Genomic DNA, 72,089 nt, shown 5'->3' with positions numbered 1-72,089 from the left:
TAACGATTTTCATTTATCGATAAATAATGGACTCCGCATTATTTATTTACTTTCCTTATTCCGATAATCAAGTTCCGCTTAATTAAAATTCTTGTGTCCAAGTTGTATAAAGTGTAATCTTAACTCCTTAATTTTATTTTACGAATTTTGTCGTAACATTTATTAATTCGAGACTTATCATTTAGTTTATTTATTTTTCTCTAGTCCCGATAAATTCCAATTTTATCAAATAATAATTTTACTGAAATTATTATTTTACAAAAAATTTAATAAACTCACTTTGGTCTATTTTCTTATTTCTCAAACTAAATTTCGAAATCCCCAATTAAATTCTCACACTTGTGCTTCGTGGCACCTTACTTGGCACTTCTAAAAGTACGGGGTATTACATGAAGAGATTCAAACCATTGATCCATCAATTGTCAAGGTTATTTTGGTCTTGTAACTAAGCGCATTGACAATATACAAAGAGCCAGATTTTAGCCAAAGGTTAAACTAACCTTTTTGCCAAACCACTTTAACTTCAAATATTGCAGCTCTTAATTCAGCTACAAAAACACAACTAAAGCCAATATCAAAAGAAAAAGCTCCTTTTGAAAATCGTTTTGTATTCTGAAAGATTCCACATGCACCTGCCATACTCGAATATCCCGCTGCAGAACCATTTATATTAACTTTGATCCAATTAGCCAGAGAAGGATTCCAGCTAACAAGAATGATAGATGGAGGTTTTGGGGAACTTTTTTAATATTAAGAAGCAATAATATGTGAATCTCTCGGATCATTTCTCATAAAACCACATTTAAAGTAATATGTCTCTCGAATATATTTCTAAATGAATCTCAAAGAAACATGAATGTTTGATTGAATGTCGTCAAAAATTCTTGCATTCCTTGTTTTCCAAATTACCCAGACAAACTAAACAATCGAAGTACACCAAAGAGTTGCAATTTGAGAGCTAAACCTATGATTCAAAGCATCAATAACAAGATTCAACATATTACCAAAAACTGGAAATGTTTTTTCAAAAAGCATGGAGATAGAATTCTATATTTTAGCTGAAAAGGGGCAATATAGATAAATGGGTTTAATCTTTCGAATTAGCATTACAAAGTCAGCAAGCAGAAGAAAAAGAAATATTCCTTTTTTGTAACATATTGTCTGTAGGGAGACAACCAATAAATATCCACCAACAGTTTAAAGAACGAGAGAGAGGGAGGAATTTCTTCCTAATGAATGAACACCACAAAAGCGGATCGTTAGCTGAATTAAGATGTGTATACATATTCTTCACTAAAAAAGATCCATCCATAAGATGCTTCTATGTAAAAATATCAATATCATGGTGAATAGCTTAAAAAATTAATATTATCCTTCAATTCATCATTTTGAATATGGTACAACTTTCACACATCATGAGTTAAATACTCTGAAACAGTGTTCAAAATGTATTTTTCCTCTTTAATTGGAAATTCCAATTAAGAAGCAACATTAGAGGCAATCCAACCATCCGTCTAAAAATTTAACGTGGAGTTTTCACCAATTGACCAAACACTATCAAAATCTAAACTAGCATAGTGATGTTTCATAGAGGACCAAATTATAGAGGAACTGAAATAAGTAATTCGGGAAATACCCGAGGGAGTGAAAAATATGTTCTGAATAAGAGTAGAAACATAATCATTAGATATAAGCAATTTCTAAGCCGTTTTCAAAATTATGACTTCATTCAACATAGAAAGAGTTTTAATATCCAAACCTCCTTCTTTTAATTGAACACAACATATTTTCCACTTTAGATGAACGAGTTTGCAATTGTTTGTAGAACCAGACCACAAAATAAGAGTTACCTTACATATATGGTAACTAATCTGTTTGCGATCGTTGGTTTGATAGTATCTGACATACTATCGAATTAAAGTGATCAGAGATGTACAATTATTTCTGGTGGTGAATTTTATTTGGTGGGAATAGCAGATTTGTATTTCACCACATCATATGCGATTATGATAGTGAGTCGAGCTATTATAGGAATTGCATTCGATATTTTTTTTACAATTGTTCTTGTATATATAGCAGAGTTGTCTCCTTATCATATTTGAGTTTGCATGTCATACTTCCCTGGCGTTTGACTTTTTCCTTTTCATTTTATTTTTTTATATTAACTTTTAGTTTGTTTTTTTATATTCATTTAAATGCTGAAATTAATTAATAGTTGAGGCTGAAACTATAATTTTATCATTCTAATATGTTCTATAAGTTTTTATGATTTATTTGTTTTGATATTTAGTCAATATTATGTTGAGATGATATAATGTTGAAGCATGTTTTTGAATTCAAAAAACATTTGTTGATGATGAGATCATGTTGGAGTTCTCAAATTAACCTAATTACCATTTTTTAAAAAAAATATTTTCATTTTTAATATCGTCAAATTTGAGAATTGAAACTTTTTTATCATGTAAAAATAACCTTATTGTGCAAATTATGTTGCATATTTAATTTTTAACTACTCTTATGCTACATAAATGTGTGATTGATGATTATATTCTTTATAATACTTTTAGGTACTTTTCAATATTAGATTCTTATTGTCATGCGTCTATTTCCTATTAATAAAAAATTTGGCAATGGTTTTGACATGAAAGATATATATAGCGACCAATGTTATATCAGTTTTATTGATAATATTGGTTATGTTACTTATTCCAGAGTCACCTTGGTGGCTAATGGCACAAGAAAAAATTAAAGATACATATGTGATACTATACTGATGCGATACTAATATAGCGAGGACTAATTGCAGATTGCATGAAATGAAACTTTTTCTTAGTACCCCACTAGATGACAACGACGACGATATTATTCAAAATTTGATGCATTTGGATGTTAAGAACGTAGATTTTAAGTAGTTAATTCATGAAAAACTAGCGCGAAAGATTTTAATATAAGTAATTGGATTAAACTTTATTCAACAAGCATCATCAATAGAGTCAATCTATATAAGGAACAAAAGTTTACATCGGATTATCTTACACTATAGTTCTCTTATTAATTAAGACAATTGTTTTGCCGTTGTCAATGTGGCTTTTGGATAAGTGCGGTCGTCGTCCTCTTTTATTAATCATCATTAGAATCATGGCTACCCTTTTAGGATTTTATGGACTATCAAATTTGATATATTTGGATAATAATAGTCATCATATTCTACAAAGTATAGTGGCAGCTATGAATGTGCTTCATGTCGCCTTCTACTTCATAGGGCTAGGACCTATTACCTGGATTTATAGCTCAGAGGTGTTCCCGAGTGAACTCCGAGTTGAAGGAATGATTTGCGGAATAATAACAAATAGATTGAGATTGATTATTATTTTTTATATACATTCGGCAATGATGTCTATTTTGCCCTATAGTGGAGTCATACTTGTTTTATATTTTATCATTGTCGATATGAGTTTTGTTTTTTGTTTCAAAATAATTAAAAAAACATGTAGTGAAATCCTTGAAGGATTACATATTTAATAGTTGGGAATGATGATGTACATGATAACAAAAGTTATAAACTCAATATATCTACATGTGAATAGATATACATGTACATCATCGTTCTTATTTATCAAGTGCGTAATCCTTTAAGGATTTCACTACAAGTTTTTTTAATTATTTTGAAAAAAAAAAAAACCATATCGACAATGATAAAATATAAAACAAGTATGACTCCACTATAGGGCAAAATAGACATCATTGCCGAATGTATATAAAAAATAATAATCAATCTCAATCTATTTGTTATTATTCCGCAAATCATTCCTTCAACTCGGAGTTCACTCGGGAACACCTCTGAGCTATAAATCCAGGTAATAGATCCTAGCCCTATGAAGTAGAAGGCGACATGAAGCACATTCATAGCTGCCACTATACTTTGTAGAATATGATGACTATTATTATCCAAATATATCAAATTTGATAGTCCATAAAATCCTAAAAGGGTAGCCATGATTCTAATGATGATTAATTAAAGAGGACGACGACCGCACTTATCCAAAAGCCACATTGACAACGGCAAAACAATTGTCTTAATTAATAAGAGAACTATAGTGTAAGATAATCCGATGTAAACTCTTGTTCCTTATATGGATTGATTGTCAATAAAAAAATTAGACATCATCGACTCTACTGATGATGCTTGTTGAATTAAGTTTAATCCGATTATTAATATTAAAATCTTTCGTGCTAGTTTTTCATGAATTAACTATTTAAAGTCTACTTTCTTAACATCCAAAGGCATCAAATTCTGAATAATATTATCGTAGTTGTCATCTAGTGGGGTACTAAGAAGAAGCTTCATTTCATGCAATCTGCAATTAGCCTTCGCTATATCAGTTTCGCATCGGTATGGTATCACATATGTATGTAAATATTTCCTTGTGCCATTAGCCACCAAGGTGACTCTGGAATAAGTAATATAACTAATATCATCAATAAAGCTGATATAACATTGGTCGCTATATGTATCTTCCATGTCAAATCAATTGGCAAATTTTTTATTTCGGAAAATATATGTATGGCAACAAGAATCCAATATTGAAAAGAACCAAAAGATACTATAAAGAATATAATCAGCAGTCATAAATTTATGTATCATAGCAGTAGTTAAAAGTCGAATATGTTATATAATTTGCAAAAATAAGGTTATTATTACATGATAGAAAAGTTTCAATTCTTAAATTTGGCAATATTAAAAATAAAAATAATTTTGTTAAAAATGGAAATAAGGTTAATTTGAGAACTCTAACATGATCTCATCATCAACAAACGTTTTTTGAATTCAAAAACATGCTTCAACATTGTATCATCTCAACATATTATTTACTAATTATCAAAATAAATAAATCATAAATACTTATAGAACATATTATGAATGATAAAATTATATTTTCAGCCTCAACTATTATTTAATTTCAGCATTTAAATGAATATGAAAAAAAAACTAAAAGTTAATAAAAAAAGCAGAATGAAAAATAAAAAGTTAAACCTCAGGGAAGCATGATAAAAAGACTCAAATACGATAGGGAAATAATTCAGCTATATATACAGGAGCAATTGTAAAAAAAAATGTCGAATGCAATTCCCACAATAGCTCGGCTTACTATCATAATCGCATATGATGTGGTGAAACACAAAACTGCTATTCCCACCAAATAATATACACCACCAGAAACAATTGTACATTTCCAACCCCTTTAATTCGATAGTATGCAAAAGACTATCGAACCAACTATCACAAACAGATTAGCTACCATGTATGTAAGGTAACTCTTATTTTTGTAGTTTGGTTCTACAAACAATTGCAAACTCCTTCATTCAAAGTGGAAAAGATGTTGTGTTCAATTAAAATAAGGAGGTTTGAGTATTAAATATCTTTCTACGTTGAATGAAGTCGTAATTTTGGAAATGGCTTGTAAATTACTTCTGTCTAATGATTATGTTTCTATGTCATTCGGAAAATATTTTTCACTCCCTCGGTTATTTCTCAAATTATTTATTTCAGCTCCTCTATAATTTGGTCCTCTATAAAACATTGATATGCTAGTTTAGGTTCTGATAGTGTTTAGTCAATTGGTGAAAACTCGTTTAATTTTTGGATGGATGGTTGGATTACCCCTGATGTTGCTTCTCAATTGGAAATTCCAATTAAAGAGCAAAAATATATTTTGAACACTGTTTCAGAGTATTTAACTCATGATCTGTGGAAGTTGAGCCATATTTAAAATGATGAAGTGAATGATAATATTGCTTCTATTAAAGTTATTCACCATGATACTGATATTTATATATAGAAGCATTTTATGGATAGGTCTTTCTCATTGAAGAATATGTATTCACATCTTTATTTAGCTAACAATCAGCTTCCGTGGTGTTCATTCATTTGGATGGAGTTCCTCCCTCCATTTCGTCCTTTAGACTGTTGGCGGGCAATTATTGGTTGTATCCCTACAAACACTATGTTACAAAAAAGGTGTTTTTTTCTTCTGCTTACCGACTTTGTAATGCTAATTTGGGAGATTATACTCAATTATTTATTAATTTCGCTTTTCAGCTGTAATATGAAATTTTATCTTCATGCTTTTTGGGAAAAAAAATCAATTTTTACTAATATTTTTAATGTGGTTATTGATGCTATGTCATAGGTTCATCTCTCAGATTGTAAATCTTTGTTGTACTTCGATAATTGGTTGTTTGGGTAATTTGGAAAATAAGGAATGCAACAATTTTTGACGACATTCAAATAAATATTCATGTTGCTTTGAGATTCATATTTGGATAATATTCGAGAGGCATATTAATTTAAATGTTGTTCATTGAGAAATGATTCGAGTAAGATTCGCATATTATCGCTTGTCAATATTAAGAAAATACCTGGAAAACCTTCATCTATCATTCATGTTAGCTAGCATACTCCTCTGGCTAATTGGATCAAAGTTAATACAGATGGTTTCGCAGCGGGATCTCCAGGTATGGCAGGAACATGTGGGATCTTCCGATTTTCAAAATAATCTTTTTCTTTTGGTACCGGCTCTAGTTATGCTTTTATAGCTCAGTTAAGAGCTGCAAAATCTGCAGTTAAAGTGGTGATGTAGGACAGGTTAGGTAAGGCTGATGTAAGGTTAATTACTGAATAACTTGAAATTGAGGTCTGAATTTCATATCAAAATTATCTGAAAATCAGGTATGGAGTAATAAGAATTAGATAGAAAATAAAAGAAAACTTCTAAGAGTCACACTTAGAAGGCCTAGGAGTCACACCTAGAGAATTGAGTCGCACAATTCGTAAAGATTGCTGGAAAACAATATTTTTTTATTATCAAAATTACGTGCCGAAAAATAACAATAGACTAGCTATTTATATACTTAAAACTAATCCTAATACTAATAGGATCTAAAATCCTAATCAATACTTAACAAGACTTCTAAACTAAATAGGACTTCTAAGCTAAATAGAACTTCTAACTAAATAGGACTCCTACTAAAAATAAAAACTATATTTCTACTACAGTATTGCAGAAATCAGAAATTACAAAAGTACCCCTCACATTCTCCATCAAGTGGCTTGGCAAAAAAGTTGGTTTAACCTTTGGCTAGAAACTGACTTTTTGTATGGTGTCAATGCCCTTAGTCACAAGATAAAAATAGTCCCTTAGCAATTGATGGATCAATAATTTGAATGTCTTTCTAGCATTTTTAAGATGTATTTTGTGGTTTCTCACATTTATAGAGAATGTCTCCATATTTATGCTTAAGTAACATGCAAAATGATTTCAATAAAAAATTGGCTTATAGATTTGTTTAAAAAAAATTATGAGAAGAGGAGACATAAGGCTGCTGTCTTTTTACAACTTTTATTTGAAGTTTCATTGTGTTTTAGGAATTGGGTGAAAACAATTTGGTCTTGAATGGTGCACATTTGGACGTCATGGGTTTTCAGTTGGGATTAGTGATTCATCATGGTTTTATTATTTCCACTATCAATTGTTAAAGTCTAACTTTAGTTTATACTTTTTGTAGCAAAAAATTTGCTTTACTTCAGCACTATAATTTTTGTAGCAAAGGTTTCCATTTTAATAAAGATTTAGTGTGCTATTGAAAGTTAAAAATATGAAATAGGGTAAAATTGACCGTTTTACAAGGTTAATGTGCTACTGAAAAAAAAAAGTAAAGGTTTGTAATTTTTTATCAGCCAAAAAGTAAATACTAATCGGAAAAATCTAATATATTGTCGTAGTAGCTTATAATCAGCCAGCCAGCCCAAACAAAAATATACATACAAAACATTTTTTTCAGTTTAATTCCTTTGTTCTATTTTATAATCTCTTTGTTTTCCTATTTTTATAACATAATTTAAAAAGTTAGAAGAAACATATCATAATCTCATCATCTTTAAGAGAAGCAATCAAGCAAACAAGTGATGAAAAGTAAGAGTAAGATCATTATAACTTGATTTAACTATTTCAACTAAAACAAAGGTTATAACCTTAGTCGGTACATAATCTTATGATCGGCCGGCCACCAAAAAAAAACTTGAATTGGCATATCTGTAATTCAAAGTCTTGATATTATCAAAATGTATCGTTTAATTCTTTCCTTTCAGACCTTAAGAGCAGCTTCGTGGACCTTAGTTTGAATGAAGAGAGAGGGACATGTCTGGTTTCTTTGTATATTATGTAGCTAATTTATAAAAAAAATGTAGTGAAAACTATAGCTGATTTTAGAAGAAATGTAGTGAGAATTGTAGGTAACTTATAAAAGAAATCTAGTGAGAATCGTAACTGATTTATAAAAGAAATACAATGAGAATTGTAGCTAATTTACAAAAGAAATATAATGAGAATTGTAGATGATTTATAAAAGAAATGCAGTGAGAATTGTAGCTATTTTATAAAAAAAAAGGGTTTTTTTACACAAATCCCCTAAAAATGCTATGGTGTTTCACTTTTCCTCACCATTTTGATTTTGGCAAAAATCTCTCAAAAAAAATAAAAAGTTTACAAAAATCCCTCATAACCCAAAATAAAAGAAAATGAGACAATATTGTCCTTGGTATTTGTCAACATTTCATTGGTCTATATTTGAGTCAATCAAATGATGACACGTGGCAAATCTAGATTTGGTTAGACAATCTAACCAACTGCCACCGACCACCGGCCAAATTTCGGTCCGACCGGCCGGACCACCGGCCAAATTCCGGACGGACCACCGCGGTCACCGCGGTCAACGCCGGTCAACGGCCGGACCACCGCGGTCAACGCCGGTCAACGGCCGAACCACTGCGGTCAACCCGCGGTCAACAGAACTCAACAGAAGTCAACCCGCGGTCAACGGCAGTCAACTATAGTGGTGAGATTTTAAAAAAATTAAATAAAATACAATATATCAAGGCAAGACATGTTTGTTGTCTTTAATTACTCTTTATTATATATACATATACTCTTTAATAATGTATAAGAAAGCATTTAAACTAAATATAAACATATTAAAATGGTTGATTATAAATAATATATTATTATAAAATACTAATAAAATATTACGCTTGCTAAAATTTAAATTAATTTATTCTAATTAAATTAATACTAGTGTAAATTAAATATTAACTTAAAGTAAATTAAGTTAAAATAAATTTATAAATTAATGTATTAGAAACACAATTAACTTAATGTCAACTCGATATAAACTCAAAATAAATTATATAAGTTAATTTAGTTGATATAAAGTTAGTTTTTAAAATTATTATAAATTACTAAAAAAATTGCTTTAAATTGACATGCAACCTTCATCAAGTTTACATTGAGTTGACATTAGATTTATATCGAGTTGACATTAGGTTTACGTTGAGTTGATATTAAGTTACATTTCAAAATTAAAATATTTACTATTTCGGATTGACATTAAATTTATATTGAGTTGACATTAGGTTTGCATGCATTGACATGAGATTTACACTGAGTTGACATTAGGATTACATTGAATTGGCATTAGGTTTACATTGAGTTGACATTGAGCTGTCATTAAATTGATATTAAGTCGATGTTGAGTTGATATTAAGTTAATTTTTAAAATTATAATAATTTACTAAAACATTTACTTTGAATTGACATGTAGTTTACATCAATTTTACATTGAGTTTATATTAGATTTACATTCACTTGACATTGAGTCGACGTTGAGTTGATATGAAATTTAATTTATATTAAGTTTACATTGAGTTGATATTAGGTTTATATTGAGTCGATATTAGCTTTACATTGAGTTGACATTGAGTTGACATTAGTTTGACATTGAGTCGGCGTTCAGTTATTAAGTTTGCATTCAGTTGATATTAATTTACATTTCAAAATTAAAATAATTTACTAAAAAATTACTTTGGATTGAAATTAGGTTTACATTGAGTTGACATAGAGTCGCCATTAGGCTTACATTGAGTTGACGTTGAGTTATTAAGTTTACATTGAGTTGATATTAATTTACATTTGAAAATTAAAATAATTTACTAAAACATTACTTCGGATTGACATTAGGTTTACATTGAGTTGATATTGAGTTGACATTGAGTCGATATTAGGTTTACATTGAGTTGACATTGAGTCGACGTTGAGTTATTAAGTTTACATTGAGTTGATATTAATTTACATTTTAAAATTAAAATAATTTACTAAAAAATTATTTCGGATTTACATTAGGTTTACATTGAGTTGATATTAGGATTACATTGAGTTGACATTGAGTCGACATTGAGTTGATATTAAATTTACATTGAGCTAATATTAAATTAATTTTTAAAATTATACTTACTAAAATACATTAAATTTACATTGAGTTGACATTAAGTTTACATTGAGTTGATATTGAGTTGTCATTGAGTTGACATTAAGTCCATATTGAGTTGACATTAAATTTACACAATTTTACATAATAATATAAAATAATTTTATTTTAAATTTATAATTATTTATCAAAATATTTACTTTGAATTAACATTCAGTGAACATTAAATTTATATTAAATTTATATTGAGTTCACATTATGTTTACTTTGAGTTTATATTGAGTTGACATTGAGTTAATATTAAGTTTATATTCAGTTTACTTATATTAAAATTATTTTCAGTTTATTTTATTTTAATAAAACCTTAAATAATTTACTTTCAAATTACTATTAGTTTATTTGTTATATTATAAATTACTTTTAATAGTATACATAATGAAGTTGACATTAAGTTATCATTGAATTGACATTAAGTCGTCATTGAGTTTATATTGAGTTCTTATTGAGTTTTTGCACACCACGGGGGTCCCACTACCACATATCCGACCACGACCATTAAACCATTATATTTTTCAATTTTAAAAAGTGAAATATTTTTACTAGTTTTACTTATATATTAATAAATTGTATAAAATATAAATATATATATATATATATTTTATTTTTTTATTGTATAAATATTTAATAAATAAATAAATTTAATTAGACTAATTTAATATTAAACTTATAATAAATTTAATTTAAGTTGATATTTAATTTACATTATAAATTAATTTCATTCTAATAAGTTAATTTAAATTTATAATCAGTTATACATATATATTATAGAGTAAATGTTGACAACAATTAGCCTTTGCCTTAATGGCAAAGCACAACCTCTCTCTTATAAGAGGTCAAGGGTTCAAATCCCCTCAACCACAAATGGTGTTTTATTTAATTTTTAATTATCTAACTAAAATTGGTCCAGCCATTAAAAATGGTTAGACCACAAACCAGTAATGGTGGTGGTCCGGCCGTTGACCGCGGTGGTCCGGCTAGAGGTGGCCATAGGCCGGGTCAGCCCGTGAACCGGCCCGGAACCGGAACCGGTCAAACCCGGAACCGGACTAAAACCGGCCCGGAACCGTATAAAGGGCGGTTTCGGGCCGGTTCCAGATTTGTTGAACCGTGACCCGGCGGTTCCAGGTCGGAACCGGCGGTTCAAGGGTCGAACCCGTTAATAAAAAATATATATTATATATTTAAAATATATATTATATATTTAAAATATATATTATATCTTTATTATATAATATATTTACTTTTTGCAATAAAATATATGTTATATTTATTTTAGTAAAAGTTTTGGTTAATATTTTAACTTTTTAAAAAAAAAAAATTTATTTTCTTGTAATACTATCTCCGTGCCGGTTCCACTTTTTGGTCTCTTAGGCGGTTCCGGGCCGGTTCCACTTTTTCTTGAACCGTGACCCGGCGGTTCCGAACCGGAACCGCCGGGTTATGAACCGTGGCCACCTCTAGGTCCGGCGTTGACCGCGGTGGTCCGGCCGTTGATCGGCCAATAATGATCTAACCGGTGGTGGTTCGGTTAGAATTGGCCCGGTTTATATAAAATGAGGAGAAATTATTAGGTGTAATGAAAACACAATAGGTAAAATACACCATAGGGATAAAATAGTAATCACAACTATTAAAAGATAGAGATGAAAAGAATCTTTTAAAATTCAGCCATTAAAAATGGTTAGACCACAAACCAGTAATGGTGGTGGTCCGGCCGTTGACCGCGGTGGTCCGGCGTTGACCGCGGTGGTCCGGCCGTTGATCGGCCAATAATGATCTAACCGGTGGTGGTTCGGTTAGAATTGGCCCGGTTTATATAAAATGAGGAGAAATTATTAGGTGTAATGAAAACACAATAGATAAAATACACCATAGGGATAAAATAGTAATCACAACTATTAAAAGGTAGAGATCAAAAGAATCTTTTAAAATTGAGAGATTTTTGCAAAAAGAAAAAAAGTTGGATGATTTATACAAACTTTTGAGTTTTTGGGTGATTTGGTGTAATTTTCTCTAAAAAAAGTGTTAGACCCGCATTTGAAGTTTTTAGCCAGGCCCACAAATTTAGGCCCATATATACTCAAGCCTATTTATATTTTCAAAAAAGCTATGGTCCAATCCAAGCCTATAATAGTAATCATGCATGAAAACGGCCCTTTTTAGCTCGAAGTGATAAATTTTTCCTCTAAACCATTCTGCATAAATTTTTTTTAGAATAATTATACAACGCAACGGTTGCGCCACGTCATTCGTGCAACAAACCAATGAGGCGTTAGCCATGTGCAAATGTTTAATGATAAAAAAATAAGCAATAAATAAAGATTCTCTATCGCAAATGATTATTGGCTTGTTGTAAAAATGACGTGGCACATCCGTTGTGTGGGATAAAGACTCTTTTGTTTAAGCCAATATATATTGAGGATAACATGGAGGCAAAGAATTACAAGCGGTCTTTCAGAAACACAAGAGGTTAGGATCTAAAACAAAATCTCACAACTTTTATTGATCAAATATGACACTTTAGATGAGAGAAAATACATTTACAATCAAATAAAACACTTTTAAATAATTTACAAATATGTATATATAGCACGAAACTTTATCGAGTCTTATATTCACTATTTCGTATTTATTTCCAAAATACTTTTGAAACTCTAAAATTTTATATCTACAACCTATTCTTAAGCAAACTATCATCAAATGAAAAACGATAAAATGATATTTTTCTATAAAAGTAGGTTGTAAATATAATATTTTTGAGTTTCATAAACATTTTTAGAAAAAAACGGAATCCAAAACGTACAACTCTATAAGTTTTTGTAGTGTAGATTTGAAGTTGAAGCATATGAAAAGAAAAAAAAATCACAAGCTCCTAGGTTAGCTAAATGATGTTGGTATTACTAATAACATTATGTATGGGTATTACCAGGTTTAGCAAACCTCTTGACAACTGAAGCCATGTATTTACCTTGATGTTCAGCAAGAGCCAACTCTGTGTCGGTTGGTTGCCGGGATCCATCGCCGGAGAAGATTCCGGCGCCATAAGGAGAGCCCCCTCTAATGGAATCCATTGTGAACATTTCTGATCCAAAAGTGTAACCAATTGGAACATATAGCATGCCATGGTGAGCTAGCTGAGTCACTGCTGTGCATCTGCAATTCAAATCAAATAAACTAGTCTCAACCAGTTCTTCACTTGCATACACCAAATCAAAGCTATTCAATACATTTCTGTTCCATTGGATCATTGGTAACAAATCCAAACTGCAAAAGCTTCATGGTGTAAACTTCAAAATTAATGATACCAAGCTTAAACAACCTCAAAAAATGTCTTAAAAGATAGATTTAAGGGCTGAAAGCCGTTTTTTACGGGTAAGTCCAGTTTTCAGTATAGGTCTCCGAAATAGATTCGATTTGATATATTATGAACCCCGTAATTCCAACCCAATCTTAAGTAATGCTCATGCATGATGTAGCATGGAAACAGAAATGCTGACATGGACAATGCTGAAATGGGAATAAAGAAAATGATACTAATTAATATAAATACAGAGTCTCATAAGCGTTTTCAGACAAAAATGCTGAAATTTAGAGCTCGAGAAGTTTCCGAGAAACACACGATGCACCTATCAAGTTCTAACTTTCAATACAATACTTGGAAAAGTTTATACTTCTACTAATCTACCATTGAATGCGCATTGGCAGGGGCGGAACTACCATTAGGCTAGGGTAGGCTAAAGTCCTGGCTGGGATCGCAATTTTTTTAAAAAAACAACTTCAAGGTTAGAGGGAGGCTAAGCCCGGACTGTCGGAAAATCATAGGTAAACACTTAACATAAAAATACAAAACAAAACTTTAAAATTCCCAGACTTACATTGTACTCTCTTGCCCACCTCCCTGCGTTCCAGTACTCACAAAAAACCCGGCAGGCAATCCAGCAAGCTTCTGATCCCTCCACAATTCATCAGTAGAATCAAAAAACGCCTTCATTTGAGCAGCCATACAACCAAATCTTGCAGGAAATCCGAACAAAAACCCGTCACAGTTCACCAACTCACTAACTGAAGACATCACAGGGATCTCATTTCCCTTACGATTCGCCTTCATTTGCACCAAAATCTCGTTCGACAGGGTCTCAGGAACTCTGTACAAAAATCCCTCAACCCCTTCAACAGAATCCACACCTTTTTTCATTCTTCTAGCTAATAACTCCACATGACCATACATTGAATAAAATATTATGAAGATTTTTCGGCTTTTTAGTACCGGGATTGGTGTGTTTATGATGTTGGTTTGGGGATCTTGATCAGAAACTGGAATTTTTTGCTTACTTGATACACACCCACCACCTTTACCCATGTCAAATTTTGTATTTGGTTATTTAAAAAAATTGAATCTTGATCAAGAATTGTTGGTTTTTGTATGGTTCTTGAAATTTTGAACTGTGATCAAGAACAAATGACAAGTATTATCAAGAAGTGGATAGAAATGAAAATCTACCTGAGTTCTGATGCTGTTGACTTATTCTTTGTTAGCTGTTCTTGCTGGCTTTTTTTATTTTTTTTGAAGTTGAACTGTGTTCTTGCTGGCAGTTGGTCCATAACGAATTAACAATCTGTTATTTTCTTTTTGTTCAAACGTTGTCGTTTCGGGGTCAGGGTTATCATTGCAGCCAAATGACTAATTACTTATATAATATGATAATTTTATTATAAGAGTAAAATTGGCTTCTTTTTAATACATTAAATTTTATTAAGTCAAATAGACTTACATTTGTAAGAAATTTGAGATAAAATTTGAACCAATGACCAGACATAGAACATACAATTTAAAATAAAATGTGTTGTCTAATTCGCTAATATACTTACAAAAATAAATAAATTATCAATTGTTTCGCCAATAACGTGCAATTTTGCTTAAGTTGGCAATTTTTGAAAAAAAACATTGACAACTCAATTACTAAATCTTGAAGTTTACTGGAAATCTTGATTTGGAATTATAAAAGTTCAAGAAATTGATTTGTTTGTATATCTTTTGCATTATTATCAAAACAGAGTCTCATAAACATAATGCAACGATGTAATGCATGCAAGATAATATGAATGCAAAATAGAATGTACTTTTTGAGCCAAAAGAAATGGCATTGCTACAAAATGTAATGAAGCACAACAATACTAATAGCAGAATAATCTACATGGGGTTTTTTCCAACTAAGAAAAAAAAAGGAATGCACAATAGAATACAACCTCAAACAGCAGCCAGTCGCCGAAGATGCAGCCTCGCGGAAGAATTTGAGGAAGGCAAAACCTCCCTTTCCCCGGCTCCGATGATAGGAAATTGTTTAATTTCTTTTCAACTGCTAGAAATTGGAAAATGGGGAACTGGTTCTGATTAAGCGAAACGAGACATGGATAACATTGTTTTACCCGTCCTTCGATGAGCCTTTTCTAGATCTTTTTAACTCCCATGGTGGCAGACAGCCTTTGTAGTGAGAGTGTAAAAACAATGAAGACAACGATACTTCTCTCTGAGGCATTGAGATTGATGACCAGCAACTGAAGCCATTTCTTAGTCTCTTCTTTTCATTGTCGCATTCTTGGAAATTCGGGTCATTTGGTACAGCGGTGACCTTAAGAGTCTCCGGAAGTACGCAATTGCATAGATAACCTGAAGGAAAAATGGTATGAGCGAAAAATGAGTTGCATTGTCAATATAGTTGCACTGAATGGAGAAGATCAGAGTCATCAGACTAAAATACATAATTGTGCAATGAGTAAAGCAACTTCGTCTATTGGAAAGTCATGAAGGGCTACAAATAATATATCTTCAGTTTGACAAACTCTTACATCGACTTTGTTCATCACATAATCCGTGCATAGAACAATGAAATTATAACACATCATTAATAATGTTAACAATCAATTGTAATTATTTAGAATTTTTAATCATTTAATGATGAATTACAATTTCATTGGCTTATGTGGTGAACGGGTTTTATATAAAAAAAAATATCATATTCATGTTGAAAAGTAAAATAAGGCCAAAGATAGGCAACATATAAAAAAAGTCAATGACAATTATTTGCATTCGATATCCATGAATCATGATAATTGCGACACAGGAAGTAGTGACTCCCATGTGTTTATAGCATGTTGGGACCAAACAATTTAAGTTCAAGACAACAGTGTAGCGGTAAAAGGAATTGTCAAATACCTATTCTTGCAAGTCGATTTACCCATTTTGGTACTGGATTACCGGTCAGTTTGCGGCATATATCCTCGGAGAAATGGTTGCAGTTCTTAACAATCAAATGATAGGTGTCCCCGTTGTACTTTGCACATTCTCGTTCCATGAACTCTCTAATCTGGAAAGGATCTAAGCACGTTGTCCCCATGAATATTGATTTCCGAAACTTGAAACCAGGACACTGTCGAGGTTCCACTTCAAAGACGCCACTTGATGAATAGTCATGAGCTCCAAAGGCATATTCTACACCATGGACTGCAAGCATCCATAGAAAATTAGGAAAGCCCTTGCATCATCATGGGATTATGATTTAAGAAAATAACAAGAGACAGAATGCATTTACATACACTAGACAGATATCATTTTGGCAATGAACACCATTCAAGTTAAATACTAATGTGGCACGTATAATATAAAGGAGAGAGTAAACCTTCTACAATTTGTGCTTACAAAACTCAGAATGAATTTGATAAACAAAGTCGATAACAAATGAACACTTGGTTTTAGTCAGTGTACTACTTAAGAATGGCTCGCATTTGTCAGCTATCAAATGCATTTTCTTTTCTAAACAATAAAGAAAAATCTGAATGAACAAGGACCTTTTTCAAACTCTGGATTAGATATTACAACAATTTATGCTGTCACTTAGGTTAATGACAAGATGTAATGTACACATCTTGTTAGTTTAACTATCACCAAGAGCTCTAAGAATTAATTTGATTTCAGTTTAAACTCAATGATAATGCAGACCATCAGATGATCCATGATCTTAGAAAATTGCAATTTGTAGCAGTCTACCATGACGAGAAGTTATTATGATTAATTAAGAATGGTATTTAAAAACTAACCTTCCACTCCAGAATGAAATATTCCAAAGCCAGCCCAATAGACGTAACCATTAACGGTTGTCAAATCGTACACATTCAGATATACAGGTGAGTTGCCTGTGGTGTAGTTTGCTGACTTGACTTTCGGGAAAACGCAAAAGCTAGTGGCTGATTTACCCCTAAAAGGAACAGGCATAACAGAGTGCCACCCGTTCTTTAATCCTGCCTTCATGGTCGAAGGGAAAGCAGGATTATGTCTAGTTAGTTCTGACCTGCAAATACGCATACATAATATTAAACTGTATGTATGATGCTCAAATTAGAAATCAGTTGAATTAATTTCTTCGAAAAATCTTGAATTTGAAGTACAAGAATGAATTGCCTGTGTTCGGACATACACTAATTATTTTAAGACAATGATTATATACTCAGATCCCAAGCCAACATATATAGATTTTGTTTTTCAACTATCAATTGAAAAACTTGAACACTTTACACTTGTACAGGCATTACATTGCTAGTGTAGGATCTGCCTGGTCACTATTACTTGAAAAAAATTCCTAATGCAGGCAAAGTAAGAATGTACCAAGTTGGTTATCCTATATGAAAAATATTTACCATTAATTTGTTTCCAGTATAATCAGACCCAACCTATTATGTTTTAAGAAACAAATGTAAATATTTTTTCCGAGAAATCCAGCATGGACAATTAGCAATAGTCTCATACAAAAAAAGAGCAACAGAAACATCTTCTATCAAGAAAACATTTAATGCAAGCCCCGCTTAACTTATATATACTATTTTACCACCTATGACATGCTACTGCTGACATTTAGTTCTCTTCTTAAAACAAAGCACTAGATCATCCTCCGAAGGTACAATGAGGTAAAAAGTAAGAAGTAGTCTAGATTTGAAACGAAGGGACAAAAAAAGAGCATAGCATCGTCCAACATTGAAATTGCACACTATATAAGCAGAAAAACATAATTTTATCTTGTTTGGTGGGATCATAAGTTCCTAAGTCAGGTTAATCTGACTAAACTATGCCCTATTTTTATCATACTGCAGTCAATCTCCACTAGAATGCCATATAGTTGATCTACCAGAGACCATGTCAACCTAGAATGCACACAGTTCAACTTGCCTAGTCTTTACGAAACTTGAGTGACATTTGGTGCTTCTGTAAACAGCAAAGTAAATTAAAGACTATTTCTGTCTGTAAAATGCAAAGATACCAAGCATCTCCAGCCCAACTATTGGAAGAATTTCATAAATCATTATCTTTAGAAGATAATTTCTTAGATAATCTACCTTCATAGTGTAACTATATAGCACGGGAACAAAGACGAAAAACGCTGAAACGGAAATGACGAAATGAAAAACGGCAAAATGTTATTTTTTTACAAGTATAGGTTATAATATAGTATTCCGGATTTTCAAAAGTGTTTCCATCTACATGATAATGTATGTAGTATTTGAGAAGTTTCCGTGCAATATAGTAATGTAATCTAGCTGATGATGCAACTATTCTTACTAACTCATCCACAAACATTCTGCCGTCTCATCCTATATGCACTCTCATCCATTTCAATTTCAGTCAATTTCTCTCTCATTTCATAACCAACCGAATCCACCTTTAAGTTCCTACAAATACATCTCTAAGACAATTATACAAACTCGTAAATATACTAGTTACTCATATATACATTTGGTTTTTTTGCATATATAAGATGAGCAAACTCATGACATACCGATACATTCGAGCAGTCCAAATATGATTAGAGATCAGGAATAAGCAACTAAATATTGCAAACTTAGTGCCCTAATTTGTACTTAAACTTAGTGATTCATTAACTCTAAATTCTGACAATTGCTAATGACCCACAAAAACAAATCTTGAACTGCTCCCATTCTTCAAAGCTACACAATCCAAAGTTCACAAATTTAGAATTTTCAGTTCATATTGAAACCCTTCAACTTATCAAAAATGGAAGATCTCAGGCTCAATTCAACACTCACAAGTAAAAAAGCTGACAAAACAATGACATAAAGTAAGCAAATTTATCTTCCAAAATACAAAACAGATCAACAGATGCACAAATTATAAAAATAAACCAAACCCAACATAAAAACAAAATTGAACCAATTTCAAAAATTGAAGAAACCAAATAAAAATCACAAAAAACAAAGCAAACCCATAAATTAAAGTAAGTACAAACCTGGTTAAAGATGAAATTCAAGAACCATGGCAACTGAAAATGGAATGCCACCATAAAAAAACAAACTTTTTTTAATATTTTTTAGTTCAAAAATGGAGCTTTTCTTGAAAATGAAGAGAGTGGGAGTGTGACTGAAACCCACACAAAATTTGGTTTTTGTTGGTTTCAAAAATTTGAGCTGACAAAAATGAAAGCTGGAGAAGCACAGAGTTTTATTGGAAAACCAATGAGGAAAGAGAAGAATGAATAAAGAAATAATTTTATTTTTATTAAATTTGCTGATAAAGGTAAAATATTAAAGAGGATTGGACTCATTGGTTGTTGACTGAATGACTTATTTTGCTTTTGCTAATTTGACTATCAACATCATACTTCTCTTCATTTTCACTCTTTTTCTTTTCCAATTTTTGGTAGTAATATTGGATTGGATTGGCTATTTTTTGGAAGGTAATCTAAACTAAATCTCAAATTAGATTTTAGAAGTGGATTTTAATTTATTAATGAGAAAAAGTTCATTTATATTCCTAAAATTTGATTATAGAATTAATTAGACTCTCAATATCTGAAAAGATTTGAATATGTCCTAAAATTTTAAAAGTTGAATAAATAAGTCCTTCGATTTTGACAATCAGACCGCCAACGTCTCATTTATAAATCAAAATAGTGATTCACTTTTTAAGATATTAAGGGTATATTTGAACCTTTATGAAAGTTAGAGGCTCATTTGATTTTGTAAACAAATCTTAGTGGCATAAATGATTTTTTCTTATTTATTAAATATACTTTACAAGAAGGATATTTTATGTTTCTAATTCTATTGCTTGATGATGTGATTTAAATATTCTATTTGAAATGGTAAATCAAGTATTTATGACCATATGTTTTAAGAAAATATAGTTAATGGACTATGACTTTACTTTGCATTAACATGTTGCATTTTGATGTTGGAAGTCTTTTTTATGATGATAATAAACATTTTATTAATAAAAATAAAAAAAATTGATCAACATAAAATAATATATTTTAGAAAAAATTAAATAATAAATATGTATATTTATATACTCCAATAATATTCACAGAGCTTTTTGAATGTGAAATTCAGTTATCCATTACTCTATTTGATGATAACAATAAAATCGGCGACTTGATTTTTAAATAAGTTTGATTGATAAAAGAGTAATGCTATATAATCCTCCTTTTTAACCCACCTTCTTTAACCCACCTTATGTGGCATTAAAAGAGTAGATGAATTAAAAGTTGAAATTTAAGATATATATTTTTGGAGGTGGATTTGACGAATTAAATAGCATTTTCCTTGATAAAATACCAAAAATATTGTCAATAATAATTCAGATCTCTGCTCCATGAAAATAGCAAACTTATCATTAATAACATATAATAGTTCATGATTATAGGAGAAATTCTTATGTAGACTCGGTCTATCACGTCATCCGTAGACTAACATATCACATTATGACACGTCATTAAAATGATGGCAATCTTGTAAATTCGATTTTTACTTATTTACACCTTTGAATAGTAATATTACAAGATTGCCATCATTTTAATGATGTGTCATAATGTGATAGGTTTGGTCTACGGATGACGTGGTAGGCCGAGTCTACCTAAGAATTTCTCTGATTATAGAATAAAAATCCGCAAAAAATAACATATTTAAAATTTGTGTTTATTGAACAAAGATAAATTAAATATTGAATTGAGGGAAAAAAATAGATCACTAATGATTAATAAATTGATCTGTTTAGATGTTGGAAGTTGATTATGTAAAATGAATCTATCGAAATAGTTGTTGGTTATTATATTTCATTGAATGCATCACATAACAACAACAATAAAATCATTTTTTTAAAAAGAAAACAACAATAAAATTAAAAGGATATTTATAAATATTTATAAATAGATTAAAAATATTTTTATAGAATAGTAATTTATTTTTTAATTTTACTTTACTTCTATGAACATTGAGGATTTAATTTCTCTTTACCTATAAAAAACTCATCTAACAAAAACTACATAACTTTTATTTTTGTAGTGAACTAAACCAAAGACATTAAAATTTCTGAATTTAGTTATTTTAATTATTTAAAGGAGATATTATTATTTTAAGGCCAAATGTTGTAAAAAAGCCAAACCTTTTACAAAAGTTTCATAAAAGTCCTGACCTTTCAATTTTGTCGATTTTGGCCAAAAATGAATTATTTGGTTTCACAAAAGTCCCGACCTTTCAATTTTATCGATTTTGGCCAAAAACGTTACGACCATTGAACAACCTGAGGAACAAAACAAGATCATTTCGTTCCATTTTTAGTAAAATAGTTAAGGATATTCCATTAGTAATGAAAAAAGGGGTGGAGGGGATCCGTATATGTTGTTCAGGTCGATTAGAAGGCGCAGAAATAGCTAGAACTGAATGCGGAAAGTATGGAAAAACATATCGTAATGTATTTAACCATACTACTACTGTGATGTGAGCGGTTCAAATCGGTTTGATCTTTCCAAAGGCGGGTGGCCCGCCCCGCCTAGAACAGTCATGTTTGACTGGGCTTACACACATTCGCTCACTTACGCGGCGCTTTCCGAAGGTGCTGAAGGAGGATATTGCAAGTGGTGGTCGATCGAAGGTCCTATGCCAGTAAAACTAAAATCCATCTTTGTTCAGCCAGCTCATAACAAAATGTATGGATTATTTGGTTTCACAAAAGTCCTGACCTTTCAATATTTGGCATGCCACATAAGCGTCACATAGGCTCCACATAGGCAAATTGCAATCAAATTGAGAGTTGGCCACAATTGAAACCAAATAATTTGTTTTTGGCCAAAATCGACAAAATTGAAAGGTCGGGACTTTTGTGAAACTTTTATGAAAGATTTGGCCTTTTTAAGACATTTGGCCTTATTTTAAACATTCAATGAACTAAAAATAAAAATTTGAATTTTTTAAAAAAATAAAACAAATAAAATTATCTATTATTATTAATAATTTCGATAATTTTAACCAATAAGCTGTAGCTCGACTGATATAAGCGTTGGACAGCAAACTGCTAGATCGTCGGTTCAATTCTTCCTACAAATGCCCCTCCTCTTCAATTATTAAAAAAATTCTCTGCAAATACTTTTCTGAAAATGTGTAATATCAAACTAAGTAAAGTAGACTAGTACAAATGAAATATTCAAATTTAAATTTTTTTGGATTTTAATGTATCCGAATTTTTTGAATGATATGTAGATGGGATGGGATATTTTGCTCTTGTCTTTTACCATGTAAAAGAGTTTGGCCTTTTGATAGCAACATTTTGTACAAAGAAATACATAATTTGTTGTCAGTATATACAATACAAGCTGCAACAAAACAAGGATCTCCCACATGTTTGTATGCTTTAACAATTCATATTTTATATTCCTCTCCAATCTGGACACTATTGTCAATTATTTTTATAAAAAATTATCAAATGAAATTGTGGAACAGATCTAATATAATAGAAAAAATACTTTTAAAAAAAAAAATTAAAGCATCTACTTTGTATAAGGAAAAAACTACATTTGTATAAGGAAAAAACTACATTCCAAAAATTGGGTAATATATTGGAGCACTAAAGAGTGTAAACCAATTGAGTTGAATCTGACTTATTTCAAATTTGAGATCGAGCTATTGAGTGTGCTATGCGCTGACGGAGCCACAATATTTATATTATTTTTTTTTTTTCAAAAATAGCAATATATAAATATATAAGAAGAAAGGTCATCTCCTAAAAATGATAAACCAATCTTAAACAAAAGAAATAAAAGTGGACTTCGCGGCTACTATTGAGCCATCCAAATACATATTCGTTTACCAAATTAGAATACAAAAGCGTAAATAATTTGCTAAACGAACGGTAACAATATAGAATAATAAAAACTTAAATGAAGGAATTACTTACTGTTAAAAAAGATATTAGTATAAACATTACCTTAATTGTAGAGCGTATTACTGAAATGTCGAAACCATTCAGAACAAAACACACCGCCATAGCTTACCTGAACATTTAAATTAAAAAATAGTATATAAAAAAATTAATTTAAAACTTACCTTATAGTAGAGGCGGTCCATTAGTAGAGAAATTCCACCAATTGTCAACGGAGAGAGTAAGAAGTGCTTGGTAGGCCCCTCATTTAGAAGTATATGTCCAAAAAACAAAAAAAAAACACAAACAAATAAAATATTAGCATTTATATTTATAAATTAATATTTTGTTAAACATTTAGACTAGTTTAATACACTCATAAGGGGGACGTTTCACTTCCACTGCTTTGATATCACCACCATCTTATCTCCTTTCTTCAAATACGGGTTCAAAATTCTCTTTTGCCTCTATTAATAGAATAGCAGAGTTCCACTAGTAGACGACATAGGAATGCGAGCTAGAGGGGCCATATGAAAAGCCCCTCTTGCCTAAGTAAAAATTGTAAAAATACTATTCATATGTGATATAAACACCCATAAAGGGGATATAAACATCCAATTGGGGATAGAATTGAACTTAGTTGGTAAGATATAACATGTGCAATTAGTTGTTTCCAAAGAAAAATTTGAGTTAAAGTCAGACCAGAAACTAAAACAGTAAAAAATATTGATTTAGTGAAATTAGACCCAGAAACTCAAACATAAAAAAGAACACTTTATTTACACTCGGGATTATTGAAAAGTCTAACCTAAACTAAACTAATCTCATCAACATTAAGAAAACCCATAATCTAAACCAAACTTATGTATTTTCCTCTTCTTTTATACAGTTATTATTATCAGTTCATTGAAGAAGAACTCGTCATGGTTAGAAGAATTCAAAAACACAATGCCATAGCCAAAATATATAACCTTCATCCTTTTATAGGAGAAGTGCCAATAAAAGATACATGATCACGCCAATTTAGAAAAAGAAATTATCAAATTCACAATGAAAAATGACTAACCTATTATCTCCAAATTTCTCGCACAACAGTTATTATTTCGAAATGTAATGGACGTGCTCTTCCATATCTAGCACTATATATAGGAGATAATTTTTGAAAGTTAGGGAGGGCCAAATTGTAAAAAAAAAAAATCACATGCTAATTTAGCTATTTTAAAAAACTTGGGGAGGGCCAAGGCCATCCCCAGCCTACCCCTCCCTCCGTCATTGGTGCTATATAAATTTGAGTTTGAATCTGCACTCGGATAAATTTAGATTTTCAAGTTTGATTTTGAACTCGAACAATATTCGAGCTATTCAAGTTCGAGTTTGAAACTGATTCAAGTTCAATACATATAAAAAATTGTTATTTAAAAATTTATTACATTTTAGCATTATGAATAAAATTTAATTATACAACATAAAATGCAACTAATTAAAATAATATCACCTAAATTTAGAGATATAAAATATCAATATTTTAAGAAAAGATAATATTATTATTGTATAGAGAAAATGTCATGAAATCCCTCAAAAATTGAAAAGTTTATGTTAGTGACCCATGATTTCATTTTTTGCAAAAATCTCTCAAATTTTAAAAAAACTTTCCATGCCTACCTTTTTATAATTACTCTTCCTATTTTATCCCTATGGTGTATTTTACCTATTGTGTTTTTGTTACACTCAATAATTTCTCCATTTTTTATAAATCAAACCATTGGTCGGAATATTATTGACCGGACCATTTCCGGTCAACGGCCGGTCAACGGGAGTCACGGCCGGTCAACGGCCGGTCAACGCCGGTCAACGCCGGTCAACAGCCGGTTGACATCAGGTCGGACCATTGCTGGTCGGACCAACAATGGTTTGTGGACTAACCATTTTTAATGGTTGAACCAATGTTGGTTAGATAATTAAAAATTAAATAAAACACCATTTTGTGGATAAGGGGATTTGAACCCTTGCCCTCTTGAATGAAAGACTTTGTGCTTTGCCATCAAGGCAAGGCCTTATTGTTGTTAATGTTTGCTCTATATGATATATATATAACTGATTATAAATTTAAATTAATTTTTTAAAATGAAATTAGTTCTACAATACAAATTAAATAAAATATAAATATCTAATTAAATTAAATTTACTATAAATATAATATTAAATTAGTCTAATTTAATTTATTTATTAAAAAATTACATAATAAAAAAATAAAAATATTTATATTTCACTTTTTATTCATACATGAGTAAAACTAGTAAGATTTTTCACTTGTTAAAATTGAAAAATATATTTTGTTTGTTAAAATTAATAAATATGGTGGTTCGGTGGTCGGACCGAAGTGGTCATGGTCGGATACGTGGTAGTGGTACCCGTCGTGGTGTGCGTAAACTCAATATCAACTCAATGTCAACTTCATTATTTATACTACTAAAAATAATTTATGAAATGAGATAAATTAATAGTAATTTGAATTAAACTATCTAAGGTTTTATTAAAATGAACAAAAAGTAAATTTAAAATAAGCGAACCGAATATCAACTCAATATCAACTTAATGTGAACTCAATATAAACTTAATTTGAACTCAATATAAATTTAATGTCAACTTAATATCAGCGCAATGTAAATTTAACATTAACTTAACGTCGACTAAATGTCAACGCAATGTAAACCTAATGTCATCTCAATGTAAACCTAATGTCAACTCAATGTAAACCTAATGTCAACTCAATATAAATCTAATGTCAACTCCATATAAACCTAATGTCAACTCAATGTAAAATTAATATCAATATGAAGTAATTTTTTAGTAAATTGTTTTAATTTTAAAATGTAAACTAATATTAACTCAATGTAAACTTAATAAATCAATGTTGACTGAATGTGAACCTAATGTATACTCAATGTCAACTCAATGTAAACTTGATATAAACTACGTGTCAATTCAAAGTAATTTTTTTAGTAAAATATTATAATTTTAAAAATTAACTTAATATCAACTGAAGGTCGACTCAATGTCTACTTAATGACGACTCAATGTAAACCTAACGTCAATTCAGTATAATCCTAATGTCATTTCAATATAATTATAATATCAACTTAATGCAAACTTAATAACTCAACGTTGAATCAATGTCAACTCAATGTGAACCTAATGTTAACTCAATGTCAACTCAATGTGAACCTAATGTTCACTCAATGTCAACTCAATATAAACTTAATAACTCAACGTTGAATCAATGTCAACTCAATGTGAACCTAATGTTTACTAAATGTCAACTCAATGTAAACCCAATGTTCACTCAATGTCAACTCAATGTAAATTTGATATAAACTACATGTCAATCCAAAGTAATTTTTTTTAGTAAAATATTATATTTTTAAAAATTAACTTAATATCAACTGAAGATCGACTCAATGTCTACTTAATGACGACTCAATATAAACCTAACGTCAATTCAATATAATCCTAATGTCAACTCAATATAATTATAATATTAACTCAATGTAAACCTATTGTCAATCTGAAGTAATCTTTTAGAAAATTATTTTAATTTTGAAATGTAAATTAATATCAACTCAATATAAACTTAGTAACTCAACGCTGACTCAATGTCAACCTAATGTAAACTCAATGTCAACTCATTGTAAATTACATGTCAATGCAAGATAAATTTTTAATAAATTATTATAATTTTAAAAATTAACTTAATATCAACTCAATTAACTTATATAATCTATTTTGAGTTTTTGTCGAGTTGATATTAAATTAATTGTGTTTGTAATACATTAATATATAAAATCTATTTAACTTAGTTTACTTTAAGTTAATATTTAATTTACACTACTATTAATTTAATTAGAGTAATTTAATTTAAATTTTGACAAGAGTAATACTTTATTAGTGTTTTGTAATATATGTCATTTATAATCAACCATTTTAGTAGGTTATATTTAGTTTATATGCTTTTTTATACATTATTAAAGAGTACATGTATTAATATTAAAGAGTAAATAAAGACAACAAGCATGTCTTGCCTTTGTGGTTAGGCACATGGACAAAGAGTGAGAGGTCATGGGTTCGAATCCCACTAAGAGCAAAATTATATTTTATTAATTCTTTTAAAATCTCACCACTACAGTTGACCGCCGCTGACCGGGAGTTGACCGCCGCTGACCGAGCTGACCGGGCGCCGACCGGGCGTTGACCGCCGTTGACCGGGTGTTGACCGCCGTTGACCGGGCGTTGACCGCCGTTGACCGGTCGGTCGGGCCGGAATTTGACCGGTTGTCGGTTGTGGTTGGTTGGTTGGTCTAACCAAACCCATATTTGCCACGTGTCAACATTTTATTGACTAAAATATAGACCAATGAGATGTTGCCAAATAGTGAGGACAATATTGTCTTTTTTTTTTAAATTTTGGGTTATGAGGGATTCTTGAAAACTTTTTTTTTTTTTTGGGAGATTTTTGCCAAAATCAAAATGGTGAGGGAAAAGTGAAACACTATAGCACTTTTGAGGGATTTGTGTAAAAAACCCTATTGTATATGTGTATGAGGCTTATTTAGGGTTTTGAGCCTTCCAGGCCTCTTTTGATACTTTAGCTTGACTCGAGATTGAATCGAGTAGCTCGATTCTATTATTATTGTAATCAACTTTGAATAAATTGCATAGCTCAATTTGTTTAAAAAGCACATTCGTATTGGATTAATTATATCTTCACAAATTTAATATTTGTTTAAATTTATGAATTCTAAATTTTGATGAGGTTTCAATTATAAAATATGTTTTTGATATAAAATTAATATTTTAAAAAATACTCAATTCCAAAATTAGTTTCATTTAATTAGAACTAACAATAATAAGCTAATCAATTAAAAATATTTTTAAATTGATTATGTTGAAATTAGAGTCTGTATGACTAATTAACAAATAAATTGTAATGTAAACTAGTAAATGAATCACATTCCAACTAGTAAATACAGAATTCAATGACTTTTTACGATTTAACCAGATTAACATTTTTTTTATTTTTACAGTTTTTTCTTTTAAAAAATGGTGAACCATAATTTTCAGTTTTTAAAGAAGAGTCAAACCGAACTAATATCCGGTTTTAAAGGTTGAACTGATCGGTCCGGTTGGGTTATTAAAATATAGATTTAGGACTTGTACCCAATAAAGAGACAAAGATTTACTCTGATCAAGGCAGACGATAGAATTTGAACTACAAAAAGCAATATGGTACTACATGTAAACACCTTTAATTCAATTTATAGACATGACAAAAATGCATCTCATCCAACCTGCATTCAACACTCATCATCATTTTGATTTCCTGTCTTTTAATTCTTGAAATTTCTACCAGGGAATGCCCCTCCCGTATCCAGTTCGAGCGGAGCCAAACCGAACTGAAATTCGCTTTTTTATAAAACTGAACCGAATCAAAAAAAACTAAGAATTTAAATCTTGGAGTAATAGAAGCTATTGATAAAAAGATTAATTCGTAATGACATTTTATATAAAAGATATAATCTTGGAGTAATAGAAGCTAGTTACTAGGTAATTTGAACTTCTTTAACTGTTTGCCTTCTAACATATAACTTTGTTTATGCTAGTTAAAAATGTGATTAGAGGATAAATCAATATTAAGGACAAATTTAGCTGAAGAAATAACTTACAAGTCTCAGCAAGCACCATACAACAAATGCTATTTCAATTGCTGAAAAACTCTTTAAAAGGGCAAAATCATATTTTTACATGAATAGATTATAAATATAAAGTTTGAAATTTCATAAGAATTTTCAAAAACCGAATCGCTGAAAGCTAGGATTCGATAAAATTTCGCGCAACATACCTTGAACAATATTGACCCTCTTTACAGTAATTAATACCTACCTTTGCACCAGAGAAACCAAAAAAGAATTGACAATAAACAATAACATAGAATAATTTGTCTTTGTGGAAAAGCAAAATTTTTTAACATCAACATTTGAACGACAACTCAAATTAGTTTTACAATCGGTCCATTTGTTTTGACTGTTACCATAACGGGAGGATCATTTAGTGTAAATCTACATCATGTTTGAAGCAATTAAGCAGGACAAAATGTGGCTGTCAGCAGATAACGAAAAACAATTTACCCGTCGGATCCATCGGGGAAAGGTTTCAACGCGTCTTGCTTGCCATTGACATAGAATTCTACCACTGCTTTCATTCGTGGAAGCTTATCAGGATGGTAATTTATATGTATGATTACCGGCTTAAGCTTGCTCAAATTGGCATCTTTTCTCACGGTCTTGAAGAGGACTTTGCTGTTCATGAAGAGATAGAAATCCATAGTTCTCCTAGAAGCATAAAGTCCATCATATCCGGGATGCGAAGGGTAAAATAGCTCTTCATTGAAAACTGCCTGATCCCAAGCCTTCTCATGAGCAAGCCGATTAGCCACTCGATCCAAGAGCTCGATTGACGGAATTGTTGGTCTAATATAGAAAAACCCAGAGTTGTAAACCCATATCCTCATTGTATGAGCGTATCGAGCCCAGCCCATCGCAGGCTCATCAAACACATCATCGTGACCGTAGGCTGTTCTATTATCGTGCCCATCAGTCATCGACTCCACATCGGAATCCCGGTAAAGGAAATGAAAAGGGTTTTGCAAATACACAATATCAACATCTGAGAGAAGAACACTATATCCCATCTGCAAGAACTCCCTCAAGATATTAAATTTTAATCCTGAAACAGCATGGTTGCCTCCGGTTTTTCCTACGGAATCAATCCCCTCATCCGGGTCTCTCTTATAGAATGGGACATCATTTGATTCGCAAAATTCAGCGATATCATCATCCAAAGCAACAACCAAATAATTGGGTATGCCAACTTTCTTAATACTATTAAACCAAACCTCTAACATTTCCTTCACATTTGAATTAGCTAAAGCAACTATAATTTCTTTCTGAACAGCAACCTTCTCTAATATCTGTTCTAATCTAGGGTTCACAGATTCGCCCGGGATAACAGTCGGGTTTGTTCGCAAACCCTTAACAGTACCGAAAGGTCCAGCTTTATGCTGGTCACCCAATGCAGATACTTGCTCTTGTGCTTGATCTTTACCCAGTTCGGCAAATTTCAGTTTTTCAGAGAGCTCCTTGACTTGTTTTTGCAACTCGACATTTTTCTCTGATGCTGCTGTAAATTCTTTTTTCAACATGTTCAGCTTCTCAGATGGCTCACATGATGATTTCGATACAGCCTAATAATAACACATATATCCACAAATATATTAACCCCGTGTTTATATATGCTTCTTATGCTAGAATCCAATTGACAATTCTGTCTAAAAAACTCTAATGCAAGCAACTATAATTTCATTTCTTTCGCACAATAACCTATCATCGTGTTTGGAAAATCTACAAATGCAAGTCAATTCAGTCCATAGTTTCAAACTCAAAGAAGAAGGAATTCTAAAAGAAACTAATTTTACGAAAAGTAACATGATTGTTTTTCCAAGAACTCAACTTCATTTTCAATTTTGCATAGAATTTCTTTTGTTATATGAAACTCTACAACCCGAGGATTTCCTACTCCGTAAAGCTCAATCCTGAACTCTTTTTCTCAATCCAATCTATGCAAAATGAGTTAAATCATACCTTCAAGTTCATGCATTTCTTTAACACCATCCCATGAATCAAAATTAAAGAGCAACTAAAAATACAATTGGCAACATTATAAAAAAATCTCCACAGATCACCACTACTAATACTACCAATAATATTAACAATAATCAATTACCCACAACACAAAACACAATAAGAATTCAAATCAAATAAAAAAAAGAGACCCAATAAAAAAGCAATGAAATGGGTACCTGGGAAATTGAATTGGAGAGTTGACGAGAGTTGAAGTAAGGATTTGAAGTGAAAAATCCATTAGGGTAACAAAAAGCGAAAACACAACCCAGAAAAATTCCGATTGCAATTGCGATTAAGATTCTTGATTTGCGAAGTGATTGTGAGCTGCTGTTACTGGTCCGCATCAAAGCTCCGTCTCTGCGACCAATCATCTTTTTTCCTTTCAGATTCTTTTGGATTATTGGTTACAGAGAATCGGAGAGAAAATCATGTGTGTTGACTGTGAAGTTAGGCGGGGTTACTGGCTGCTTCAGTTGGTCAAGTAGGAAGAAGCATTAGAGAGAGATTGATTATAGTAATTAATTATTATGGGGACTAATTAAATTACTTAATTATGCATCTTGTCCTTGCTAAATTATTTTATGCACTATAATAAATAGTTTTAACTATATCTATTTATTTGAATTATAGTAAAAAAATATTCAAATAAGCTTTTTATGTTTAAATTCTTGATCACAAAAACGCGAATTAAAGCAAATGAGGTTGGCCTGGTTGGCTATCTTCATATTGCATCTTTCAGAGGGTCTGCATTCGACCCACCCTTCTGCAGCTAGTTGAATTAAAAATTAAATAATCTTATTAATCTCCGCTAACATCTAATCTAATGTAATTCTATTTTTAATAAAAAGACAAATTAGATTAATATAATAAAATATAAAAGACATATTTAAAGTTTATCTACTCTAATCAATCCCTTTTTTTGGTTTTATTAAAATTAATGTTATGCGGCTAATGATCAATTACATAAATTTGGGGCTGTTGCTGCTATTGCCCGAGACAATTAAGGATTGGTGATTGCACAATTCACTGCTACTTTTCAATCAATATGAGATCCAGACATTTTAAAATTTTTAACAGTTAGAAAGCTCTGAACTGGTCTTTATCTCGACATTGGCAGAAGATTATCATAAAAGAAGATACTCTTGTCACGACCCGAAATATCGAGTCGAGACCGGCGCTAGGAATGGGAGTGATGGCTCTGAAATCCGTACCAAGTCTAAAACCACTATAAATATTTTGTGATCAAATCAAATAGCAATCATGCAAAACGTTTTCAGAAAGGCTTTTAAAACGATTCGATTACAAACATCTATTCACATTCTGAAAACTATACATAGAAACTAGGGTCTTACAATGCGATGCCACATCAAGCATTGCCCTATTTCACACATCAAAAGCAAACAGTTTAAGCGCAGCTAAAATATACGAGTTTACAAAATATCATAGTATAGGTGATACATAAAACGTTTGACCATATAGCTTGAACTTAACTAGTGATCACGTAATTCCTATTGCCGCCCAATAGGAAAGCATGTTTCATCGGATCTATATTGGTTTCAAGATAATAATGTGTGCATTTCATACAAAGCATTTTCGATAATTAATCATGCTATGCTATTCGTATAAATCACTTTGCATTTAGAAAGCAATGCATTCTCAATACATCAAAAGTGAACACATATAAACTCACTACTTGCTATTCCAAAAACTTTGATCACACGACGCCCATTAAGTTTCACGAGCTCCTTGTCCGGTAGATGATTGTCTCGCCAGATCTAGAAAACATACAAACATAACTCGAGTAAGAATCTAACTATATTCTAGACTCGAGATATAAACTTATACGCCACTCGTCAAGTTCTAATCGCGTCTAATCTCATTTCGTTCCATCTTTACTTATCGATCTTCGATACTAACTCTATACGACTTTAGGTTTACGACTTAAACCTTAAACCTAAACGGCTAACTCCGTATATCAAACCCTAATTATATTCTATGTCCAAATTCTATTAAATCGAATTTCGTTAACTTCAAACAACTCAAAACACCAAGCATCGAACTTCTAAACATCGAAATGGGTCACAAATGATCGAAAATGACTCGGAATTTGTCCTGGCACGAGGTGAGGACTTTCCTCATGACGTGAGGATGGTTCCTTACAACGTGAGGGAACACTCTCATGTCGTGAGGGGTCTCCTCACGTCGTGAGGATGTCCCTCACGTCGTGAGGGAACACTCTCACGTCGTGAGAGGCGTCCTCACTTCGTGAAAGCCATGAAAATGGTCCCGACTTCAATCCTAACGTGCTAACAACTCTTCCGCACCTACCCATTATCAAAATGACACTCCAAGCCATCAGAAACATAGGAAAAACGCTTAAAACGAATCAAATACGCGTAAACGGTACGGTTTCGCCGTAACCCTAACGTTTAACTAAAAACCATCAAATATAACCAAAAGAATGGAAAAACGACATGCTTACCTTGATAGCCCTTCAAGTTATGATCGTTTTGCAACGAAAATCGTCAAATTCGGTCGAGAAATGAAAGACTTAAGTGATGCCAAAGTTTAACATGAAATTGATGAGAAATGAAGTGTGTAACCTCATTTTAAAGTTGAAAATGAACTATATATATTTGTTGGTTAAAGTACAACTAGACTCAAGTAGCTCATTCTCGTACTTTAACTCAATTCCTTAATTAACGTTCCCGTCCAATTTTAAAACGATCTCCAGCTTACACGAAACTACACCGATAAATTTTTAAAAATATTTTACGGGCGATGGCGTAAAAATTATTAGCTCGGGACCTATCTTTCATTTTATTTTAATTTTCTTAACTTTTCCTTAGTCCCGCTAATACCCACTCTAACGAATAATAATTAGCAATAAAAATTATTAATTCCGCAATCAACATAATAAACTTATTCCGACTACAATTCTCAACTCAATTTTCATTTCCGACCTCATTGACCTAAATTTCATAATTTAGGACACGTGGCACGATCTAATACCTTAAAAGTTTATGGATTATTACAGCTTTACAGGTCATCCAATTACTTAACTTATATGATTCGTAAATTTCAAATGCTTAGGGGAATTTGTAACGATATTTGACATTTTCAGCTTATGTTTGAGCCGTATTATTTCTGTCATATTCCCCAAGTTTTGAAGTTCAGCAAAGCAATGTAAACTTTTTAGGGTTTAATTTAGGTTTGTGTTAAGTTTTCACAGTTTCTACCAGTAATATTTTTTCTATCTATTTACCAGAATTTTAAAAACCGAACTGGACTGGCCGGTCAAACCGGTTAAATCAAAAACCAACCAGTGATCCGGTTTAAAACTGTAAAAAAATTACATTTTTTGGTTGAACCGAGCTAGATAGTATCGAACCGGTAAAAAATGGTAAAAACTGGATGTTGAACCGTGAGCTGGAGGTCGAACCAATAAAAACAGGTGAACCATAACTTTTTTATAAAATTTTAAATTTATTAAATCAGTTGAACCGGGAACAGGTGGCCTCACCGATTTGGCCACCGGTTCCAATTTAAAACTACTATCTGCTTCAATCTTCGGAAAAAAAATTGTAAAAACCATATTTTTTTTTTCGATAATAATTTTTTATCCTAATAATGTGCTTTTTCTTTTGTGTCCAAAAAGGTTAAAAGTGCTATGAATCTTATGATAGAATGATGCCGAATGAGACTTAAACTCACCACAAATTTCAATTTTTTTTCATTATTGTCCTTTAATTTAATTAGTAGAGTAGAAAGATAATTTATTAACATATAGACTTTCAGCATATCAATATAAGATTATTTTGTTATTTATTTAAAAAATTAATGATTTTCTTAGTATGTGTGTTTTGTTAGAAATAGACAATTATAAGGGAAATATGGACTTTCAGCATATCAATATAAGATTATTTTGTTATTTATTTAAAATTTTAATGATTTTCTTAGTATGTGTGTTTTGTTAAAAATAGACAATTATAAGGGAACAGATGGAGCAATACACAATTCTCGTGTTGCTGTGGTGTTCACAAATATTTTAGCTAAAGTATACCAAATGCACAAATAAATATTTGATTAAGTAATATTTCAAGGAAAAAGATTTACGATCAACATTTAACATTTAAACATATTAGAAATTAGCAGTTGAATTCCTTTTGCAGTATTTCATTTACACATTTTAGCATTTATACAAAAAATAAGCCTGCAAAATTTAGCATTTATTTGGGTTATAATCCAAATAAATTTATTCCTGGAAAATAAAATACCCATGAATACATGAATTTGATTATTAGAAGCAACAATCAAACCACATGCTGACAGTTTTCATAGTGTTTCCTTAACCACAACCATATCATTCAATAGAAATCTTGCAAATTCAGATATAAATTTGATCATAAAAATTAGAATACCTTTCGTAGCGATTGAACATTTTCGAGTCAAACTCGGAATAATACAGTTGAACATTGAACATTTCAAAGGCAATAAATAATCTATGTTCATACCCTATTATGTGTAAACAATTTTCTCCTTTGTGTCAATTTGTCAAAGGGGAAAATTCAAATCACAAATTTCTTTGGTATTTCTTTTGCAAAAATGTTTGTAGTTAACTAACCTATGGAAAATAATCCTAAAAAATGAAACCACAAAAAGAAATGCACAGTGCATATTTATATGCATACATGGGATCAATACGATATTCAAGTAAACGAAAGCAGTAGCTAGGACTATATAAAGTATAAGATCATGTTACTGCACAAAAGTTACTACCTATATAGACAAGCATTGACGAGTGAGGTAATCGATGCATTTTTCGACCACTATGGGGAGTCTAGCAATTTGAAGTTGTAGTCATGGTGCATGAAATACTTTGGTGATTTCGGACTTCTGCAAGGAGGTGATAAATCAAATTTGCTAGAACACAACTTCTCACTCCAGAATTCATCTTCAATTAGCTCGTCAGCTCTCTCTTCCATTTCCAAGTGCCTAGGCGGACTCTCAGACTGGAAAAAGAAATTACGTTTACTCACATAGAACGTCAAATGAAAAATTAACAAAGGGTTTATAACAGACAGATCTTCACCTTAGTTGACAAAGAATTTGTCAATGTTTTGATACCACCTGTAGACAAGAAGAAGGAAAAAACAAGTACATCAACCAACTGAATTGAATTTTAAAAGCAGAAAGATGTCGGATAACTAGAAACAGAGAAAGATCAAATTGTGAATACCGTTATCTAGTCCAATTATCTGCAGAAATTCATCCAAGTCCAAGGCTCTTGACTGTGCTTTGATACATTCTTGGTGATTGTGCAGAAACTGTTCCTCTGAAATAGCATCGACATCAATTGGCTCCTCTGCCACAAGAGAAAGCCTTGCATTGTAGTTTTTCTTTGAACCCTCAAAAAGGTTAGGCTTCCCTGAATTTGAAATGTCAGAGAGTGCTTTCCTACTGGTTAGCTGTTTCACCGACGGTTTAGAGATACTCTTCTTCTTGGCAGCATCAAGTGCATTCTGGGAGGCCGTAGCTTCTTTCTCAGAGAAGGACAAAATGCTAGAATTGTGTTTCTTTGAAGCCTGATTCAGAGAAGGCTTCAGTGAATTTGACAAATCACCAAGTGGTCTCCTTCCACCACGAACTCCTTTCTTTGGCACTTTAGAGACATTGGTCTTCCAGCCAACAGAATTTTCTGGAGCAAAAATTGGATTCAAGTAGGACCATAACACCAAAAGATGTATTTAATTCTATGTCAATTGCTTATGTGGCTTTTTTACATTTATTTAGGTTGATTACATGTTCAATTTTAAACAGATCCATACACCTCCATCTATGCAAGGACCTCAACACAATAAAAATAAATAGTACAAGGACTATTAACTAACTAAATGATGTAAAGGAACGATTTAAAATAAAAATTGATAGTACATGGATGTCATAAAGGGTTTAACCTAGCCTAACTAGCAACTTACTTAACTAAAAAACTTAAGATAAAATACCATTGAGATGAATATTCTGATCATGAAGCACACTCCCACCTTGCAATGCCATTATAGAGATAGATAATGAAAGCAGTTCAAATTAAAATCCTGCGAAAGACAAAGATTGATGAATTAGAACAAACATAAAAGTGCATTAACTCCTAGAATTGTATCCTGTAATAAATGAGCAAATACTAAACATCATAAGCAGATTGAAGCAGCAACTGTAGTTTCTTCACTTTTCAACAAAATAGGACAAAAGTCGGGTTGATATTCAAACAAACAACACAGAACCCTTTTCCAATAGCCGATGAGGTTCCAAAATCATTTAGTTTGAAAAAGGGAAACTAATGGGTACCCTGACTCTAATGTGTACGAAAACGCAGTTGAAAAGGGAAACTACAGCATCAAATAAGCCCTACAATGCATTTCTCACTTATTCTAAAAACAAATTTAGTTGAAAATTCACTTTAATAAACCATTTATCAGCAAATTTTAATGGAAACGAATTATGGCCACATCGGATATTAATTCGCTACTTGGTTATCAAGAAACAGAGAAAAAAAATTGAACCTTGGAATTCTCAAATATCATCTGTCAAAACCGGATTGTTTCGAATAAATTAAAATGGTCCAAAACCCTAATGTTCTTTTGAATTTTTTATACAACACAGTACGAAACAAAAATTCTATAATTTTAACAATAAAAAATTAAGAATCCAGTGAAATCATAAATCAGAGCAACGGTTAACCCTAAATCATCAAAAACGAAAAAACCCTAAAATAAAATATGGAACTTACCGCTGGGCTAGGGTTTGATTGATCTGACTTCTTCTACTTCAACAAGATTCTATAGCTATTTCTAATAAGAATTTCTCTGAAATCGAATGTCTTCTCTCAATTTTTATATTGATATGAAAAATGACTAATGTTGTTGGCTGTGTTGCCAAAATAAAAAGAGAGGCTCGTGGCTTTTTGAACTCTAACGGTAACTTTCTGTCTTTTACAATGATACCCCTCATCTTTGGATTTTACAATTATTATAATTACTTAATGTGATTTATTTAATTCTACCACATTACTAAATTTATGGTAACATTTTATTTTAGTTTTTATTTAACTACACTAAGATATTTAATAATTTTTTATGTACTGTAATTAAAAAAATATATTAAATAATTATAATTAATTTTTTTATTTAGTATAATTAAACAAAAAACTATGCTAAGTAATTATCTATACGTATATAAAAGCACGGATTGGGGACATGCGCTTTTATGTTTATGTCCTTAATGCTGTTTTAATTATGATTAAATAATAATTCTTTTATCTAAATATTAGCTATCTTAAATTATTTTTAATACAATTATAATATTCACCTATTTTATAGAATTTTTCCATTCAAAAATTAGCTAATTTAAACTATTTTTAATACTAGTTTTTAGTTTACGTGTTACACACGTGGCTCGTATTGTGACTCGTCATATTATCAAAAAATATTTAAAGTATAATTAATCTGGAATAGTTGTTTTATTTAATATTTTAAATGACTATTTTTAATAGGTTAACATTTTTAATTGATACTCAAATTTTATAATTATAGAAAATTTAAATTGAAAATAGTAAATAATAATTAAAATAGTAATTTATTGGAAATAGTTTACCTTATTTAAAATTCTATATGATTAAAAAAATTAAAATTAAAATTACTAAATATTTAAATAGTTTTTTTTAAGTTTGTACTTTAACTTTAATAATTATCTTAACATAGTAGTTTATTTTAGTTGGTACTCTAACTTTAAAATTATCTTAACAGTTTTTAATTAATAATTAAATTTTATAAAGTGAAAAGAATATTAACGTAAATGTGCATGTCCCCCATCCGTATTTCGCACGTGGCTCGTAGCGTGACTCGTCAAATTATCAAATAAATTTTTGAAAAGTAGTTAACTTGAAATAGTTTAGCTTATATTAAATATTTTAGATAATAATTTTAATTGTTTAAAAAATTAAATTGATATTCAAATTTTAAATTATAAAAAATTTTAATAGAAAATATGAAATAGCAATTACTATCGTGTGATAGTTATCAATTTATAACTAAACAATTGGATTGGATCAACCATTACCAAAATGTCAAAAGAACTTACGGGTATCCACCATCATTAGAGTTTTCTACTGTTCATTGGAATATATTCATGACAATTCTGAATTGATCAATACCACATGTTTAGAATCAATCAATCTTACAAATTTATCGAATACTCGGTGTGTTTTTTTTATGAAAACTTGGTGATTAAACAAACTAAATCATGATAAAAATATACCCGTGCAATGTATATCATTTGTCATTGATTTAAGTCCTAAGCGTAATTTTAATTCTCATAGTAATCTTAACTTCAATAAGGTACAATTAGTACTCTAACTTATTTTAATATAGTAATTTATAGTAGTTTATTTTAGTTAAAACTCTAGTAGTTTATTTTAGTTAGTACTCTAACTTGTCTTAATATAGTAGTTTATTTTAGTTAGTATTCTAACTTATCTTAATATAATAATTTATTTTAGTTAGTATTCTAATTTTAATGATTATCTTAATAGATTTTATTTAATAATTAAATTTTATAAAGTGAAAAGGACATTAACGTAAATGTGCGTGTCCCCTCCCCCCCATCCGTGCTTTTATATATAGTATAGATAGATAATTAAATACTCATTTAAATACTCACCTAATTTGATAGAATATATCTATATCTTCTCGCAGTATATAATTAAGGCTTAATCACACAAAAAAACCCCACTTTTTAACCCCTTTTCAGTTGTACCCTGATGTTGCAATTTTGTCAGTTACACCCTAATTTGCACCTTTGGGTTTCAATTTCACCCACAAAATCAAATTGAACTCTTTTTCACTCGGAAAAAATTCATAAAAACCCTTATAAAATACTCGTTTAAACTTTTTTTTACATAAAAATTTAAAAATGAATGACTTATTTTAACTTTTTTTAAATGGAAAAGAGATCAATTTAGTATTTGAGGATGGAATTGAAAACCAAAGGTGCGAATTAGGGTGCAGCTGACAAAATTATAACGTCAGGGTGTATTTAAAAAAGGGCTAAAAGGTGGGGATTTTTTTAGTGATTAAGCTTATAAATAATAATAAATGTATAATTTAACTAGATAGGCACCAAATTCCCTAAATATTAGCTACGACAAATGCTTCTACATGCAGTTGACAACATTGAATTAAATAACTTAAAACTCTATACGTGGATAATACCATTTCAGTTTTTTCAAAAAAGATACCAGATATTTTATACTTTAATATAATTTATTTTTATAATAATAATTATTAACTAAATATAAATACAATTATTCTAATCTATAATAAATATAATTTTTACTATTTGACGAGTTACATTACGAGCCACGTGTGAAACACGTAAAGCAACACTAGTATAAAAATAATTAAATAAAATATCATAGTAAGTATCTAAATATAATTTTTTTTCATAGTAAAATAAATTAAAAATAATTTGAACAAATAAAATTAGCATAATATTATAAAAATAATCAACTTCTTTTACTATTAAGACATTAAAAAATTAAAAAATTAAAAAATAAGTTATTAATTTATTATAATGAAAAAGATAATCACTAAAAATTTAAAATAATGTTATAATGTTCAAAATAATTATATTCAATTAAAATATACTATGAGGGATTAAATATTCCGATCTTTGATCACAAAGGCTTGTCAATATTTTTTACTTTAAGTTAATGAAACTTTTTTAATGGAGTTAACATTGAGATTTTTTTGTACCATCTTTTTATGATCATAAAGGTTTAAGTGAAATGACGCTAACATAAAAACTTAATATTTCTAGACTTTGACTACATGATACCTTTCTCCATAATTTTTCATATACGCCGTTATAATGTCCAATGTGATACTAGAATTAGTTTAAATTTCATATACTTGAATAAAATTATACCTTTCCTACTATATTTTTATTTTATTTAGTTAATTTTTTTTTATTTTCTATGTGAGTAAACGTAATTTTAGATAAAAATAAATATTTCTCATTGGTGACTTTAAAAAAACAATTTAACAATTAATCTTAGAATTATAATTTATTAAAACGAGCAAGAGTTTGGGATAAAAAAAGAAAAAAAATAGACAATTTTGTAAAAACCGATTGAGTCATAATTTTATAAAAACTGGGTGAGTCATACTTTTAAGAAAAAAGGGTCATTTATGCTCCTAACATTTACAAGATCAAATGGACCTCTGATGTCTAAAAATATTCAAATATGTCCTAACGTCTTGAAAAGTAAACAACCAGACTCCTATTTTGACTTATAAATAAGACGTTTGGTATCTGATTGTCAAAATAGGAGGGCCTGTCTGTTCAATTTTTAAGACGTTAAGAGCATATTTGAACTTTTTTAGACGTTGAGAGCTTACTTGATCTTCGAGTCAAATTTTAAGAGTATAAATAATCCTTTTTCCTACTTTTAATTACAAACGCTATACTTCTAGATTTTGGTATTCTAGTATGAACTTTTATAGAAATCCATAAATGTATTCTATTTTCTTGATCTTGTATTCTCCTACCTCATAGCTATAATTTTAATTGTACATAAACTCTTGAGTAAATGAATCGGATTTTAACCACTTTCCGTATTTTTTAATATAATCATTATCATAAAAAAATAATAATTATTATATATATATATATATATATATATATATATATATATATATATATATATATATATATATATATATATATATTGAGTTTCAACTTATTTTAAGTTGGCAATTTATGATTGAATGTGATAATAGTATTATAGCTATGTGCTGGGTAGGGTAGTAAATTGATTTTTTAGATATTGTCTGATTAATTTTGCTTTAATTGAGAAATAATCCTACCAATGAAATTATAAGGATATATCGAGCTATAAAAGTTGCATCCAAATTCTTGAACTTCAACATAGAACCTATTCATGGGCCAGTCTCGGATTGAGCCTGCCAGACTTTTCTATAGGTTTAATTACAGAACTAAGCCTTTTTCGGGCCCAAATTACATGGCTACCTTTTTTCTTCAAAAATTTACACGCGCACCAGAAAACATCAATTTATTACACTGAATACCTTTTTTTGCTGATGTCAGCGCGCGTCCCTATCCGCGCTGACATCATCGCGCGTCAGCAGGCCTGGCGCACGTCAGGCCTGCTGTCTTATCTTGTCTAGTGCACCAGCTGGTGCACTAGAAACTGACCTGCAGTCGGTCAGTTAATTTGATGTGTTCACTGAGTGAACACATCAAAAAGAATTCCTTTTTTTAATAAATTATAATAAAAATTATTTACATATATATTTTCAAAAAATATATTTATTTATTTATTTAAATTGTGCCAAAAATAATCTAATCTATATAAATTTATAAAAAAATATTAATATTAATTTTAAAAAAATGAGTAATTGAATTAATTAAAAAATTCTAATATTAATTTTAATTTTAAAATTATAGATATAAATAATTAAATCAACTAAAATATACTAATATTAATTTTTTTAATTTTAAAATCAAAAAATAAATTAGATATAGTAGATTGGAGTTTAATCAAATAAGTTAATTAAATTTTTAAATTATTACTTTCTATTTTTATCGATTTAGTTGAATCAATTTGATACATATAAAAGACATTTAAAATATTTCCAATACATATTTGATACATAATCATTTTTCGAAACTTTTTTCTTATTTTTTTTGTCTTTTTTTAAGTTCTATTACTAATGTTTTTAAAAATTATTTACATATATATTTTCAAAAAATATATTTATTTATTTAAATTGTGCCAAAAATAATCTAATCTATATAAATTTAAAAAAAAATATTAATATTAATTTAAAAAAATGAGTAATTGAATTAATTAAAAAATTCTAATATTAATTTTAATTTTAAAAATATAGATATAAATAATTAAATCAACTAAAATATACTAATATTAATTTTTTTAATTTTAAAATCAAAAAATAAATTAGATATAGTAGATTGGAGTTTAATCAAATAAGTTAATTAAATTTTTAAATTATTATTTTCTATTTTTATTGATTTAGTTGAATCAATTTGATACATACAAAAGACATTTAAAATATTTCCAATACATATTTGATACATAATCGTTTTTCGAAACCTTTTTCTTATTTTTTTTTGTCTTTTTTTAAGTTCTATTACTAATGTTTTTATACATATCAGAAACTTGTCGAAAATTTAATTGAATCAACTGATGCATATTTGATACATACAAATGGTATTTGAAAAATATTTGATGAATATCCGATACATATTTAATACATCTTCAATAAATATTAAATACATATCTGATACATATTTAATACATATTCGTTGTTTGAAACCTTTTCCTTATTTTTTAGGCTTAATTATTTAAAAACCACCCACCTTATAATTTTTTTTCATTTATACCATGACCTAGGAAAATTTTCAATTATACCCTATTTTTATTTTTATGTTTCATCTCTACCCTAATGAGTTGAATTGACCTATTTTCTTTTGAAAAAAAGTTTAAATTAGTCCTTCATTTTTAACCTATATTTTAATAAAACGTTAATGTTAATCATTTATGTATCTTGTTTTTAATATTTTCATCTTTAAATTTTACTAAATTATCAAAAAAATTACTCTTGAGGTACAAACGAAACATAAAAATCGAAAATAGGGTACAAATGAAAATTTTCCTAGGTCGTGGTATAAATGAAAAAAAGTTACAAGGTGAGTGGTTTTTAAGTGATTAGGCCTATTTTTTATGTCTTTTTTTAAGTTCTATTACTGATATTTTTATACATCTCAAAAACTTGTCAAAACTCTTAATACTTGTTTTACATATATATTTCGTATACATATTTGATACACCTCCGATAAATTTTTTATTTATTTATTTTTTATCAATTTAATTGAATCAACCGATGTATATTTGATACATACAAAAGGCATTTAAAGAATATATTAGATGCATATCCGATATATATGTGATACACATTCGATACGTATATAAAACATTTTCAATATATACTTGATACATTTTTGTTTTTCGAAACCTTGTCCTTATTTTTTATGCTTTTTTTAAGTTCTACTACTAATATTGTTATACATATCATGAACTTGTCGAAAATTTTAATACATGTATTACATATATATTTTGTATACATATTTGGTACACATTTGATACATATTTAATACATTTCCAATACATATTTAATACATATTCATTGTCCGAAACCTTTTTCTCTATATTTTGTATACATATTTGATACACCTCCAATACATATTTAATATATTTCAAACACATTGTCACGACCCAAAACTATTGAGCCGCAACCGGCGCTAGGGAACGGGAGTGGTAGCTCCGGAACCCGTAGCAAGCCTAAAATCACAATTAATTTTTTCGCAAATATAATATAAACAAATAACAACAAACAACGGAAGCAAATATACATATATATAACATATAACCAAATATATACACTAACTGTTTCAAAACCTCGCGGGCTCTAGTTACCGTACCCTGTACGAACTGGCCTCGCGGTACTATATACATCAGTTAGTGTTTCAAACATCTCACCGGCATCTGGGCCGTGGATCATATACTAAACACGTAGCCTATCAAAATGCATATAAAACAATAACAGCAGTTAATATGTACAATCAAAATGAACAGCTGACTAGGCTACAATACTATCGACACAGGACCACTACTGCAGCACTCACAGAAGTCAAGAACTAACATATACAGCTGACTTCTGGACTTCAAAATTGGCCTCTAGCTAAGTCCACAAGCTAAGCACCTGAAAGACATCAAAGGTGAGGGGTCAGTATTTGGGGAAATACTGAGTAAGTTGACATTTACTAACAGTATTAATATAAAAATACGGCATCGCATGTCAAGAAAATATTAATATAAAAGATATAAACATGTATTTGATCCGTGTGAAACTAATATCCTAGCATGCGACACATCTCTCGAATAATCATATATCATTCAACCCAATCGTAAATATCAATTGCGAGTCCAACTCGCTGGTGGCCCAGCCACTAGATACGGGGACTTCCAGGCTACACCGTAGCCGAGTTCACTCTCGTATCGAAATCATATACCCAATCGTAAATTTCATATTCATCAACAGCTCCCAGCTGTGTCAAGTCATTTCTCAATACAAACATACTAGACTGACTCGATACTGGTGATCACACAGCCTATTGACACCCAATAGGTAGCTAGTTTCTTCGGATCGCATACTAGTTCTCGCATATAGAAATTAAATAAACATATAACATCCGATCAATTGTATATAATGCGATGCGTGAAAACAATATATATAATTTCATAAAATAATTTCAATATATATAATACATGAAAGTAAAAGTACAACTCACAGTGACCGCAATCCAAGAAATGATATGATCGATCTGATAGTACGCTCTCGCTAGGTCGCCTCTACTGACTCCACTACTCGCTGACACGTCTGATAAATCGTTTATAATTAGACGTGATTCTCGCATTCTTATACGTATAATACTTTTAGGTTTTAGGTTTTAGTTTCGTTTTATACTTATTTACGTATTCGATATCTCTAGTCGTAGAGATGACCTAGCAAATACCATATATCATAATTGAGAATCGCTTAACGTCCTTGACGTTCTCTATTATTATTATTCATTTAAAATGTCGAGATAATCTCGAGATTAATGATTCTCCAAGTTTGAAACCCGTCCTTTAGAGTCAAATTATTCAAAACGTCAAACACCTAGGTCATTTACAGTTGTATACGCGTGGGGGCGAGTTGGGGTGCACGGATGTGCGTTTTGGTGGGTGCACGATCGTGCAACCAAATACACGTTCGTGCACCTCAGGGGTACACGTTCGTGTACTTATTGTACACGTTCGTGTACTTCAGTACACGATCGTGTACCTTGCTAGGTGCACGTTCGTGTACATCAGTACACGTTCGTGCACCCGTGGTACACGGTCGTGTACCACGTGCACAGCCCCGGAAATCAGATTTTTCGAGGTTTCGCCACAATCCCGACGTGCTAAACATATCCACGCTCAATACCCATATCTCGGTTTCTTCGAAAACGCCATAATAACCTCAAAAACATCAAAATTTTAACCTAAACTTAATCCCAATCAAAACAGCCAATAAACCATCATTTTCATGCCAAAACCCGACCTCTTACCTTAAATTGATGGCCGGAGGTGATAGAGCTTTCAATTCTGAAGAAATCGCCGCTTGAATCGCTCGAATCGGACGTCGAACGGAGAAACGGCGGCGAAACAACGTAATCGGCGAAAATCTCACAATTCTCTCGATCCTTCTCTGATCTTCATTTCATATTTCCTTAATTATATATGATTTGGCTAAAAGCTCATTTGGGTCCTTATTCTTTTTGTTTCTTATCATTTATCCTTCAAACTTTTCAATCGTACGATTTAGTCCATAGCTAAATCATTAAACTCTTTTATTACGACATATACGTATTATTTATATCCTATAAATAATACAAAGCACGATATTAACACTTTCCCGTCAAAATCCAATATTTCTATTTTCGACATAAAGTGGCTAAATTACCACTTTGGTCCCTATATCTTATTTTAGGCTTTTCTCGCCATTCTCCCATTTAATTCCAATTCTAACTTTAGAATTAAAATATAATATAAATTTTCTCCATAATAACCTTTTTCTAAAACCGACCTGCTAAAACTTATTAATCGGAAAACTTTCCAATATCATCACCCCAGCGGGTCTAAACTGGACACGTGGTCCAATCGGATAATTATACAGTTTGGGGTATTACACACATATTCGTTGTTCGTAACCTTTTTCTTATTTTTAAAGTTCTATTACTAATATTTTTATACATTTCAGAGATTATCGCAAAATTTTAGTACATGTATTATATATATATTTTGTATGCATATTTTATATACATATGATATATAATTTATATATCATAGGTATATTTTTAAAATGTGTTAAAGAGATAAATCGTTGATACATAATTTATACATGATATATATATTTTTTTAAATATACTTAATAGATACATAATTTATACATAATAAATATATTTTATGCATCAAACCCGTGTTTTGGTGTGTAAGAATAATGTATTCGATAAGTAATTTATAAAATTATATTTTTTGAATGTTCTAAGAATAGAATCATGAGGGTATTTTGATAATATAATCTAAAATAAAAGTGGCTATTTTTTTATTTTTATAGAATAAAAAAATTAGTTTTATGAGACGAGGGAAATATTTTTTGTGTATTTTATATTTTTAAAATTTAGTATATTTATATTTTAAATTTAAATTAATATTAGTTTTTTAAAATTTAAAAATTAAATAAGTAAATTAATAGACAAATTGAATAAAAAAATTAGATAAAGTGTTTGTTTTAAATATTAGATAAAATTTAATTATTAAATAAATAAATAAGTAAGAAAAGATTTATTTTATTAAAATTAAAAAAAATAGGTTGGCTAACTGACCCGCGCGCGTCACCCGCGGGTCAGTGTAGCATGTGCACCAGCATATCTGGTGCACATGTCATGCGTCAGCAGGCCTGACGCGCGCGTCAGGCCTGCTGACGTCATTGTACGTAAAAAATGTAAACTTTTTGTGAAAAATGGTACCGCATGTCAGCTATTTTATAGGGAAAGGTACCGCATGAAAAGTCACCCACTTTTTTTACACAGATCTGTAACTTACTCTTTTCTATATATATAATCCCAGCCCGATCTGGCTCTTACACTTAATACAGGCGGTTTCTGACTCATATTTTTTTTTTGTCAAAGACTGATCTTTTTTGGACTTATATAAAAAATCATACAAAAATAAAAGTCTAAACCCCCCGACAAAATACCCGACTTTTTTAGGGTTCGGATTCAAACCGGATTTGAGACAAAAAAATTATTATCCAAACCCGGACCTACGGGAACATGCCTGGCTGGGCCAGGCAAATACCCGCGTCATGAACAAGACTCTGAAGTGTTTCTCTAGTTTAAGAGGTCATTTTATAAAACCAAAAAAATATTAAGGGCTAGAAATGTAAATATAATTTTTAAAAAATCATATTTTCCTTGTAACAATTCTAACATATCAAAGAGCTAAAACCGGCAAAAAAAAAGAGCTAAAAAGAACTAAGAAGCACGGAAACTTCGATAAAGTTGCGTTTCCCGTTTCGAAAACGTTTCGGAAACCGGAAACTTTTAGACACCCGTACGAAACGTTTCGGGCCGTTTCCGTAAATAATAAAAATTAAAAATTTGTAAAAAAATTAAAATTATTACCCACAAATAAAAAAATCTAACTTGTTATCCATAAATTTTACATTTGCATTGCCCACAATACATCAAATATACTTATTTGTGTTGAATTATATTATATTTTTTTATATATTTATAAAATTTTAAATATTAGTATATTAAAATGAATTATTTTGTTAATTATCATAAATATTTAGATAATATTTTTATAAATATATCTCTATATTTTTGTTATTTGCACGTTTCCCCCACGTTTCGTGTCCTTCATTTTGAAAAACTTTTGTTTCCCCGTGTCCGTTTCGTATCGTTTACATTTCCCGTTTCCGTTTCCATGCTACATAGAAAAAGAATATACATCTGAAGGTTTTCATATGACATTAGCAGATATGCTTCTCTCTAAAACAAGCCAAAAAGACTATTAACTCTGTAATTCTTACTCTCCAAAGAAAAAGTTAAGCAGTTATCTAATCTAAATTACTACTGACGAGCGCCCTAATCACTTTCATCAGATTGTAAATCCTGTATGCTTCTCGGCGAGCTTTCCGAAGAACCAGTTGCTGGTCTTTTCCCTAGGTCAATAGAATGCTGAACCATACGGTGCACTGACCGGACCGGACAAACAAAATAAAAAGATTAAACCAGTTTGATAGTGTAGAACTAACCAAGAGAAAAAGGAACATATTATATCTTGAACACATTAAACATCAAGTCATTTACAAAAATTCTTGCCTGAACGGATCTAAATGCTAAAAATTTAGAGCATTATGGAAGACCTAGATTTGTTGAAATTTATACCTGATGCTAGACCTTTCATTAGAAGTGCCTTTGCCAACTTGAATTCCGCTTGATGTGCAATCACAAACTTATCCTGCAAATTCAGCAATTCTCGATCAGCCCACTTAATTTGCATTTCCTTAGCAGACAATTTAGACTCCGAGCAAACGACAGGTTTAAATCCAGTGTCTTTGCGTCAAAGTGCTTAGCATGTTGATGAAAAATTAACTTTAATATTTTGTAAACCACCATTTAACATACAAGCAAAAGAAATTTATAGTTCTACTAATATCTATGCTAATATTAACATGGGATAGTAAGCACTTCGATTTCTTACCATTTCTTGATACATAAACCCTGTAACTTGATCACATCTAGCTTGATGCCTCAATAAGAATGGGCGTAGATAGCTCATATACAATTGCCTGGCTCCCTGATAGATAACAATCAGTTAGCAGCTAAACTAACTTTTTTTTCTTTTACGTATAGCAATAACTTCTACAACATCGATTTGGACAATCCTGTGTTACAGAATTTCTCCAACATAGACATTGTGAAAGTGTGCACAGTAAATTTGTCAATTTCATGTCAAATGCTGATTTATTCTATTAGGCATGAATTGAAAATACAGTACTAAAGGACTAATAAGTAGTAAGAGTAGAACCACTAGAAAATAGAAGCGGCTTACATTGACTGATGGAATCTGTAGCCAAACAAGAAATGCAAACTTCACATGATAGTAAAGTGGAAACCTGATGAATCAAAGTAAAATGCCACCTTAGAATATGATGTCATTCAACACAAAAAAGGAAGTTTCCAGAAAAGAAAGACCATTGTAAACATTATTAGATTGATAATACTCATAATAAATACGAGTCGTTTAATAAGTAAGTCAACACAGAACTTCTATTTCTTAAGTGATAACTGAAGTTTGGTGAGTTTGTTTCTTGCAAACAATATATGCATTTTTTACCAGCAATTTAATCATAAACCATTATAGAGAATCAAATGGAAGAATAATGAAGAACCGTAATTGTAAGTTGCCAGCCTAACAATAGGTTAAGCTCGAAGGAATCTTATCGGTTCAAATTCAGAAAACTGTAATCAATAATCCAACAATATAGTTGAATCAGCATAACAAATTAGACAAAATAACAGCTTATGTTGGCTTTCAATAGATGAAAATGCATAAGTCAACAACTAAGTAGTAAACAAGCTAACATTTAACTTATGCCTAAGCACCATATCATTTGTTTACACATTAAAGAAGGAACACAATTGACAGCGGCACATTTGACTTTCCAAGTCAGCGGAAACCTTTATCTCAAAAAAGATTAAAAAGATAAAGAAACACCATACCAGGATAGGATTTTATCTGCGAACATTTCCCCAACACTGAAAGTTCCATAAGCTGCAAATAGCACACATAGTGGGAGTAAAATAGTTGCCAATTATAAGAATATCAAAAGTTACTATTAATTCCACATATCACCAAGGGTATAAAGTATGACTAACAAGGTTCTAATACAATAGCTATCAAAACGATTTTCTCCATTCTAGCATAAACGCAGATGCACCCACTTTGATGAGGATAGAGCATAAGAGAATAAACTTCTATGCAATTGAAGGACTTTAAAGCTATAGAATATTATGAAATGATAGGCATTAGCCCTCCACAAATATAAGCATGCATGTATTGATGAATGCCAATCCAGGACAGTTCCAAAGCCTTTCATTTGATTATATCAGTAAGTAAGTAATAACAAATTTTGTCAAGATGGATCATGAAAGAATAAAAAGTAAAAGTGCAAAATGGTGCATTTGTCTCACAGTGACTAATAAGTAGGTGAAGCTCTAAACATCCAAAGCAAATAAAGCATTTAACACTGATTGTCTATAAGTAGCTTAAGAGATATCTGTATAGTTAAAAAAGATAATAATTAAGCAAACAAACTAACCAGCCCAATAAAGAAGCCATTTTTGTTGCTCAACAGGATCTCTGTTCTCAATAGCCTTGAATGTTGAGTAAACAGGTAAAACTACCCCCACACTACAGCTGCATCATCATCATCACACTATTAATCTCCATTACCATTACAATTACCATTACAATTACCATTACAATTACCAAAATAAAATTGATCTTTTTTTTTGCAACGAGGACTCACTCCCCCGAGCCGAAGCACAGGATGACTGTCAAACCCCGGGATGTGGACCGCCCGCAAGCCCACATCCCTGGAAATTCCGGACTACAATGGCCAACGGCTCAATTTCAACCATTCCATTTATTAGAAAGGGCATAACCGGGTTTAAACCCATGACCATGACGCCTAGATTGGCTGAGACTTAACCACTAGACCAAACCCGTGCCGGCCAAAATTGATCTTTTGTTCAACTTATCCTTTCTTCCAAATTTTTTTATCAAATTAAACAAAACAAAACAAACTTATTGTCTAGTGTATGATCATACAAAAGATTTCAAATAAATGCAAACAAATAAATATAATATAAGGATAAATACCATGCAGTACGGACAACAATTGCATTAAGTGGGGCAAGAAGCACTTGCAATCCAACCTGCAAAAAAACACACATATATTCTTCATCAATTAATCAATCTTAACATTAAGAACTCAAATTTCAATGCTAAATTAAACTTAATTTATCTATTTTAATTACTTACTTCCTTTAGGTATCAAATTTTTAAAACTCAAAAAAATAAATTAAACCATTAATTTACGCATAAAAAACAGAGATTTTTAAACAGGCAATAAGGTTGATAATTATACTTTTACAGAGATACGGATTGATCAGAGAAATACTGACCTCCATTGAAATATCAATCACACCCCAAGTTTTACTCGCAGAGAAGATGGAGATTTATCTTGCAGTTACATTTACTTTTTAATTTATTTTTAAGCTCTTTTATAGGTTCTTACATGGGATACATGTACTTTTACTAAATAACCCTTATTCATTTACTGTTAATTGATTATATGATTAAAGGTTATATAGTAATTTATTACTAATTAAATATATGTAATATAAAATTTGAATAATTATTAGTATAGAATTCTATTGCAATAAGAAAAGTATTAAATTTAATACACCGACGAAGTTAAACACCTCTAATACAATAATATAACTATCAACTATGAATTTAATCATCCATGAAAGTTGGGTTAATGACCATTAAATTTGGTTTTTGTTAATTATTTCTGAAATTATCACCCAAAATCTCAAAATTCCTATTTTATGCCTTCCAGACCGCGGAACTGTTCCGCGGTTTGTGTAAACCGCGGAACAGTTCCGCGGTCTGTCCTACGTGGCTCCTCGCTAGAGGAGCCACATAGGAAAAGTAAACCGCGTAACAGTTACGCGGTTTGCTTTTCCAACGTGGCAAACTGCGTAACTGTTACGCGGTTTACTTTTGTGCAGTCAGGGAATTTACTGATTGGGAGATTAATACATCATTTAAATCTAACTATATTCAATAATTAAAAATTAATATATCTATAAATTTTAAAGACTCACCCGATAATTCCGCGCCAAAAAATAATATTCCGCGCCGAAAAATAATATTCCGCGCCGAAAAATAATATCTGCCACGCAAAATAATATCCGCCACGAAAAATAATATCACTTTCCGAAAATAGGCTCCGTAAAATTTTCTCCAAAATAATATCCCCTCTAACTCTCTAACTCTCTAACTCTCTCTCTCTCTCTCTCTAACTATTCTCTCTCTCTCTCTAACCTATTTCTTCAAATGTTGTGGTGTATGTTAAGGGGGAATGATTTCCCCCTTATATAGTGGTGTAGACCGCGGAAATGTTCCGCGGTCTACAACCACTCTGGTCAAGGGAATTTATTCCCTGTCAGAGGGAATAAATTCCCTCTGTAAACCGCGGAAAGCTTCCGCGGTTTACAGTGACCTGTCACTGTAAACCGCGGAAGCTTTCCGCGGTTTACAGCCACGTGGTTCCACCTGCGTCCAGGTGGAGCCACGTGTGCAGACCGCGGAACACTTCCGCGGTTTACAACAAACCGCTGAAGTGTTCCGCGGTCTGTATGACACAAATAAGGAAAAATAGTTAATTTCGGGCTAATTTTAGAAAATTTTTTAATTTTGTAAATAAAAACGTCATTAACCCTGAAAAGTTACATTGGTTAATTAGAGTACTAATACCTTTACAGTTTACAATACTTTAAAGTTGTCAAAAGGCTCACTTTGACCCCTGAGGTCGGACCAAAAAAATAAATAAACCCCTAAAGTCGAGGTTGGCTCACTTCACACCCCGTAGTTGATCAAAACGGCTCACATTACACCGGATGCTAACTCTGTTAGTTTTTTCTGTTTAGACCCTTAGAAAAAAAATTCAAAAGCATCCTTAATGTATAAAATACTTACCAATTTTATATTTATAATTTTTTTTAACCATTTTCACCCTCTTCTACATTAAATATATATAAGTAAATAATATTTAAAATTAAAATATTTATTAAAAATGTGAAACTTAATTAAATATTTTAAAACCTAATTAAACACTTTGCAGCCCAATTAAACAAATCGAATCCAATTAAACCAATCGATTGAATGTAAAACTCATTAAATCAACTAAAACTATTACAATTAAAATATTTTTAATCACCGTCGATTTTTTTTCCGTTATTCCAAAATATTGGCCATTTTTTTATAGACCGCTGAAATTTCTGGCGGTTATGTCCGGCCCGAGCTGTTCTTCCCACTTGGGATTCTTCCCAGAAATGGGAAGAATAGCGCTGTTCTTCCCAAAGTGGGAAGAGTCTGTTCTTCCCACTCTTCCCACTTTGGGAAGAACATCTGTTCTTCCCAGAAGTGCATGTTCTTCCCAAAGTGGGAAGAACAAATCGTCGTGTTCTTCCCCCTTTGGAAAGAACAGTTTTTTTCTTTCCAAGAAGAAAGAACAAATCGGGAGAAGACCGTTGTAAATATCAGTAAAATTTATTGACAAAAAATGTAGGATTGTTTTGGAATAAATTCGGAGAATGTTCCGTTCGTTTTTTCTGATTATTTTTTTATTTATTTAATTAAATTTCAAAGTGTTAAAATAAGTTTTGATTGTTTTAATAAATATTTTAATTATTAATATATAAATGAAGAAGAGGGTGAAAATGGTTAAAAAAATTATAAATATGAAATTGGTAAGTATTTTAAACATTAAGGATGTTTTTGATATTTTTTCTTACCTGCCACATCATCATTTAACAGGAAGAAACTAACGGCGGTGTAATGTGAGCCGTTTTGGACAATTACATGGTGTGAAGTGAGCCAACCTCGATTTTAGAGGCTTATTTATTCTTTTGGTCCGACCTCAGAGACTAAAGTGAGCCTTTTAAAGTTTAAAGTCTATCCAAATAGTAATTCATACGAATTTTTACTTTAATTTTTGGCTTATCCCCTTAAAAATCCCCCACCTTTTAGCCCCAATTCGTTTGCACCCTCACGTTGTAAACCCACCAAATATACCCAAATTACGACCTTTCACTTTCAATTGTACCCTCTAACATCAAATTGATCTCTTTTTACTTGAAAAATGTTCAAATTAATACTTTAAATTTTAACATATATTCTAATTAGGACTTCATGTTATATTTAAAACGAAAATAAAACTATTCTTTTGAACATTTTTTAAGTGAAAAGAGGTCAATTTGATGCTTGAGGGTACAATTGAAAGTGAAAGGTCGTAATTTGGGTATATTTGGTGGTTTTACTAACGTGAGGGTGCAAACGAATTGGGGGCTAAAAGGTGAGGAAGGGGGGGTTTAAGGGGATAAGCCTTAATTTTTGGCTATGTATCATAGATCGTACTGGTTCGTTTTTCATTAGAGAAGACGAATAAATTTGGATTCGTCTATTCCAAGACAAACCCAAATTTAAATTTGTCTCGGAGAAGACGAACCGATGCTGGTGTTGAGTCGGAGCTGTAGCCAGAATGATGGCTGGAGTGGGGGCCGGAGTGATGGTTAGAGTGTGAAAAGACGGTGGTGGAGGTGAAAATTTCGGAATAAAAAGCGGTCTAATTCAATTAATTAGAATTTGTAATTAATTAATTAAAAAATATTAATAATTTTTTAATATACATAAAATTTATAATAATTTAATTTGATTAATTTTGCGGTGTAAAGACAGTGAGATCCAAAGAGGGCGGAGATGGATTTTTATAACGTAATAATATTTATTTATATTAAGTAAAAATTTATTATTATTATCTTTTGAAATTTTAAAAAAGATGGATTTTTTGTTTTATTTATAACATTAAAAACTATTTAGAATATATATTAAAATGCGAAGTATTGAGAAAGAGATCAATTTGACGTTTGAGGGTGTAATTGAAAACGAAAGGCGTGAATTTGTATGAAATCAGTGATTTTATAATGTCAAAGTGCAAATAAAATAGGGTTAAAAGGTAGAAGTTTTTAAAAACTATTAGCCTAAAATATATATTTACGACTCAAATTACAAGCCATATGTTAAACGCATAAAACGAGTTTTGAAAAATTAACTAATCTTTTATTAGCTTAAATTTTGAATCATAGAAATGTTTTATGTATGTGGTACTATGAATTCTAAACAATACGGTGTCGTGGTGTAGTTGGTTATCACGTCAGTCTAACACACTGAAGGTCTCCGGTTCAAACCCGGGCGACGCCAATTTAGTTTTCTGCCTTTTTTTTTTGTTAATTTCTATGCTATAGTTATTAGTTACCCTTAATTTGCAGTTCATTATCCATAAAACTGACGGGAAACAAAGGAGCCAAGAATATGTAAAAAAAAAATTAAATAACATGTGCAAACATCAATCATTCATAGAGTTTAACTGCAGCAAGGAGTTGCAGGTTCTCTGGCTAATTTGAGCCAAACTAGTGAAGAGAAAAAAATAAATGAAATAACAAGGACTTAATAGGTTCACAGCTAACTTGAGCCAATACTAATACTAATGAGTAGCACGGATATGGACGCGAGAAAACAGAACATTTGGATACGAACACGGCGAAATAATATATTTAACAAGTGTTTTTTGTAAGGTTTCCTACGTTAAAAATGAAAGTTCATGTTCGCAACATCAAGTGTCCGAATGTTTTCGAAAAGAGACACGTTAATTGAATAAAGTGCCCGCGCTACCTAGTTCCAGTCTATACATAAAATTCCCATAACTCAAACCATTTCAGAATCTTGAAATCATCTCCAGCAAAGGTTTTGGAAAGCTCAGGAAAATATATGATATGACCAATGCACCATTCTTCTTGTTTCAGCTGATCAACCAAATTACTTAGCTGGTGCAGCAATTTGACCTCTTTTTGTTGCAGACTTCTTCATTCATTCCGTTCAGAAGCTGCAGTCGAATCTCCTGTTTTGTCGCAGCAACAGTTTATATTTAATGAAATATGTAAAGACAAACTCACTTTCATTGCACAGTTATAATAAATATCAGAAATCAAACAGTATTTCGTTACCTGAATGAGAGCTACACTGAAATTAGTTTCTTTGAATGCCATAACACTTGTCGAAGAACAACTATGTCAGTGTCTGTCAACCCTCATCATACATATGAAGATCCTTTCGTTCTCATTTGCGCTTCTGACATGTACGTTGAAAACCAGATAAAACTTATGGTAAGATCCATCAGCAAGTTACCATTCTCAGGATAGACTGCTTTGCACGAAATAGCTTGAGTTCTACGTTTTGATATTCTGTTTAAGTTTCCAGAAACACTTCTGAAACTTTATATTTCTAACATAAAAACATGATTTCACTGTTTCTCGTTTCAGTATGTCCCAATTTAATGTTTCTGTTTCAGTGCAACATATCCTATAATAGCTCTACACACCTCTTGAGTATGAATGCTGAATCAATCTTTGTATCGTGCTACGTGAGCTTCCAACAATGTACTTGCATGTTATAGACTTTCCAAGATTTTGTTGGAATGTCAAGAGTACGAAGAACATTATATACTTAACTCAACACTTGCACTCTTGAAACTTTCAAATAGTTCGGCATTCAAGCAAGACAGCATTGAAAATATAGAGCAAGCTTTCTTATGAGTTCTATCCCCGGAGGTAAATACATGGACTCTGTTATCAAGGTACATCCAACTACAGCCAGCAAATTTCTTAGCCTCATTTTCTCTCATCTGCTTCCTTATCCTCCCCATGTCAGCCCAGTTCCCTTCTGATGCATAAACATTAGCCAACTGGACATAACGATCTCCATTATTTCCCTCAATCGTTAATAATTTCTCCTCTGCTACTTTTGCTAATTCTGCATTCCTGTTTATCCTACAAGCATTCAAGAATGCCCCTAGAACTATAGCATCCTGTTGTTCTACGGGTATCTTTTCCATTAGTGATACCGCCTTTTCTAGTTGATTACCTCTACCATATAGATCGATCATACACGTGTAATGATCAACTTCAGGCAGTATATCATGCTCTTCTGTCATGGAATAGAAGAATTTTTCACCTAAATCTACCAGTCCACAGTGACGGCAAGCAGATAAAAGTGCAATATAAGTAACTACATTTGGTTTAAGTCCTTTCTCCAACATTTCCTGAAACAACTCGATAGCTTCGATCTCATGCCCATTATGAGCATAACCAGCTATCATAACATTATAAAGGATAGAATCTCTTTCATTAACATCTTGGAAAAGTTTTTCTGCATATTTTACGCTCCCACTTTTTGAATACATATTGATTAAAGCAGTCGTCAGTTTCTTATCCATTTCAACATCCATTCTGAATGTATAGCCATGAATTTCCTTGCCCAGATTAAGAGCGGCTTTCAACGCACACGCGCCAAACACAGTTATAAGAATCAAACTGTCAGGAACAGTTACTTCCTTAGCCCTAAACTCACTGAGAAGTTCAAAAACAGCTTCACATTGATGTAATTTAGCATAGCCAGTAAACAAAGCTGTCCAAACGATGGCGCTCTTTTCTTCTACAGAATCAAAAAGCCTACGAGCTTCCACCATATTTCCTTGTGACGAATACATCGTAATCATAGAACTAACTAAATAAGAACTTCTACTCATACTACCTAAATACATTGACTCAACATACTTATTATTTCCACACTTGCAATAAACATCAATAACACCGCTTTCCAAAAAAGAATTCGACTCCAACCCGTTTCTCAATACACAACCATGGATCTCCTTTCCAAGCTTCAAGTTCTTTAAACCCGAACAAGCACTCAAAAGACTAGCCAAACTATGTTCATTCCATCTAACACCATTGTCCATCATACAAGCAAATAATTTCAATGATTCCACCTCAAATCCATTTTGAACATAACCCGAAATCAAAGTATTCCAAGAAACTATGTCATTCCCCTCACTTTCTCTCCAAAACAACCTCAAACCAAAATCCAATTCACCCTCTCGACAACAAGCGGCCACCATAGCATTCTTCGAAACAACATCAACAAATCCTCCACATCCATTAAACACCTTAAAAGATTCCTTAAAACAGCCACATTTCGAGTACATGTCAATCAATGAACTAACAGCAAACCCGGTTTTTTCATTAGCTGATTTAACCATAAATGAATGAACCTGCTTCCCCCAACACAACATAGCTAACTTAGCACACAATTTAACCATTGTTGTGGCAGTAAACTCATCAATTTTGTACTGGTTTTTTTGCATTTCTTTAAACAATTCAAGTGCATAAAACTCATAACCCTCTGCATTTAGATAAGCTGATAACATTGAATTATAGGTTACTAAATCTTTAATAGAAGCAGAGTCGAAGATACCCTTTGCTCGTGTTAAGTTTTGGGTTTTTATATGCGCTGAGATTATTGCATTCCATGAGAAAACGTTTCTCTCAGGCATTTCGTCGAACAGGTTCTGTGCTTCTTGTATAAGGTTATGTTTACTGTATAAGTGGATGAGTTGATTTGTGGTGATTATGGGCAAAGCAAAGCCTGATTTTATGGCGTGGACTTGAAATTTTAAACCGTCTCTAAGACAATTCATTTACAGGATATTATAGTGATAATTCAAGTTTCTGGTTTTGCAGCATAAATTTTTGCTGGCAATCCAAGCGAAGTGTCGTTTAGATGTGTTTATGTGGAAGTTCTCAAAGAACGACCGATTGATTCGGCATAAAAAAAACAATCGTTTTATATGTCGTTCAATCGTTTTATATGTCGTTCAATCGTGCAGTCCTCAAGGAACATATGTCGTTTACCGTCTTTTAACATTTTCTTACCAGTATTACGACGGGTAAAAGTATAACTGACACTATTTTGTATTTTCCAATAAAAGTTAACTTCTTTTTATCATAGCAAATATTTATTTTCCCTTTGAATTTGGGAAGGTGAGTTCAAAAACATCCTTACATTTAGCACAAAAACATCTTTAAAAGAAGTGTTTTGCTTCGTTTTGCCTTTTAAATGGTTTAATAATTTATTACCATTTCAGATAAAAAGAAGGCAAATACAGTTAAATTAACCAACTTTTAGATGTTTTTGTCCATAGAGTACAAAATTACCCTTTGTCGCACTATTCTCTCAGTACAGTAATTGATAGACAGACGCAACAATTTTTTCTTTTAATAAAATTATCCCTCTTTCAGGGGCGGAACTAGGAAATTTAAAATAAGTGGGCAAAAAAATAAAACGTAGAAAATATAACTAATCATAATAGAAATAAAAATATATATAAAAAAATATCTATCAAACCATGATGCATATATATAATTCAACTAAATAATTAGAATTTTAGTTGATAATAATTATTTAAAAAAAATTGAAGTACTAAAATTAATCTTTATTAAAGGTTTGCGGGGCGGACGCCATTTCATCCTAAAGAGTTGGGTCCACCTATGCCCTCTTTCAACATATAGAATTATTTCTTTTGAAAAAAAAATTAATTTTGTCAGAATTCTAACAATATAACTTTTTAACTATTTTCTTATTAAAAGTTAGATTTGAAAATAGAGATGTACGATTTCTCCTTCGTATCTTCTGGTTCTCACCATATCCAGCAATGGTTCTCCCTACATCCTACATTCTCTAGATGACCTTGCTGGCAATTTGTTATTGGAGAAATGGCATCAGCATTTTCTCCAACATTCTCTCTTGTTGTCATTTTTATTCTGTTGACCTCATTGTATAGATCATCTTTTAGCCAATTAGCTAGCGTAAACCTCAAGATATTTTGTATATAAATAGGACCTCTCTTTTTTGTATTTGATATACTGAATATATAAAAAAAACAGAGCTTTACTTTTCATATTTTTGTTCAAGTGTCATCAAAAAATCCGTCGAACCAGTGGCGGAGCCACAGCTAGGCGGAGCCGGGCTTCCGCCTTGCCTGTGATGGTAATTTTTTTAAGACACTACAAACCTTTTCAGCTACTCCGCGCTGGTCCGCTGCTTTGCTAATTCGTTGTTAAAGTGTTAATTAGAATTAGTTTCTTTTTTAGCTGTTGTGTTTTGAATGGGGAATAGAAAACTTGCTTTAATTTTTTTTTTATTTGTTTTGATTAATTAACGTCGTTTTAATTTATATTCTTGTAAAATGGGTCAAGACGAACCCAACTAGAAAAAAAAAAGAATTTGCAATCAGACTAGTTTGCATCAAACTATATTTTTCAAATTTCTATTTCTCTAATTTCCACATCAAATATTTTAATTTTTTTTTCAAATTAATCCCTTAATTCACCATCTAATCCCTAAATTATAAATTGAATTCTTATCATTACTCTAAGTCCTAGCTTATAATTTATTTTCATTGTTTCTCTTTTTCCTCTATTAAATGTCAAGTAAAATATTTTGAATGTTTTAAATATTATTTACTGATAAGTAATTATTAAACAATATTAGACTCTTACAAATAAATAATGACATACTAATTATTATTGGTGTTTAGTTGTTTAATTGTTTTGAAGAAAAAACACTATTTATAATTTGTTTTGAAGTTTAGGTTGATATTTAGCATTTTAATTTAAAATTTTATTGTTAATAATTATTGAACAATGTTAGTTTATTAGTAATTTTTTTTATAAATATGTAAAATTAATATTAGACTATTAATAAATTTGTTTTTTAAATTGATTTTAAATTAGTAAAATTGTGTTATAAATCAGTTCATTTGTATGATTTTGTTAAAATAGTTTACTTACGGCAAAATTTTTTATTGAATTTTTATCTATATCTATAAATTTTAATTCAAGTTCGACATGACTACTCGAATCAAGATTGTCCTTTTTATTTATTTTTCTGGACGTCACTGGAAGGATTGCCCTACATAATGGATTTAAAGCTTTTAAGTAATATTTGAACACTTTTTATATATTATTAAAAATTAAGGAATACAATATATAATAACAAACCCGAGTCCTTTTTCCATTATCGGCATTTGTGAAATATGTATCTCTAACATGTTTCAACATATTAACCTGGACAACACTTGTCTTATTGTGATCATTTAATATTATCATTCCCACAACCTTTTCTTTGCTATTATATAACGGACCACCTGAACAGACAGGGTAAATTGTTAAACCATTAACATGTATCAAAGGGAGTAATGAGTGATATTCTTCAAGAAGAATATCTTGTTTTGTTTCAGAAATTGAAGTCCATAATCTCTAACAATTCCCTAAACTGTTAATATGTATCAAAGGGAGTAATGGGTGATATTCATAAAGAACTATATCTTGTTTCATTTCAGAAATTGAAGTCAATAAATTTCCAATAATTGAGTATCGGAGGGGGCGGGGGTTGGACTCTATTAGAGTAGACTTAAAATCATTACACTTTTAAAAAATGTGATTAGGAACCGTTGTATCGTTATAGCTAGGATATACAACTTTGCCGAGATAAAATGATTCATACCAATTGCAACCGTTTCCAATATGGCCTAAGGTTTGACCAACACTTAATGAACTATTATCTGCAAATATTTCTCAAAATATATCAGGTCTATTACGATATCCAATTGAAGATAAATAAATACTATAACAGCCTTAACCTAGTAATTATGATTAGCATTTATCCTATGAGCATATATAGTAATTCTTGATGCAATATTAAGAGTGTGTACACAAGTCATTATAAGGGCAGTAACATCTATGCCAAAACCGGTGCAATGCATATTCATGAGTGTTCCCTTAGCATTGATAGTCGATTTAACTACCAATATGTTGATTTGTGCCGGTCTTTCCTAATTTAATTTTTAACTGCCATACTTGAAGTCATTAGTTTTTTTTAAAGCAGCTAATGCAAACAAAAAAGAACCAGCAGCCAAAAGCAATGGCAGAGCCACAACTAGGCGGAGTCGGGCTTTCGCCCTGTCTCTGACGGAAATTTTCTTAAAAGACTACTAACCTTCCTACCACTCCGCCACTTTGCTGATTCGTCTAAACCGTTAATTAGAGTTAGTTTCTTGTTTAGCTGTTATGTTTTGAATGGAAAAAAAGAAGGCTTGTTATATTTTTTTTTTTATTAATCGACGTCGTTTTAAACAGTTTGTATTCTTTTAAAATGGGTTAAAATGAACCAAACTAGAAAATGAAAAGAATTTGCAACTGGTCTTCTAAAGCAGCAGGCTGTTTTGCACCCACACCCATATTTTTTAAATTTTTGTTTATTTAATTTCCAAATCAAATTTCTTAAATCTTTTAAAATTAATCCCTTACTTTACCATCTAATCCCTAAATTTTAAATTGAGTTTTTTTTATCATAATTCTAAGTCCCAGCTTATTATTTGCTTCCGTTATTTCTCATTTTCCTCCATTAAATGTCAAGTAAAATGTTATTAATGCTTTAAATTTTATTTATTAATAAATAATTATTAAACAATATTAGACTCTAACAAATAAATATTGACATATTATGTCATCTTAAAAATTATTATAGGCGTTTAGTTGTTTAATTTTTTGGAAAAAAAAATTATTTGTAATTTGTTTGATAGTTTAGGTTGATATTTAGCATTTTAATTTAAAATTTTAAAGTTAATAATTATTGAACAATGTTAGTTTATTGGTTTTGTTTATAAACATGTAAAATTAATTTTAGACTATTAATAATTTTATTATTTTAATTGATTTTAAATAAGTAAAATTGTGTTATAAATTATTACATTTGTATAATTTTGTTGAAATAGTTTACTTACGGCAAAAAACAATTATAAAGTTTTTATCGATGTCCGTAAATTTTAATTCAAATTCGACACAACAACCAGAATCCAGTTCCCCCCCCCCCCCCTCTTGACTTATTTTTCTAGCAATGCCACTGCGTCAAACTGATTAATCTAACCGGAACCAAAAAATCCAATCAAAATTTACAGTTAACCTGTCATTATAGATTTATAGTTTTTAGATTTTGTGATTGTTAAATTGGCAAATCAGCTAATAGAAAAATTTAAATCTCAATCATTTGCAAATACTGACTGGCTAAGTAATACAATTGCTTCAAGAGGAATTGGAACAAATTTCGAAACGGGAAACTGATCATGTAAAAAGAGAGATCGACGCGGTTCGCAGGAAGCTCTAATTCAACTTTGAATTATCATTATCGCGTCAATTACAACAATGACTGATGGAATAACACTCTTGCAGCAGAGTATACCAGCTTCGCATCATCTGCATAACACAAACAAACATACATTTCAACCAACATTTCTATTAAATTTAGGCTTATTTCATTTTTTTGTAAAATCGCAAAGGTTCAAGACCATTGCTTAGACTATTAGAAGTTACACAGAAATTTATCAGATCGTATATCTTGGTGTTTCATTTACGTTTCTGAAAGTAATTCTAAAACACAGGAATTTTATATATAAAATTCATTCTTATAAAAATACTATTTCACCGCGTTTCTCGTATCAGAGTTTCCATTTCCATGCAACAGAGGGATTGCATACAAATGGATGCTGCAGTGAATTGGTTGAAAGGTCATTGCATAATATTCTTATCTCGTAAGCATACTGTGATCGAATGCTAACCTCTAATAAGTGATTCAATTTGCTCTTATGAGTATGACATGCAATATTTGATCCTAATTTACAAAGTGAAAGCACGAGTTTTATTCGCACCTGCGATAGAGGTCAAACTAAATGCTGAAGGAACATTGGCCTCTGCCTCAACAGTAGCTTTGGCAACTGCAATTCCGACGGCCATGCTTTGCATGATATCTAACCCTGAACAAAGAGAAGCAAGTGTCCCACCGACCAAGCAGTCACCAGCCCCAGTAAGCCTCACAACTGAGGCAGGAAGGCCCGGAAAATGAACAGCTAAAAAATGAGAGCTCTTCACAGTCTGTATAGCTCTAGAAAATTTACTTGCCGGACAGCTTAAAGCTACTGTATCATACAATGTTTTACTATATCCATGCTTTCTAGTTGTTTCTAACTTATTACTCATGAAGTTTGGCTCTTTCGAACATAAGAACACTCCGTCAGCACCAACTGTAACAACAACCGTCTTAATACCCTTGTCCAGCAAAATCAAGATGGCGGGTTTTAACATGTTGAATAATGACTCAGGCGAGTACTTTTTGATGTTATCCTTGTCAATTGGATGAAATGTATTTCCGCAAGACAAAGCGTTTGCCATGGCGATAAGCTCATCTTCATTTGGCGAAGCAAAAGCAACCTGTAGAAATCTCAACATCAAATATGGTATCATAACCAGTAGAAATCTCTACATAGTAAAGACATTGTTCAAAATTCAAGAAATTTTATCTAATTATTTTTTAAAATAAGGAATTACATTCTAGTATTGTGCATAAAACCCACTTAACATATTAAATCAAATGATAAATTCTAATATATAATAATTTAGAATATCAGCAGCATAAGGTAAAGGTTGAAATGATATTACAGTATCAGAACTTATCGACAGTACTAAAAATGAAATAAGTGGATTATAACTTCTCTTTCAAGCTAAAGAAAATATGTGACACATTGTAACGCAACCCTTACTGAGTATCCAGATGCATCATAAGGTAACAGTAGACGGGGAAAATATGGCAATAGACACCAGGCTATACTGAACTTCTAACTATCTCAATGAAAAAAAAAAATACCAAAAGAAAATAATTTCTGAACCAAAAAAAAAAACTAATATTCTCAAACGACATTCTTTGTATTCTCTTTATATAGTTTGGTTCAATAGATGTTTAAACAAAGAAGAGGAAAACCAAAGCACTCACATTACCGACAATTGAGGCAATTTTCATGGATTTTGCAACAGAAACAGGCTCAAACCAGACCGGGACGTTACATTTAGCCGCCACTGAGAAGAAAGCAGAAGTTAATTGACAAAAAAAACAGAAGTATGAATAGCTTCAAGTTCATAATCCATTCTACAAGTTTACATGCACGAGAAGAAACAGAGGGAATTCAGTTGGATGATAAAAGTACCTCGACAAGAAGCTTCTAAAGCAGAAACATTCAGATTTGCATCGACCAGCAATACCGAAGCAGAAGAAATATCGTTGCCAGATTGCAGAATCCACTCTGGTGTGAGGAACTTTTCCTGAGACAAGTTCATAACTTAGCAATAAAATCCTGAATCTATTATTACTCGTGAAGCCTGTACAAGCTGGCAGTATCTGATAAATCAATCTAATCAATTCAAATAAACTTACAACTGCTTCCACATCAGCAACGCCAGCTAGAACCTCTCCATGGGAGTTAAATATGTTGGATATGACAGGAGTTCTGATATTTTGGTGTCTTTGAATGCCTACGCCAACAATTCCACTAATGAACTAATGAACATGATTTAGAAAAGTATTCATGTATAAGAACCAAACTTCTTCTTCACATGCTATAAACCAGAAAGAGTTTAAAACTCTTATCCAAATCAGTAATAGGGGCCTTTTTGCCTGAAAACTATATTCAATAAGTTAGCAGAAGCTATCAACTTTATTACTCTATACTTCCTATGATCAGAAGAAAAGAAAAAACGTACGAGCCCATAATTCTTTAGCACTAGCTAGGATCCAGGAGACAACAACTATTAAATTCATAACTCACTACTTCTAGTCCAACAAGAAAGGAAAAGCAGGTAAGTGACTGTCTGCATTATGTCAAAAATGATTTTTTCCACCAAAATACTTCCTTTTACTATATTGTTATATGATAATTTTCTATATTCATCTCACAGGAGAACGATTCTCCGCAATATGAAGAGAAGTAATTCAGAGTTTTTTTTTAGCATCAGTTTTGAAGTTTAAATCTTCCTCTATATTTTTTTATATTTTTTATCACCTACAACCTTCTAAGCTACATGCAATTTTGTCTACTGATGAGCTATAAATGACTTTGAGACAGGCTCAACCTTCTAAGAAAGATTCCGACGGACTAACAATGATCTACGGCTAAAACCCAAATATTAGGCTTTTACGTTAGCATGAAGTGGCAAGCCAAGTGACATGTGAAAATATGATTAACACGGTTAGTACGCATTCTTTAGAAGCAGAAAATAGAAACTAATTCCAAAAATTAGCTATAATCACCGCAATTTCATTTAGTAGCGAGCATGAAAGTGACCTTTTGTGGATAGCCCGGCAGAATTCCAGTACTCCAAAAGTAAGTTCCCTACACAATTAAAAAAAGGATTTCTCAGTTTCAGACATTGTATTAACCGGCATGCAAACCTAACATGCTACAGCACTAGAAAGCTTAAATCCTTAATTTCATACTAGTTTTCCGAGCAAATATGACAAGAATGGAATTTTACAGACAATCTATTTCTGAAAAATGCAGCAAGGACTACCGTAAATATTCTTTCACAAGTTTGACGCAAGTCGTAACTCCCAGCCCCCTTAGCTACTTATACTAAAAAACTAGGATGCTACAAGAATTAAAGACAAAAGTAATAAACCTCTTCAAGTTAAAAGAAAAAGAATGAAGATCAAAAATAATTACCAGCCATATCATTTCCCAGAGCACTAATCATATAAGGCTTAGTGCCAAGCTTTGACATGCACTCAGCAATATTCCTTGCTACACCTCCAAGAGCATACTGCACCTGTATACAGTAAGCATCAGCAATTAAAAAAATCTTTTCGAAAACAATTTCTCACATTTTGTCAAACTTGATACAATAAAACCTAACTTATCATTGGCAACAATAATCATAGAGCATATAGATTAGTAGGCATGGACATTCGGTTCAACCGAACAGAACTGAAAATTTAAAAACTATCAAAACTGAACGGAATCGAATTATAGAAATTGAAAACATTTAAAACCAAACCAAAGTGGGTGCAATTAGTTTTCCCATTCAGTTCAACAAAAAGTGAACTGAAATTATTTTCCTTTCAAAAACGGACTCAACCAAAACAACTGAATCTCTTAAATACAAACGGAACCAAACTGAATTTATCCAGCTATTCGATTTGGTTCGGATTGTGCACTCCAAACACCAGTCTTCCAACTAAAAAGTAAAAACTTACCTAATGGGTTATGAACCTTTCACTTCCATAATCAATAAACCAAGAAAAGCAATACAATTTTGCACCAAATTCATCAAGAATACAAGGTTTTGACATTATCAGTAACTAAATATCAAAAACAAGAATCAAAAAGATGTAACCTTGCCAGGAACAGTAGTCCTGGGATTCGGAGAGATTGAAGGAATGGCATGAATATCCAACACCATCCCTCCAATTACAACTGCCTCTGCCTCTGCCTCCTCATCTTTTCCCATTAGTTCACCACCTTTTTAACAAAACCTTCATCAACAACCAAGAAAACTGTGCACAAATAAGCAAGCATACATAAAATACATTAAAAAAAACAGTAAGAGATAATCTTGTACCTGGTAAAGTTCAAGACTATCAGTTAAATCCAGTCTTCTCTACAAACTGTCCTCCATTACTCTGCAATTTCGAGTTTTTCTAAATTGAGTGACTGGGGGAACATTTTCATTAACTACCTAAATTTTCTTTCTTCTCCTATGCAGCTATCTAAACTAAGAATACTATAATAAAGGCCAAATTATTTCTAAATCCAAATTTTTGAGTCAATTAAGATTAAATCCATTTTAAACTTTTGGGTCAATTAGACCCAAGACTCTCTTAATTTAGGTCAAGTAACCCCAAAACTATACATTTCAAATGAACAAAAGGTCAACGCGCCCTTGAACTTGTGACACATGACCATCTAACCCAGTTTATACTTTTTTGAGCAATTAATCTCAAAACTCTTCATTTTTTTTGTTAAATAACACTATAATTTATATTTTTATTTCAAGAAATGAATTTAGGATAGTTATATCGCAACAATTCAGAAAGTATCTAATTACTTTTTTGTATCACTCACTTCCGATTTGTATTTACGCGTTTTAAAAATACTTGACTCAAAAAATTATAAATTAAATTAGATGATCCTGTGTCACAAGTTTAGGGGGCGCATTGACCCTTTGTTACATTTCAAAATGTGGACTTATATGATCCCAAAATTACTATTTTCTTATAATGTGATATTATTAGGGCTAAATGCATCAAAAATTACAAACTTTCGGGTGTTTTGCGTATTTAACATAAACTTTTAATTTTGTTAAAAAAAGTACACAAACTTTTCAATTTTTGCAAATAGTTCACCGACACTATTTTGGATGTAAAACAACATCGTTTAGGATATAAAATTGCACCGTTTTTTAAAGGAAACACAAACGTGGTCTTAATTGCAAAAATTGGAAAGTGCATGTACGCTTTTGTGAAAAGTTTATGTTAATTATTAAAAACACGCGAAAGTTAGTAATTTTTTATGCTATTAAACTTATTTTTTTATTATTATTTTTTATAAATAAGACAAATTATTTTTAATTAAATATTATTTTAATTATTATTCGATATTTTATACTTAAAAATAATTTATAATTATAATTACAATTATAATTATAATAATTTTAATCCATAATAAATATAATTATCATTATTTGACGAGCCAAAATACGAGTTGCGTGTGAAACAAGTAAAACGACATTAGTAATTGACAAAAAGAAGAATATTTTTCTTATACTTTGTATACTTTAAAATTGACTTATTATTATTTTAAAAGTTACAATTTAATCCGTAAAATTATAAATTGACCAATTTTAAAGAAAGTTGGCATGTAGGAACCGATGGAAACACGTTTTATATCAACCAAGGACGGGCCGAGTTCTAAGATGGTTCGACCAAACGAAGCCTATCTCAAGAACCGCCTTGAAGTAAACAGGCGACATGTATCGGCACAGATGAATCCTCAAAGATTCGTTGGCCTAAAGGCGAACTCATACAGATTTTGCCTGATGAAGACAACAACACAATCCTCCTAAGAATCGGCCAAACAGTTAAAGAGAGCGGTCCCTGGAGACATAATCTTGATAAGAGATCGAGTTTAAAGTCAACTGCAATGCGATAATCAAGGAAAGAATCTAGAAGAGATCTTCCAGATTCATAAAAGTTACTCTCCTGAACGAGAGTAAAGACTAAAATCAGAAAACATTCCTATTCAGGACTCCTACATGAATATTGAAAGAGAATATTCGACTATGAAGTAATTAGGAATCTCTCTCTCTAACTAGAAAACTTATTCCTTAAAGAAATCCATTTCCTTTTAGGATTCTATCAGGTCAGATCTCACTACTATAAAAGGAGCTAAGGTATGTAGGGGTGTGCAAAACTGAACCAAATCGTTTAACCAAAACAAATCAAACCAAAAAGTTTTATGGAGTGGTCAAAATGGTCAATTTGGAGTGATTTTGGTGTAAAATGAAAATCTCGGTTTATGGAGATGATTTGGTTTTAGGTCTCGGTTAACCGAACCAAACCGAAAAATCAATAATCAAAACGGCGCGTTTTGAGTATAGATAAAAGTCCTATTAACACCCTCAATAATTATAACCCTAACCAATTACCCCTAGTATATAAACCCTTACACCTAATCCTCATTGTCTTTTCAGCCACTCTCCCACTTCACTCTTTCTCACTCTCTTCTTTCTGATTTCTCTCATTTCTCTGATTTTTCTCGAAGGCGATCAAACCTAATACTCTCAAATCTCAATCTTTCATGAATCATGATCCTCTCTAACTCTGTCAATTGAACCTCTCATCTACCTAAATCCCTCATGTTTTCTGTCGATTAAATCCTATCATCGTTAACCCTAACCCTAGCATTTTCCTATCATCTTCCTCTCTATGGGTCTCATACTTTCTGTCGACTGAAGCTCTCATCTTCCTCTCGAAGGCTTTATGGTTCTCTCTTCTATGACACCTGGTTTACTGAGCTTTAATCAAAGGAAGTGATGGTTGCATGTTAGGGTTTTGGTTTGCTGAGGTTTAATCGATGAAGTTTTAAGGTAATCTCATTGGATTTAGGTTTTTTTAACCTTTAAATTGATTTCTTTTTCATATTTCTAACCTCTATCTTGTTTTCTTTTTGGTATACAGGGATCTGGGTATTTGTCTGTTATAGACTGAGATTTAAGGTAAATGGTTTGGTGTTTGTTTGTAATCTTTGGTATTTCTCTGTTATAGTTTGTATTTCTCTGTTATGGATTTTTGATTTTTGTCCTCTGTTTTCCATGAACTAATGGTGGATTTCTAATGATAAACAAAAAGGCTTTGGTGGAAGCTTATTAACTTCGATTGAGTTGTGAGGTAATGTGTTGCTTTGGTATCTTGTGTTTTACTTGCAGCTTGAGGGTTGGTTATTGATCTGTTATGGATTTGATTTTCTAATTTTTTGATTCTATCAATCTTGCATGAATTGTTGGTGGATTCTATTAAAAGGAAAGCTTTAATGGAAGCTTATTGAATTCGGTTGTAAGGTAATATGTTTCTTTGCCATTTTTGATATATCTATTGATTTTGTGTAAGCTTATTCAATTTGATAGAGTTAAGTGTTGATTTTGTGAGTTGATTTAGGTGCTCTGCTTTATGCAGATGGACCCTGAATTGAGAGGTTTAGATGTCCTTGTAGTAGCAACAGTTGATGGCCAATCCCTTATTGGTCAAGAAGCTGCTGCTTCAGTTGGACAATCTATGAATGTGGAAGAAAATCATGACCCTGTTGCTGATCATGTACCTAATATGGAAGCTAATCCTAAAAAAGGAAGGAAAGTCAATAAATATCTGTGGTGTGGGAGCATTTTAAGACTATTAAAGATGCAAAAGGTACCACTATGCAAGCCAAATGTCTTTACTATGCTCACATTTACAATTGTCATGCAAAAAAGAATGGTACCTCTACTTTAAGAAGTCATTGAGTTAGGTGCACTAAACACCCACACAATATAGAAACTAGGCAGACTTTGTTATCTTTTCAACCTGTTAATGTGGAAGCTGGATCGTTTGGTCATGATTTGTTTTTTGTTGCTACATGAAAAATTGACTAGGAAGTAGTTAGGAGAGCAATAACATACATGATTATTGTGGATGAGTTGCCATTCAAATTGTTGAGAAATAGGGTTTTAGGAGAGTAATGAGTCTTGCTTGTCCAATATTTAAAATACCCTCTAGGTGGACTATTGCTTGGGATTGTTATGCTTTGTTTGTTGAGGACAGGTTAAAAATGAAACAATTCTAAAAAACCCATACTCAAAGAGTCAATCTTACTAGTGATTCATGGACATCTAATCAGAGATTGAACTACATGTGCATT

At 31.2% G+C, this 72,089-nt stretch overlaps 5 protein-coding genes, 2 long non-coding RNA genes and 1 other non-coding gene across 10 annotated transcripts in view; 2 read left to right on the top strand and 6 right to left on the bottom strand.

Moving 5' to 3' along the window:
• The window catches only part of LOC126680428 (uncharacterized), a 4,106-nt gene extending 2,879 nt beyond the window's left edge, over nucleotides 1-1,227 (bottom strand). Inside the window, exon 1 of the long non-coding RNA XR_007641151.2 lies at nucleotides 1-1,227. This exon is cut by the window's left edge and continues 347 nt beyond it. This is a non-coding gene — a long non-coding RNA (uncharacterized LOC126680428).
• Nucleotides 1-14,905, top strand: part of LOC126680427 (uncharacterized) — a 23,136-nt gene extending 8,231 nt beyond the window's left edge. Inside the window, exons 4-6 of one of the 2 annotated variants that reach the window (XR_007641150.2) lie at nucleotides 13,310-13,505; nucleotides 14,086-14,202; nucleotides 14,290-14,905. This is a non-coding gene — a long non-coding RNA (uncharacterized LOC126680427). Of the gene's footprint in view, nucleotides 1-13,309; nucleotides 13,753-14,085; nucleotides 14,203-14,289 lie in introns of both variants that reach the window. The other variant, XR_007641149.2, reaches the window with a different exon arrangement.
• On the bottom strand, nucleotides 12,859-14,740 carry LOC126680426 (probable NAD(P)H dehydrogenase (quinone) FQR1-like 2). Its single transcript, XM_050375554.1, has 2 exons — nucleotides 14,256-14,740; nucleotides 12,859-13,533 (listed from the first exon to the last, which is right to left on the bottom strand). Exons 1-2 carry the CDS (start codon nucleotides 14,738-14,740, stop codon nucleotides 13,290-13,292), a joined length of 729 nt encoding a protein of 242 aa, XP_050231511.1. The 3' UTR covers nucleotides 12,859-13,289.
• A 575-nt stretch (nucleotides 14,906-15,480) lies between the features above and the next one.
• LOC126680425 (deSI-like protein At4g17486) lies at nucleotides 15,481-19,923 on the bottom strand. The gene is made up of 4 exons (XM_050375553.2): nucleotides 19,674-19,923; nucleotides 17,476-17,726; nucleotides 16,595-16,882; nucleotides 15,481-16,048 (listed from the first exon to the last, which is right to left on the bottom strand). Exons 2-4 carry the CDS (start codon nucleotides 17,684-17,686, stop codon nucleotides 15,804-15,806), a joined length of 744 nt encoding a protein of 247 aa, XP_050231510.1. The 5' UTR covers nucleotides 17,687-17,726; nucleotides 19,674-19,923; the 3' UTR covers nucleotides 15,481-15,803.
• A 9,627-nt stretch (nucleotides 19,924-29,550) lies between these two features.
• LOC126680270 (arabinosyltransferase RRA3-like) lies at nucleotides 29,551-31,882 on the bottom strand. Its single transcript, XM_050375368.2, has 2 exons — nucleotides 31,491-31,882; nucleotides 29,551-30,875 (listed from the first exon to the last, which is right to left on the bottom strand). The coding sequence occupies exons 1-2, from the start codon at nucleotides 31,683-31,685 to the stop codon at nucleotides 29,757-29,759; spliced, it is 1,314 nt and encodes a 437-aa protein (XP_050231325.1). The 5' UTR covers nucleotides 31,686-31,882; the 3' UTR covers nucleotides 29,551-29,756.
• Nucleotides 31,883-35,712: 3,830 nt separating this feature from the next.
• Nucleotides 35,713-38,235, bottom strand: LOC126680205 (protein PATRONUS 1-like). 2 transcript variants are annotated; one of them, XM_050375262.2, is made up of 5 exons: nucleotides 38,102-38,235; nucleotides 37,320-37,409; nucleotides 36,554-37,012; nucleotides 36,407-36,444; nucleotides 35,713-36,326 (listed from the first exon to the last, which is right to left on the bottom strand). In XM_050375262.2, exons 2-5 carry the CDS (start codon nucleotides 37,369-37,371, stop codon nucleotides 36,144-36,146), a joined length of 732 nt encoding a protein of 243 aa, XP_050231219.1. In that variant the 5' UTR covers nucleotides 37,372-37,409; nucleotides 38,102-38,235; the 3' UTR covers nucleotides 35,713-36,143. The 2 variants fall into 2 exon arrangements, with proteins under 2 accessions (XP_050231219.1, XP_050231220.1); XM_050375263.2 differs by having other exon boundaries at nucleotides 37,359-37,409.
• A 10,583-nt stretch (nucleotides 38,236-48,818) lies between these two features.
• Nucleotides 48,819-68,499, bottom strand: LOC126681315 (uncharacterized). Its single transcript, XM_056105916.1, has 22 exons — nucleotides 68,260-68,499; nucleotides 68,035-68,173; nucleotides 67,365-67,467; nucleotides 66,987-67,034; nucleotides 66,080-66,177; nucleotides 65,853-65,967; nucleotides 65,642-65,724; nucleotides 64,524-65,082; nucleotides 64,353-64,435; nucleotides 64,017-64,071; nucleotides 62,324-62,381; nucleotides 60,711-60,797; nucleotides 60,460-60,579; nucleotides 60,000-60,065; nucleotides 57,945-59,442; nucleotides 51,956-52,011; nucleotides 51,393-51,490; nucleotides 50,794-50,845; nucleotides 50,123-50,186; nucleotides 49,772-49,867; nucleotides 49,456-49,528; nucleotides 48,819-49,262 (listed from the first exon to the last, which is right to left on the bottom strand). The coding sequence occupies exons 2-22, from the start codon at nucleotides 68,146-68,148 to the stop codon at nucleotides 49,153-49,155; spliced, it is 3,636 nt and encodes a 1,211-aa protein (XP_055961891.1). The 5' UTR covers nucleotides 68,149-68,173; nucleotides 68,260-68,499; the 3' UTR covers nucleotides 48,819-49,152.
• TRNAV-AAC (transfer RNA valine (anticodon AAC)) lies at nucleotides 56,052-56,125 on the top strand. Its single transcript has one exon. It is a non-coding gene; the product is annotated as a tRNA-Val (tRNA).
• Nucleotides 68,500-72,089: the final 3,590 nt, after the last annotated feature.

Source organism: Mercurialis annua, linkage group LG5, assembly GCF_937616625.2.
Source record: "Mercurialis annua linkage group LG5, ddMerAnnu1.2, whole genome shotgun sequence".
In the NCBI taxonomy this organism is placed as follows: domain Eukaryota; kingdom Viridiplantae; phylum Streptophyta; class Magnoliopsida; order Malpighiales; family Euphorbiaceae; genus Mercurialis; species Mercurialis annua.
This window is presented reverse-complemented; position numbering and strand designations above follow the sequence as displayed.

Coding starts and splice junctions, on each gene's coding strand:
- LOC126680426 (XM_050375554.1), bottom strand. CDS start 14,740: ATGGGTAAAGGTGGTGGGTGTGTATCAAGTAAGCAAAAAATTCCAGTT. Junction 13,534..14,255: donor GGTGGGCAAGAGAGTACAAT/GTAAGTCTGGGA, acceptor TTTGAATTGCAG/ATGCACAGCAGTGACTCAGC.
- LOC126680425 (XM_050375553.2), bottom strand. CDS start 17,686: ATGAAGGCAGGATTAAAGAACGGGTGGCACTCTGTTATGCCTGTTCCT. Junction 16,883..17,475: donor ATTTCATTCTGGAGTGGAAG/GTTAGTTTTTAA, acceptor GGATGCTTGCAG/TCCATGGTGTAGAATATGCC. Junction 16,049..16,594: donor AAATCGACTTGCAAGAATAG/GTATTTGACAAT, acceptor TTTTTCCTTCAG/GTTATCTATGCAATTGCGTA.
- LOC126680270 (XM_050375368.2), bottom strand. CDS start 31,685: ATGATTGGTCGCAGAGACGGAGCTTTGATGCGGACCAGTAACAGCAGC. Junction 30,876..31,490: donor TCTCCAATTCAATTTCCCAG/GTACCCATTTCA, acceptor TGTTATTATTAG/GCTGTATCGAAATCATCATG.
- LOC126680205 (XM_050375262.2), bottom strand. CDS start 37,371: ATGGCATTGCAAGGTGGGAGTGTGCTTCATGATCAGAATATTCATCTC. Junction 37,013..37,319: donor TCAGAATATTCATCTCAATG/GTATTTTATCTT, acceptor TTTTTGCTCCAG/AAAATTCTGTTGGCTGGAAG. Junction 36,327..36,406: donor CAAATTCTTTGTCAACTAAG/GTGAAGATCTGT, acceptor TTCTTTTTCCAG/TCTGAGAGTCCGCCTAGGCA.
- LOC126681315 (XM_056105916.1), bottom strand. CDS start 68,148: ATGGGAAAAGATGAGGAGGCAGAGGCAGAGGCAGTTGTAATTGGAGGG. Junction 65,725..65,852: donor TTTAGAAGCTTCTTGTCGAG/GTACTTTTATCA, acceptor CTTTCTTCTCAG/TGGCGGCTAAATGTAACGTC. Junction 64,072..64,352: donor ATTCACTGCAGCATCCATTT/GTATGCAATCCC, acceptor TGTGTTATGCAG/ATGATGCGAAGCTGGTATAC.